Source organism: Choloepus didactylus, chromosome 27, assembly GCF_015220235.1.
Source record: "Choloepus didactylus isolate mChoDid1 chromosome 27, mChoDid1.pri, whole genome shotgun sequence".
Taxonomy (NCBI): Eukaryota; Metazoa; Chordata; class Mammalia; order Pilosa; family Megalonychidae; genus Choloepus; species Choloepus didactylus.
Window position 1 is genome coordinate 20,473,706 of NC_051333.1, and position 60,948 is coordinate 20,534,653.

The 60,948-nt window shown below is 45.0% G+C and overlaps 1 protein-coding gene across 4 annotated transcripts; it reads right to left on the minus strand.

The window, feature by feature from the left end:
- Nucleotides 1-7,707: 7,707 nt before the first annotated feature.
- LOC119521551 (WT1 interacting protein) lies at nt 7,708-58,868 on the minus strand. 4 transcript variants are annotated; one of them, XM_037819934.1, is made up of 8 exons: nt 58,152-58,868; nt 52,826-52,927; nt 39,164-39,231; nt 38,947-39,009; nt 38,659-38,789; nt 37,785-37,836; nt 36,990-37,058; nt 7,708-8,121 (listed from the first exon to the last, which is right to left on the minus strand). In XM_037819934.1, exons 1-8 carry the CDS (start codon nt 58,816-58,818, stop codon nt 8,044-8,046), a joined length of 1,230 nt encoding a protein of 409 aa, XP_037675862.1. In that variant the 5' UTR covers nt 58,819-58,868; the 3' UTR covers nt 7,708-8,043. The 4 variants fall into 4 exon arrangements, with proteins under 4 accessions (XP_037675862.1, XP_037675864.1, XP_037675860.1 ...); XM_037819932.1 differs by lacking the exon at nt 7,708-8,121 and adding an exon at nt 33,969-34,803; XM_037819936.1 differs by lacking the exon at nt 37,785-37,836 and having other exon boundaries at nt 8,079-8,121.
- Nucleotides 58,869-60,948: the final 2,080 nt, after the last annotated feature.

Genomic DNA, 60,948 nt, shown 5'->3' on the forward strand with positions numbered 1-60,948 from the left:
AGAACACATGGTGAAAAAAATGGAAAAATATGAGCAGGGTCTTAGGGAGCTGAGTGATAACATGAAACGCACAAATATACGTGTTATGGGTATCCCAGAAGGAGAAGAGAGGGGAAAGGGGGCAGAAAGAGTAATAGAAGACATATTCACTGAAAATTTCCCAACTCTTATAAAAGACAGAAAATTAGAGATTCAAGAAGTACAACGTACCCCAAATAGAATAGATCCCAATAGACCTACTCCAAGACACTTACTGGTCAGATTGTCCAATGTCAAGGACAAAGAGAGGATTCTGAAAGCAGCAAGAGAAAAGCATTCCATCACATACAAGGGAAAGTCAATAAGACTATGTACAGATTTCTCTGCAGAAACCATGGAGGCAAGAAGACAGTGGCATGATATATTTAAGATACTGAAAGAGAAAAACTGCCAACCAAGAATTCTATATCCAGTAAAACTTTCCTTCAAAAATGAGGGAGAGATTAAAACATTTTCAGACAAACAGACACTGAGAGAGTTTGTGAATAAGAGACCGGCACTACAAGAAATACTAAAGGGAGTGCTACAGGCTGATAGGAAAAGACAGGAGAGAGTTGGAGAAGAGTGCAGAAATGAAGATTATCAGGAAAGGTAAAAGGAGAGGAAAAAATAAGATATGACATATAAATTCCAAAAAACAAAATGGTAGTAGAAAGTACTGCCCTTACAGTAATAACACTAAATGTAAATGGATTAAACTCCCCAATAAAAAGACACAGACTGGCAGAATGGATTAAAAAACAGGACCCATCTATATGCTGTCTACAAGAAACTCACTTTAGACACAAGGACAAACATAGACTGAAAGTGAAAGGTTGGAAAAAGATATTTCATGCAAACAACAACCAGAAAAAAGCGGGAGTAGCTGTATTAATATCAGACAAGTTAGACTTCAAAAGCAAAACAATTAAAAGAGACAAAGAAGGACACTATATATTAATAAAAGGGTCAATTCATCAAGAAAACATAACAGTCATAAATATTTATGCACCAAACCAGAATGCCCCAAAATTCATGAGGCAAACACTGCGATCACTGAAAGGAGAAATAGATACCTCTACAATAATAGTTGGAGACTTCAATACACCACTCTCATCAATGGACAGAACATCTAGACAGAGGATCACTAAAGAAACAGAGATGTTGAATTGTATGATAAATGAACTAGACTTGACATTTATAGAACACTACATCCAACAACAGCAGGATACACTTTTTTCTCAAGTGCTCATGGAACATTCTCTAGGATAGACCACATGTTGGGTCACAAAGCAAGTCTCAACAGATTTAAAAATATTGATATTATACAAAACACTTTCTCAGACCACAATGGAATGAAGTTGGAAATAAATAAAAGGCAGAAGGTCATAAAATTCACAAACATATGGAGGCTAAACAACACCCTCTTAGAAAACCAGTGGGTAAAGGAAGAAATTACAAGAGAAATTAGTAAATACCTCGAGGCAAATGACAATGAAAACACAACTTATCAAAACTTATGGGATGCAGCAAAGGCGGTGCTGAGAGGGAAATTTATTGCCCTAAATGCCTATATTAAAAGAGAAGAGAGAGTAAAAATTGAAGAGTTAACTGCTCACCTGGAGGAATTAGAGAAAGAACAGCAAACTAACCCCAAAGCAAGCAGAAGGGAAGAAATAACAAAGATTAGAGCAGAAATAAATGCAATTGAGAACAGGAAAACAATAGAGAGAATCAACAAAACCAGAAGTTGGTTCTTTGAGAAAATCAATAAAATCGATGGACCACTGGCTAGGCTAACAAAAAAAAAAAGAGAGAGCAGATGCAAATAAATGCAATCAGAAATGGGAAAGGAAATATAACTACCGACCCTGCAGAAATTAAGGAGATAATGAGGAGATACTATGAGCAACTATATGCTAATAAACTAGACAACGTAGATGAAATGGACAACTTCCTAGAAAAGCATAAACAACCAACATTAACTCAAGAAGAAATAGATGACCTCAACAAACCAATCACAAGTAAAGAGATTGAGTCAGTCATCAAAAAGCTCCCCAAAAGGAAAAGCCCAGGACCAGATGGTTTCACATGTGAATTCTACCAAGCATTCAAGAATGAATTAGTACCAATCCTGCTCAATCGCTTCAAAAAAATTGAAGAAGAGGGAAAGCTACCTAACTCTTTCTATGAAGCCATCATCACCCTAATACCAAAACCAGGCAAAGATACTACAAAAAAAGAAAATTATAGACCAATTTCTTTAATGAATATAGACACAAAAATCCTCAACAAAATACTCGCAAATCGAATCCAGCAGCACATTAAAAGAATTATACACCACAACCAGGTGGGATTTATTCCAGGTATGCAAGGCTGGTTCAACACAAGAAAATCAATTAATGTAATACACCACATCAATAAATCAAAGCAGAAGAACCACATGATCATCTCGATTGATGCAGAAAAGGCATCTGACAAAATTCAACATCCTTTCCTGATGAAAACACTTCAAAGGATAGGAATAGAAGGGAACTTTTTCAATATGATAAAGGCAATACATGAAAAACCCACAGCTAACATCACACTCAATGGGGAGAGACTGAAAGCTTTTCCTCTAAGATCAGGAACAAGACAGGGATGACCACTATCACCATTGCTATTCAACATTGTGCTGGAAGTTCTAGCTAGAGCAATTAGGCAAGAAAAAGAAATAAAAGACATCCAGATTGGAGAGGAAGAAGTAAAACTTTCACTATTTGCAGATGACATGATTCTATATGTAGGAAATCCAGAAAAATCTACAGCAGAGCTACTATAACTAGTCAAAGAATACAGCAAAGTAGCAGGCTACAAGATCAACACGCAAAAATCTGTAGTGTTCCTATACACAAGTAATGTGCAACAAGAGGAGGAAATCAAGAAAAAAATCCCATTTACAATAGCAATCAAAAGAATCAAGTATTTAGGAATAAACTTAACCAAGGACACAAAAGACCTTTACATAGAAAACTATAAGAAACTGCTAAAAGAAATTGAACAAGACCTGAAAAAATGGAAGAACATACCATGTTCATGGATTGGAAGACTAAATATAGTTAAGGAGGCAATTTTACCTAAACTGATTTACAGATTCAATGCAATACCAATTCAAATCCCAACAACTTACTTTACAGAAACAGAAAAACCAATTTATTTGGAAGGGTAAGGTGCCCCGAATAGCCAAAAATGTCTTGAAAAAGAGGAGTGAAGTGGGAGGTCTCACACTACCTGACTTTGAAGCATATTACAAAGCTACAGTGCTCAAAACAGCATGGTACTGGCATAAGGACAGATATACTGATCAATGGAATCGAATTGAGTGTTCAGAAGTAGACCCTCGCATCTATGGACAACTGATCTTTGATAAGGCAGTGAAGCCGAAGCAACTGGGAAAGAGCAGCCTGTTCAATAAATGGTGTTTGGAGAACTGGATATCCATTTCCAAAAGGATGAAAGAGGATGTCCATCTCACACCTTATACCAAAATTAACTCAAAGTGAATCAAAGACCTAAACATTAGCACCAAGACCATAAAACTCTTAGAAGAAAATGTAAGGCAATATCTTAAAGATCTTGTGAAAGGAGGTGGTTTCTTAGACCTCACACCCAAGGCACGAGCAACCAAAGAACAAATAGACAAATGGGATCTCCTCAAAATTAAACACTTTTGTACATCAAAAGACTTTGTCAGAAAAGTCAAAAGGCAACCTACACAATGGGAGATGATATTTGGAAACCACATATCAGATAAGGGTTTAATATCCCAAATATATAAAGGAATCCTGCATCTCAATAACAGAAAGACAAACAATCCAATTAAAAAATGGGCAAAAGACATGAACAGACATTTTTCTGAAGAGGAAATACAAATGGCTCAAAAGCATATGAAAAAATGCTCAACTTCACTGGCTATTAAGGAAATGCAAATCAAAACCACATGAGATATCATCTCACACCTACTAGAATGGCCATTATGCAAAAAACAGAAAATGACAAGTGCTGGAGAGGATGTGGAGAAAGAGGCACACTTATTCATTGTTGGTGGGAATGTATAATGGTGCAACCACTCTGGAAGACAGTATGGAGGTTCCTCAGGAAGCTAAATATAGATTTGCCATATGACCCAGCTATTCCATTGCTGGGTATATACTCAGAGGAACTGAAACTTAAGACACAAACAGACATTTGTAAACCAATGTTTATTGCAGCATTATTCACAATTGCCAAGAGATGGAAACAGCCCAAATGTCCATCAAAGGACGAGTGAATAAACAAACTGTGGTATATACACATGATGGAATATTATGTAGCTGTAAGACAGAACAAAGACATGGATCATGTAATAATGTGGATGAACCTTGAGGACATTATGTTGAGTGAAGTTAGCCAGACACAAAAGGACAGATTCCATACGGTCTCACTAATATGAACAGACATTAATGAACAAACTTTGGGAGTTAAAAGCTGACAACACAGGCGACCAGGAGATAGAAAGAGGGCAGAGATCAGCCATTTGATGCTGAAGGACTACAGAATGTTTAGGATTGATTGCATAGATCCAGAAATAGATAGCATAATACTGTGTGATGGTAGCACGGTATTGTAAGTACACTGAACAAAGATGTCTGTGAGTAAAGCTGAAAGAGGTGGGATAGGAGAATGTATGACACCAGAGGTAAAGATAGATGATAAAGACTGGGACTGTATAACGTGGCAAAAACTGGAGTGGCCAATGACTATTACTAAATACACAAATATAAAAATGTTTTTGCATGTGGGAAAGCAAATGAATGTCAACCATGTAGAAATTTGAAAAAGGGATGGTATTCAGGAAAAAACATAATCAAAGCAAACTGGAGTCTATGGTCAACAGTAACATTGTAATATACCTCCATTAAATGTAACAAAGGCAATACGCCAATGCTAAATGTATACGAGAAGGGGATATAGGGGAGTAATACGGGATTCTTGGTAGTGGTGTTATTTGCTGTCCTTAGTAGTATATTGTATTGTATGACATGTTATTTTTCTTTTTATCATTTTTTCTTATTGCTAAAAAAAAAAATTTTTTTTTGTAGTAATCAGTATGTTCAAGTGCTGATTGTGGTGATAAATGTACAACTTTATGATGATACCATGAACAACTGATTGTACACTGTGGATAAATGTATGGTATGTGAATATAACTCTATAAAATTGTAGGAAAATATATATATAGGAGTAAAAGTGTTGGAGAAAACATGGTGAGAGGGATGATGCCTCACCAATATGGACTAACTACAATGTGTAAACTCAGAACTGAATCTTAGAACATAGCCTAACGTGGACACAATAATTGTAACAGTCCCTAGATTGTAAGCTCTTACAGCAGTTAACTCTATCCCTGAATTGTAATGCCTATCTCTAAACTTTGAGATGCTGATCCCCTAGCGTATAACCTGATTGGTCTCTGGAACAATGCATATCTCTGAGACACCTGAAACTCAGAGCTAGAGCTCGGCAGATATGAATGTCAGTATTAGTGCATACAGCCACTGTCAAAAAAAAAAAAAAGCTGAAAAAGAGCCCAGACTTCAATTAGTGATATGAATGAAGCAGGTCTGGTTAAGACCAGGGCAAGCCAGGCCAAAGAATAAAGGTTGAAACTGACTGTGTTTTAAAACTTCAACTTCCATGTGAGACCAAGGGAAGAGATGTTTATTTGGTACAGGATCTATATTTTCTAAACAATTTAACTTGTACAGTGTGTTCAAATACCATAATTACATAGAACTTTGACTAGGAAGTGAGACCTGGTAGGTTTGTATAGGTTAATGTGAAATAGTGACACATCCCAGAGTAATTTGGGCAGATAATAAAAAATATATTTACAGCCTCCCCCTCCCCAGCCCCGAGGATCTGGGGGAAGGTGCGGATGTGTTGGACATCCTCACGTGGACTGGTGTTGATGTTGTCACAAACATTGGGACTGGGAGTTTGATGTGCTGAGCCCTCGAGCATGGGACTTGCCCTTATGAAGCTCATTACCACAAAGGAGAGTCTAAAGTTGTATGTAATGGTGCCTAAGAGTCTCCCCCTGAGTACCTCTTTGTTGCTCAGATGTGGCCCTCTCTCACTCTAACTGAGCCATCTTGACAGGTGAACTCGCTGCCCTCCCCCCTACATGGGACCCGACTCCCAGGGGTGTAAATCTCCCTGGCAACGCAGAGTATGACTCCCGGGGATGAATGTGGACCTGGCATCGTGGGACTGAGAGTATCTTCTTGACCAAAAGGGGGACGCAAAATGAGATGAAATAGTTTCAGTGGCTGAGAGATTCCAAATGGAGTCGAGAGGTGACTCTGGTGGACATTCTTATGCACTATATAGATAACACCTCTTAGGTTTTAATGTATTGGAATAGCTAGAAGTAAACACCTGAAACTACCAAACTCCAACCCAGCAGTCTGGACTCCTGAAGACAATTATATAATAATGTAGATTACAAGGGGTGACAGTGTGATTGTGAAGACCTTGTGGATCACACCCCCTTTATCTAGGGTATGGATGAGTGGAGGAATGGGGATAAAAACTAAAGGACAAATGGGGTGGGATGGGGGGATGATTTGGGTGTCCTTTTTTCACTTTTATTTTTTATTCTTGTTCTGGTTCTTTCTGATGTAAGGAAAATGTTCAGAGATAGATTGTGGTGATGAACGCATAACTATGTTATCATACTGTGGACAGTGGATTGTATATCATGGATGATTGCATGGTGTGTGAATGTATTTCAATAAAACTGAATTTAATTAAAAAAAAAAAAACAAAAAAACCTAAGAGTTCATGAGGTGACCAGGTATATAATTAACATAAACTTAAAAACAATAAGCTCCTTATATACCAGCAGTAATTAATTATGGGAAAAATGCAAGAAAAATGATCCTAGTCCACAAAGCTTTACTGTGAGATAAAAATAATATTTTAATAAATGGAAGAACCAGACTGCATTCTCAAAGAGAAGACTCAATATTTAAAAGGTGTCAGTTATCCTCAAATTAACCTAGAACTTAAAAGCATCCCAAACAGAAATTCTAGGAAGAATTTTTTTCTTTTATAACTTGATGAACTGATTCTAAAAGTTACTCAAAAAATAAGTATTTAAGAATATACAAACCCCAAAGTAGAAAACCAGGGAAAGTGTATTAATAAGCAAATCACCAACACACAAACACACACACACACAAAGCACTATGGTCATCACCTCTAAAAGATGTTCACCCTCACAAGTAATCAAAAACACAAATTAAAACTTTTTCACCAAAATGGAACAGACTTTGTTTTCCACTGGCAATACCCCTGGTTGGTGAGGGTGTGGGGCACACCCTTACTGTGGATTGTTCTAGTGGGCGCGGTGGCAATACGCATCAAAGTCTTTACAATATTAAAAATTCCTTGACCGATCATTTCGCCACTTAGGTCTTTACCCCCAGTACATGATTAAGGCCATGCACAAAGGCTTATAGCTACCATGTTATTTATCCCTACATGATTCACAAAAGCAATGTCTTAAATATCCAGTAGGAAAACAGGTGACGTTTTACAAGAAATGAAGTATTTGAATTTTTCCTAATGGACTACGGAGAGCACGTGTTGCTTTTAAGAAGAAAATTTTAAATTGGGAGTCATATTTAATTTTTTCCAAAGGATGGTGAGTTCCTCACACAGAGAATGTTTGGGAACTACTGCCAGTCTTGATTTTGGTAGGGGCGTCTCTCCAGATGACACCCCACTCCAGGCTGAGGGTGACGGGCTCTGTCCTGGGGCAGTAAATAGCCCCCTTCCGGCTGAGTCCTTCAGGACCCCCTGGAACTTCAGTCCTGGAATGCTGGGCGGGCAGGCACACTGTTTACCTGCTTCTCAGGCGGGAACTACCTGTCTCTCCACACACTGCCAGGCAACAGCTGGGAGCGACGCCATCCTGGCTTCATTTCCAGCGTCCCGGCCTCACGAAGCCGACAGGAACACGCGCAAAATGGAAACGCTTCCATGCAGGGGAGCACTTGGCGCAAACCAAGACACTATCTAAAAAAAAAACAAAAAACCCTAGCTCTTCCAGTTCCAGAAGGTGGACTGAACACCCTCATTCACACCCTCTCCCTTGGTGACCACACCAAACCGAGGAGAAGAGGAATTTAAATATTGATCGCCCTCGGCGCAAGCAACCGGAGTCACCCACATCCGGGTATCTGCAGGCAGCGCGAAGGGTTCCCGGATGCAGAGGGTGTGGCTCGGCGGAAGCCCGCGCTGCCGTGAGCCGGGTCCGGATCTGAGGAAATCGGAACTGAAGGAGAATGCACAGTGAGGGCCAGAGAGATGGAAGGATCTTGGGTTTGATTGATGATGCTGGCGAGAAGACAAGCTGCCCTGTGAGGGTGTTGCAATATTATTAATGAACTTCCGGAACTTCCGGAACCTGATGGCACCACAGAATCTGCTAAAGAACAAGAAATAAAGATAGATTTAGCCTTATGGGACGTCAGTGACAACGTTCTTCCCACTGGAAACTGACACCTGGCTCCTTTTTCATGAACAGATTTTTATTAAACACAGATACATACTGTTTTCTTTCAGTTTCCTAACTCAGATAGTTTAGTGATAAATCAACACACAAAAATGTACACCCACTTAGTTTATGGTACCAAAGTACAATGTGAAAATAGTCACTGGATGCGAAATCAATTGAGAGTTCTCAGAAATGCAGAATATTTGACTCTTTGAATTGAAAACTCTCATTCGCTAGTTTGTGTTTGAACATGATTGGTTAAACATTTGCCTTTAACTCCGATTTTGTCTTACCGTCAGAATTTAACAATTCCCAACTACTTTGTCACGTGATACATGTGATTGCAGGCACCAGAGGGAAAGGCAAAGAAAGGGGAAGTCAGACTTGCAAATTAATAACTTCTCATGTACTCCCACTTGAAGAATTCTGCATGGATGTGCAATTAGCCTGTGAATGTTAAGGAAATATAATTATTCCATTCACTGATTACCGGGATCCCTAAGATTCCCCGTGGTAGTTTCAAGCTTTGCATAAGTTTACAGATTTAAAAATTATCTGACCATAACCTCTGCTCTCCCTATAACTTCCTTTGGTGCTGCTGGAAAGGATCTTGAGTTGAGATGGACCACTAGTTTTGTCTAGTAACAGTATTTCTTATTTCTCAGAGCCCTTTCAAATATATCAAAACACCATGGAAACAGTACTTAGTTCTATATTTGTATAAGTTTTGCACTTTGCAAAACATGCATGAACATTATCTCCTGGAATCATTTGTCTATGTTAAATGGTGTCTTTCTTGCTCCCTACCGACTGTAAATTCTTTGTGGGAAGAGGCCCTGGTTTATATACTTCTATACCCCTCACTGGAAAACTGAGAACACTGCGTAATTGAAATCTCTCTTGCTTCTCATCCCCCTCCTCCCTTTTTTTAAAATGGATTCCTATATACCTCGCTTTTAGGAGGAAGAGGCACATCACAAAACAAGTGATTTGATGTCAGTGTTCAATCAGAGACATAATTGTAGCAGCTGTCCTGTAACTCATAGCCATCCAGGCTAATCCCTCTGCATCGACAATCCTGCCTAGAAATCACTCGGAATAAGAACCCAAAGCACTGGTCCCTGGAGTGACTGAAGAAAGACAACCTAGCAGAAAGAATTATATTTAGAAAAAACATTTATACCAAAAGGGAAACCAAAAATGCTTTTCAAAAATTAAGAAGTTATCACTTCACAATAACAAAGAGAATGGGAAAAGGTTCAGTAACAGATCTAAGATCTCACCAAAACGGTGAAGAAGGAAAATAGTTGGAGAAGAGGATCGAAGGGGGAATTTAGCAGGAGTACAAGATAATGTGTTCCAAGAAAGGGTTAGAAGGGGGATACCACTGATTTGCCCCCCAGAGCCCCACAGAGACTAGAAATGAGACTCTCCTCCTAGGGCGTGGCTGAGCCAGAACTTGAACCTGAAACCCAGCCTGAAACAGAGGACTTAAGCCTTAAATGGGAAATCTATGTTACAGTCATCATCCTGGGCAGGAAGCACATGTTTCTTCTATGAAATAACCCAACACCAGAAAAAAAGACCCCTACATTCTAGCCCAAGACTCCTTAACATAATGTTCCTGCCCCCATCACTCTAAAGCCAATCCCATCATCTGACAAACTGCCCACAGGGGTCCCACCAGGTTTATGGCTCCCGGAGTCCAGCAGCTGGAGGAGATCTGCACTCCTGATGTTGCCTGACAACATGCAGGAAAGACAAGGAGAGTTGGGCTCCTACCTAAGAGTGGCTGAGAAGAATCATAAGAGAAAAGAGAGGCAGGCTGTGACAGGGAAGACCTTCTTAGTGATCCTCAAAGATGCAACTGGGGTTGAAAGGGGGCAGCCATAAAAATCTTTCTGTGAAGGAAATACCTGAAACTGTGGAACTGTAACCCATGCTACGCTTTGAACGTTGCTCTATAGGTACTTATTAAACTGTATTTTGAAATTTATCGCTTTTCTGTATATATGTTATATTTCACAATTAAAAAGGTTAAAAAAAATATTTCTGTGTGAATGTACACAGCCTTCCCAGGCTCCCCTCCTCCCCGGGCCAGCTTCAGACACCTGCAAGACTTAGAGGCTCACACTGCAAAATGCACCAGCCCACACCAACAGAATTGAGCTGCCCAAAGGAGGAAAAATGGAGACACAAAGGCCAGAAGTCATGTGCTGCCCTCCCTGCCCCCCCCCATTGGGCACCTAGTCCAGGGCACATCTTAAGGGCCAGACCAACCGCTCACCCACCATAGAGCCCCCAGCCCAGCCTCAACCACCACAGCAGGGTACACGAACCATGTGTACTTGCTGCTTGCTCTTGTCTTGAATGTCCAGCTCAGTGAGGGGCAGCACAGAGTTGGGGGATGTGGTTGTCTTGTCCCTTCTTTTTTAATGTTGACGCCCTCACCATCTTCCTCCTCACTGCCCTAGAGGGAGGTTTAACTTCCTGCTTCTTGTCTTTAGCTTCATCTTGCTTGGACCTTCCATGTCCTTATCTTTATCTTGCTGCCAGTCCTTCTATACCCTTATAAGACAGAGTTGTTGCTGTATTAGGAACTACCCAGTTGATCACGCCCAGCAGTTCTTCCTCAGGCTCCAACCTAAAGGAAGAAAAGCTCACGGGTGATCCATGGTTACTATATCCCTGGAGCCTCATGGACTACAGGTCCCTGCATCTTGGCCCTGTGGACCCAGCAGACACACAGGTCCCTCTGCCTGAAATATACTTCCCTTTTCCCCTGTCCTGAGCTTCCAAAACTAGGCAAGTGGCCCCCACAAGCCCCTATAGGACCCTGCCCTGTGCACCCCCTCTCCCAGCCCTTAACCCAAAGTCTGAGATCAATCAAGGGCAGGAATTGGGTCCCCAGCATCCAGCACACAAATGGGATCTTCTCAGGCAATAGATTAATTAATTCCATCACAAAGTGACTGACAGTTCCACCAACAGCGACCTACCCAGGCGCCAGAGCATACAGTGTGATACACTCAGAGACATAAAGATATGTTACACTAAACACAGTCACTCTCAGCCGTATACCCGGACACAACAACCCCCACTCTCAGTATTTATCCCAGACCCTTTGACCTCAAAACTTAGACTAACCAGAACCTGTGGGAACAGGCTCTGTGTGTGATGGCATCTTGGCCAGGATCTGATGTGTGTGGTGTGTAACAGTGAGTGACTCTGAATGACAAGTGCCTGAGATCACAGTCTATGTGTGACATTTGGAAATTTGAACATACTGTGGCATCAAAGACATTTGGAACAACCTAGTCATCCATTCTCTTCTCACCCCAGCCCTCCAGTGGCTCCATCCTCACTGGAAGTTTCAATGCCTTCCACATGCTGGTGAGGCTCAAACTTCTCCCTTGGCCAAAGATCTTTCCCCAAATCTCAGGCTCTTGCGTGCAGGCACCTCTAGTCCTCTCAGCTGGTGGTCCCACAGCACATCCATCAGCTCATGCTGCCCATAATTCTTACCTCTCCCTCCTTCCAACTGCAACCATCCCCACATCCTGCCAATTATTCACTGCAGACTTGCCCCTTTCTTCTGTTTCAGACCACCGTTATCTCACCCAGCCTGGGTCTCCCCTCCTATAGCCGAGTACCCCTCTCAAGTCATTGCTCTAAAACCTACCCTGGCCAGGTCACACTCTCCTGGGCAAAAATAAATAGCTACAGCTCTCTACACAAAAACAAGTACAATACTATCATAGTCTCTGGCTGTTTGTGGGGCATAATTTGCTGTTTCACAACTCCATATCATGATGCATACTGTTTCCTCTGCCTAGAACTCCTTCCCCTTGCCTTCCTTATAAGCCCTGACCCACACTGGCAGCTCCTGCTCCACCTCCACCTCCCTCTACTCATTGGGGGTGATTTGTGTCTGCAACTATGTCCCCCTTGTACCTCTCACCCAGACCCAGGGGCTCCCAGGTGCTCTGGGCTAAACCTGTGTACGGGGGGGGGGGGGGGACAAAAACAAAATGAGCAGAAGGAAATAAACAACAAAGATTGGAGCAGAAATAAATGATAGAGAGAATTAACATAAACAAAGACTGATTCTTTGAATAAAGCAACAAACCTTTAACCAGACTGATAAAAAAAAGAGAGAGAGAGAGGACACGAATCATTAAAATTAGAAATGAATGGGGGGACATTACTACAGACCTAACAGAAATTAAAAGGCTCATAAGGATACTATCAGCAACTGTGTGCCAACATTAGACAACCTAGATGAAATGGACAAATTCCTAGAAACACACAACCTACACTTGCTCTTGAAGAAATAGAAGATCTCAACAGACCAATAAAAAGTAAAGAGGTTCACTCAGTCATCAATATCCTCCCCAAAAAGGAAAGGCCAAAACAAAATTGCTTCACTGATAAATTTTACCAAGCAATCAGAGAACAATTAACACTAATACTGCTCAAACTCTTCAAAAAAAATGCATAGAAGGGAACCCTTCCCAACTCATTCTATGAGGCCAGGATCACCGTTATACAAAAGCCAGGTAAAGATACCACAAGAAAAGAAACTTACAGGCCAATATCTTTCATGAATACAGATATAAAAATTCTCAACAAAATACTAACAAACCAAATCCAACAGTACCTTAAAAGAATTATACACCATGATCAAGTGGGGTTTATCCCAGGTATGGAAGGATGGTTCAACACAAGAAAATCAATTAATGTAATACACCACATAAGTAGAAGGAAGGAATAAAAACATCATTTCAATTAATGCATAAAAGGCATTTGGCAAAATTCAGCACCCCTTCCTGATAAAAATTCTCAGAAAACTGGTAATAGAAGGAAAAGTCCCTAAAATGATAAAGGTCATATATGATAAACCCACAGTTAACATCATACTCAATGGTGAAAGGCTGAAATCTTTACCCCTAAGATCAGGAACAAGACAAGGATGCTCACTGTCACCAGTGTTATTCAACATCATACTGGAAGTTCTAGCCAGAGCAATTAAACAAGAAAAAGAAATAAAATGCACCCAGATTAGAATGGAAGAAATGAAACTCTCCCTATTTGCAGATGACATGACTCTAGACATAGAGAATCTTGAAAATTCTACAACAAATCTACTAGACATAATAAATTCAGCAAAGTGGTGGGGTATGAGAGCAATACTCAAAAATCAGTGGTGTTTATATACACTAGTGATGAACAATCCCAAAAGGAAATTTTAAAATTCCATTTACAATAGTACCAAAAGAATCAAATAACTAGGAATAAATTTAACCAAGGATATAAAGGACTTGTACATGGAAATCTACAAAACATTGGCGAAAGAAGTCAAAGAAGACCTAAATAAATGGAAGGACATTTGTGTTCATGGTTTGGAAGACTAAATAGTGTTAAGATGTCAGTTCTGTCCAAAGTGATTCAGAGAGTCAATGCAATTCAACCAAAGTTGGAAAAATCAATCACCAAATTCATATGGAAGGGCAAGCAGTCCAGACTGAAAAACCGTCTTGAAAAAGAAAAACAAAGCTGAAGGAATAACACTTCCTGACTTTAAAACTTATTACAAAGCTATAGTAATCAAAACAGGTACAAGTACAGACATATAAACTGATGTAACCAAATTGAGAGTTCAGAAATAAACACTAGCGTCATTGGCCAACTAATCTTTGATGAAGCTGCCATGTCCACTAAGTGGAGAAAAATGGTCTCTTCAACAAGTGGTGCTGAGGGAACTGGATAGCATTCTGTAAAAGATTGAAGGTGTACCCCTACCTCATACCATATACAAAAAAGTTAGAACGGTTCTAAGATGTAAATATAAGAACTAAAACTTTAAAAATACTAGATGAAAACATAGGGAAACAGATTCAGGGCATTGTGTTAGGTGGTGATTTCTTAGACTTTACACAAAAAGTATGAGCAACAAAAGAAAAAATAGATAAATGGGACTACATCAAAATTTAAAACTCTGTGCATGAAAGGACTCTATCAAAAAAGCAAAAAGGCAACCTAAACAATGGGAGTAAATATTGGGAAACCATATATCTGATGAGGGTTCAATACCCAGAATTTATAAAGAACTTCAACCACCCAACAACAGAAAGACCCATGATCAACTTTAAAACAGACAAAAAGACATGAATAGATATTCTTCAAAGAAGATATGCATACAGCCAAAAAGCACATGAATAGCTGCTGAAAGTCATTAGCAATCAGAAAAGCAAATCAAAACTACAATGAGATGCATCTCACACCCACTAAAATGGCTGTTAAAGAAATGAAAAGCAACAAATATTGATAAGATGTGGAGAGATAAGAACACTCATTCATTGTTGGTGGGAAGGTAAAATGGTTCAGCTACTGTGGAAAACAGTATGGAGATCCTCAGAAAGTTAAGTATAGAATGACCTTATGATCCAGCAATCCCACTTCTACATATATACTCAAAAGAATTGAAAGCAGGGCCTCAGATATTTGTACACTGAATTTCACAGTGGCATTACTCACAATTGCCAAAAGGTTGAAGCAACCAAAATGCCCATCAACAGATGAATGGATAAACAAAGTGTGGTCTACACATAAAATGGAATATTATTAGGCTGTAAAAAGGGAATGAAGTTCTGATGTATGATACAACATGGGTAAACCTTGGAGACATCATGTTGAGTGAACTAAGCCAGAAACAAAGGGATATATATTGTATGATCTCACTTCTATGAAATAAGTAGAATAAGCCTATTCATAAATCAGAAACTAGAATTCAGGTTAACAGGGGCCAAGTGGGGGAGGCTAATGTGGAGCTAATGTTTAATTGGTATAAGGTTTCTTTTGGGGTGATGGAAAATTTTTGGCAATGGTTGATGAAGATGGAAGAATAACTTTGTGTGTAATTAAGACCACTGAATTGTGTGCCAAAAAGGGGGAAAGGGGGAAATTTTGATTGTACACAGGTTACCACACACATGCATGCAAAAAGAAACCCATAGAGCTGTAAAAAACAATGTAAACAGTGTGCTAAAGTTAATAGCATAATTGTAATAATATTACTTCATGAACTGTAGTGAAGATACCACACTAATGCAAAATGTTAATAATAGGGAAAGCTGTGTGTGTGAGAAGGTGGTATATGAGAACTTTGTACTTCCTGCATGATGTTTCTATAAACCTACAACTGCTCTAATAACTAATTTTAAGAAACTAATATAAGTGATAAAAAGGACATTATATAATGATAAAGGGTCAATCACAAGAAGATGTAACAATTATAAACATATATGCACTTAACAATAGAGCCCTCCAAAATACAAAGCAAATATTGGAAGAATTCAAGTGAGAAATAGATGGCTCTACATTAACAGTAGGAGACTTGAATATACAACTTTCATTAATGGATCCGTCACCCAGACAGATCAATAAGGAAATAGAAGACTGGATCAATACTATAAACCAACTAGACTTAACCTAACAACAACTAGCAGACCCAGTAACAGTAGAATATGCATTCTTTCAAGAACACGTGGGTCATTCTCCAAGATAGACTATAGGTTAGGACATAAAACAAGCCTCAATAAATTTCAAAAGACTGAAATCATATGAAGTATCTTCTTGGACAATAATAGGATAAAGTTAGAAATCAATAAAAGTACAAAAAGAGGAAAATTCACAAACGTGGAAATTAAACAATGCACTTTTAAACAACCAGTGGGTCACAGAAAAAAATCACAAGACAAAATAGAAAATACTTGAGAAGAATGAAAATGAAAACATAACACACTAAAACTTAAGGGAAGCAGCAAATGCAGTACTCAGAGGGAAATTTTAGCTGTAAGTGCTTACATTAAAAAGGAAAAAAGACCTAAAATCAATAACCTAACCTCCCACTTTCAGGAGCTAGGAAAATAAGACCAAACTAAATACAAAGTGAGAAGGAAGAAAATAAAGATTAGATCAGAGAGAAATAAAATAGAGAAAAGAAAAACAAAAGAGAGTATCAAAAATACAAAAAGGTGGTTCTTTGAAAATATCAATAAAGTTGACAAACCTTTAGCTAGACTAACAGAGTAAAAAAGAGAGAAGACTCAAATTACTAAAATCAGAAATGAAAGTGGGGACATTACTAACAACCTTATATAAATAAAAATTATTATATGAGGATATAATGAACAATTGTATGCCAACAAATTAGATAATCTAGATGAAATAGACAACTTCCTGCAAACACACAAATTACACAACTGATGAAAAGAAATAGAAAACCTCAACAGACCAATAACAAGTAAAGAAATTGAATCAATAATCAAAAACTCCTAAATAAAAAAGCACAGGACCAGATGGCTTCACAAGTGAATTTTACCAAACATTTAAAGAAGGATTAACAGCAATCCTGGTCAAACTCTTCAAAGAGGAGGAAACACTTCTTAACTCATTTTATAAAGCCAGCCTTACCCTAATAACCAAAGTCAGTTAAAGAAATCCCAAGAACAGAAAATTACAGACAAATATCCCTTATAAATATAGATGCAAAAATCCTCAACAAAATACCAGCCAACTGAATCAAATGACACATTAAAAGGATTAGATAACATGACAAAGGGCATTTATTCCAAGAATGCAAGGATTCAATGTAAGAGAAACAATCAATGTAATATACCATATTCATAAAATGAAGGATAAAAACCACATGACTATTTCAATTGATGCAGAAAAGACATTTGACAAAATCCCACAGCCTGTGTTCATAGAAAACCAGGAATAGAAGGAAACTTCCTAAACATGATAAAGGATATATATGAAAAAATCCACAACTAACATCATCCAATGGTGAAGGGCTGAAAGCTTTCCCACTAGATCAAGAACAAGATAAGAATGCCCACTTTCATCACTGCTACTCAACATTGTACTGGAACTTCTATCCAGAGCAGTTAAGCAAGAAAAACAAAAATTAAAGCCATCCAAATTGGAAAAGAAGAATGAAACTCCCCCATTCTGCAGACAACATATGATCGTATATTTAGGAAATCACAAACATTGCACAAGAAAACTACAAGAGTGAAAAAATTAATTCAGCAAGGTTTTGAGTTACAAGACCAACAGGCAATAATGAGCTGTGTTTCCATACACCAGTAATGAACAATACAAAAGGAATTCAAGAAAACAATTCCATTTAAAATAGCATCTAAAAGAATAAAATGTCTAGGAATAACTTTAACCAAGGATATAAAAGACTTGTGCACTGAAAACTACAAACCATTGCTGAAAGAAATTAAAGAAGACATACCATGTTCATGGATTGGAAGACTTGATATTGTTAAGATGTCAATACTCCCCAAAGTGATTTAGATTTACAGATTCAACACAATCTTGATCAAAATTCCAGCAGATTTTCTTTTCTTTTCTTTTTTGCAGAAATGGAACAGTCAATAATTAGATTCATATGGAAAGGAAAGGAGCTCTGAATAGGCAAAACTTCATTAAGAAAGAAGAAAAAAGTTATAAAACTCACAGTTCCCAATTTCAAAACATACTACAAAACTACAGTAATCAAAACAATGTTCTTAATGGCTACAGTTATCAAAACAATGTGCTTAATGGTTTGGGCTGATCTAAGAGTTTTAGTAATGGATGGTAATGATGGTAGCACAATATTGTGAATGTAATTGATATCACTGAATTGTACACTTATTGGATAAAATGGAATAAATATATGAAATAATTGGATAAAATGGAAAATTCTCTGTCATATACATTACCACAAAATTAAAAAAAAAAAAAACAGAAAGAAAGGGGAAGGACAGGGAAAGGAAGAGTGGGTGGGAAAGAAACAGTGAATGTAAAATAAATGAACTGCAGCATCAGAGAACAACATAAGTTAAGCCAATAACATAGTGTTGAACAAAATAAGTTAGATACAGGAGAATATATAGATATGATCATATGTCTATGAATTTTTAAGAGAGCAAAATTAAAAGTTATTGTATGGTCATGACATTAAGGTAATAAACCATAATCTAAAGCAACAAAAGTCAGGATGGTGGTTATATCTGGGTGGGAAGGAGGGTGCATCTGAGGCACTAATCATGTTCTTTACATGAACTAGGTGGTGGTTATCTAAGTGTTTGCATTATAATAATCACTGAAGATATCTACTTTATGCACTTTTCTGAGCATGTGTTATATGTCAGAACAGAAAGGAAAAGGGTAGAGAGGGGAGTAGGGAAAAGAAAAAAGGTAAAAGAAGAAATGGAAACAGAAAGGAGAGATGGAGGAGGAAAGGTAGAAGGAAGCAGAAAGAGAGGAAGATGGGGGAGAGCTAGAAAAATGGATAAAGAAGAGAAAAGGGGAAGACAGTGTAGGAAAGAGTGGGTGGGAAGAAGAATCTAAATTATATCAGCGTAATTCCACCAGAGCAGGGTGATCGTCCCCACCCACACCCACCCCCTCAGCGTGAGTCCCTCGGCTGGCTGGGATCACTCCTGGTCAGCAGGCTCTCTTGCTCCACTCTCAGAGCCAGGTGTCTGCCTCTGCCAAGAGGCAGAAAAGGCAGAAAGGGTCATCTTCCAAACCCCTACCCCACAATCCTTAGGTCTGCCTCCAGTTGGGGGGCTCCTCTTCCCCAGTGTCAGTATGACTCCACACCTCCTAGGGCCAGAGAAGGGCAAAGGAGGTGAACTGTGTGAGGAATGGATTGTTTGGGGACAGGGACATTTTCCATGCCCCAGCCTGGCCTCAGGGCCAACGGTCCCTGGCTGAAAACCACAGTCATCATGTGGAGGCCACTAAGTCCCAATGACCAGATTCTGAGGAGTTGCCAACCTGGCTTGGGAGGAGGGGCCTGGCTGAGGGGGCCCAGAAATCCTCATTGGCACTGTGGCGTAGCTGGAAGACTGTCAAGCTTCATAAATAGCCAGAATTAAAGGCAGAGAAGTAAATGTCAGATGTCACCCTGGACTCCAGCCACAGCCTCAGGCTGATGAGGGTTCTGGGGCTGTCCCAAGGAAGTGTGTCATCCAAGACCAGGCACCTGGGCTTGGCCAAGGGACCTGGCTCTAGTCCATGTGCCTGGTGACTTACTCTGGCCCCTGCAGCCCTTCATCCCTCCTCTGCTACTGTCTGATGGCACCATGTGCTGCTGCCTTGTGTTGTGTGTCATCGTCCCTGCCAACTCCCTGTCCAGGAGCTCAAGACACCCACAGCCCCTTGCCAGCCCTCAGCCAAGGTCTGATTTCACCATTTACTTCCATTCCTCAGCCTGCTTTGTCTGGTTCTCACACTGACACCTCTGCTTCTGACCTACCGTTGATCACCCCACTTTGAAATAAGTCCACAGGGGAACCGTTTTCCCAACTGCACCTCCCCTCTGTCCTCCAGCATATGCTTTTCTAACTGCAACCAAGTATCAGCCTAACTCTCCATTCAGTCCACCCACAGTCCCAGGTCCACTTTCTGCTCAGATTCTTGACACATGCTTGCTCCAGAGAATGTACACTTGGTGGCCTGTTTCCTGCAGCACAGGCTGCCCCTCTGGCTCTGTATCTGCCCTGGACCCTTCTTTCTTTGCTGCTGGACACTGGCAAAAACCCACAAAATTGTCATCCTCCTCCTAAAAAGCAATGCCAGCTATGGGGGTGTCTGGTCCCAACACTCCCCACCACACAATCTTGCAGGAGAGTTTACCTAAGAAAGCGCTGGAGACAGCTGAGGGAAATTAGAACACTTTTTTAAAACCCAGAGCTAATTTTATCTGTATCCTCCCTACTTTCCAGCCCATTCTGCAGTCCCCAGGCCCTCTCATCTCTCTTCCAGAATGAGAGTCCCCTTCTTTCAACCTCTTCATTGAGCATCTCCATCCTATCCCTGGGGAGAACTGTCTTGCCTGTAAATCCATTACTTTCCTCTCATAGGGGCACTTGGGACATAACTGCCCTCTAGCCTCATGAATTCTTCCCAAACCTATGAGCACTTCATCTCCATAGATTTTTCTCTTTCGCCTCCTTCATGGGGCTCCCTTTCTATCATAACATTTCCTTCAATAACCCCCTCTAGTATACCCCACCTTTAAAAAATTCCTCCTAAGCCCTCCTTCATTCACAGCTCTACAATCCCTCACATTCAAACTTCTTCAAAGACTTCTCCACTTTCTCATCTCCTATTCACTTTCAGCCCATCACATTCTGCCTTTTGTCCCCAACATCCCAATGCTCACCACCATGATCACTGCCTGTCTTTATGTTTCCAAATTCATCTTACTTGACCTCTCTTGGCAAATTTCAGTTTACTACTCCCTCCCAGCTGAAATATTCTATTCTTTTGTTTCTGCAACTCCATGCACTTCTTGATTTCCTCCCACCTGATTAGACTATCTTCTAAATTTCTTTGCTTCCTCCCCTCTGCAAGTTATTATTTGGTGCCTTGGAGCTCATCATAGACCCTGTCTTAGCTTGGTGTAGTAGCCAGCCTCCAAAATGCTCCCCTCCCCCAGTGATGCTTGCCTTCTGGTATTCACATCTAGTATTCCCACCTACCACAATGACCAGAGCTGACATGTATAATCAGTAGTATATTATGAAAATGATAGTCTGTGACTTCCAAGGCTAGATCATACAAAATATTGTAACTTCTGTCTTGCTCTCTTCTTGGATTACTCACTCTTGGGAAAGCCAGCCATTGCATTGTGAGGACACTCAACCAGTCCTAAAGAGAAGTCCATATGGCAAGAAACAGGCCTCCTTCCAATATTCACACTTACCTGCTAATCATATGAGTGAGCTATTTTGGAAGGGGATCCTCTAGCCCCAGTCAAGCCATCTGATAACTGCACTCCTGGCTGACATCTTCACTGCATCCTCAAGAGAGAATGCAAGCCAGAAACACACAGCTAGGCTACAGCCAAAATTAATGACTCACAGACACCATGTAAAATAAATGTTTATTGTCTTATGCCACTAAGTTTTGAGGCCATTAGGGGTAGTTTATTACACAACAATATATGACTACTATACTTGGGTTCATGAAAAAAACAGACCCTTGACAATGGCTTTTGTGCAAGTATTATGTTTGGAAGTGTAATCCCAAGGAGGAGTTTGAGACAAGGGGAGTGAAACAGGGAAGGGAAGGTGCCAGCAAAATGATGCATTGCCAAGTTGGCCATCACTAATAGTTCCTAGCCACTTGATCCCAGAGACATTCTGAGAAGACTTATCAAATGTGTCCCAGTTGCCATCTTCCCAAGGGAATAAAGAGGAGAGTATTTTTCCATTGGCTCCCATTCCCTATGAATCATGGGTTATCGTATTGATCCTGCCCTTGGGGCCACTCTTTGCCCTAGTCCTGGTCATGTGACCCCTGTCCTTGGGATGACAGTGATTTGACCAGACTGTGTCACTATGATACTCTCTAGCCTGGGTCAGTGTAACCCCTTCCCTTAGGATCACTGTGGCTTCCCTCGGCACATCTGTCTCACACACTTTTGGTGGAAATATAAATTGAAATAAATGTTCAGGAGGGAAATTTATGCTCATCCAATGTCTTCTTAATATCCTTCATCTCCTTAGCCATATTTTCCTTCATCTTTGTGTGACCATCTTTGACTGGTTGTTCCAAACTCTGTATCTTCTCTGACTCTTTAATTTGTTCCTTTGGACTATATCTTCCTGTTTCCTAGTATGGCTTGTAATTTTTTTGTGATATCTGGGCATTTGACTATCTTGATGGGTTTACTCTGAAAGTCGGTTTCTCTGGTCTAGGATTTTGTTGTTGAATGGGTTTGTATTAAGGCTTTTCTTTGACAGTTGTTTCACCAATACTTCCCATCCAAAACAAGGCCTGCACAGGAGCCACCGACCAGATCCAAAGGGCCCTGGGGAGAGGGTCAGGAAAGACTCCAAATACCTTTTCTTTTCCTTCTTCAGATTCCCAAGGCTGCACTTTCCTGAACTGCCCAACAGATGGTGCTATTCAGCAACCTGTTCCCCTCAGCACGAAGAAGGCAGACTATTTTTAGTCCTTTGCCAGCTCTGCCTCTGACACTGCGGAAACAATGCTGCAGCAGCACCTTATCGGGTTGGGCTAGAACAGTGGGATCCAGCGGTCTAAACTCACTGGCCAATAGCTGGATCAGTACTGCGCTGTGTCCCCATCTGTACTTGGGGTGGAAGACTCCCAGCAGACATGGATCAGACCTCCCAAAGCTGTTTTCCTCAAGGGTTGGGGTGGGTACCCAGGAACCCCAGGTAGAATTAGATTCTCACCACTGTTGCTCAGTCTTTTCATCCTACTTCCCTGGATGCTGCACAGAATTCCCCCGGTCTCCAAAGCCCCAGAACAGTTGACTCGGACAGTTTCTGCCTATCCACTCACTGCTTTGGGAGAAGAGTGAGCCCTGCTATTCTCTCTCTATTCCACCATTTTTCCAGGAGGGAAATAAGACAATATGCATCAAATGCTTTGAAATAGTGACATCAATGTTGTCAGTTCCAGGAAAATTACTGACAGTATTTGTAGCCAATGATAAAGTATAAAATCTCATGGTTTTGGAAAACTTGTATCTGCCACTGTGAGCTTGACAGCTTCCCAATATTAGACTTTTCTGATGATCAGTGTAGATACTGAAAAATATGATTTCTCAATATTGTATAATGAAATGTATTGACATTTGGAAGATCTGCAGAACTTAGGGAACCAATGTTCTTTGAATTACCAATGGATGATTAAAAAAAAAAAAACAACTGGGTAGAAGATCCACTCAGAGTCAAGACAGACCAATGAATATTAACAGACAAGATAGATCAGACAACAAGATAGTCACTAATATAATTTCAGATTCCACTTGGCAACCAATTTTTAACAACTTACTTTGTGTTGAGTTTTGGTATAGCAATCAAAGAACAATATCCGCAATTATCTGAAAAAGCTACAATATCTGGATAAGTTCAGGTTTTTTCATGTACTTTAACCGAAACAACATATCACAACAGATTAAATATAGATGCAAATATGAGAATTTAGCTATCTTTTATTAAGCCAGACATTTAAAAGAATTGTAAAAATGTAAAACAATACCACTCCTCACCAAATGTTTGAAAAATGTAGAAATTTTCACAAGAATATGTTCTTTTGTAACAATGTAATGAATTTATTATTGTTATTTTTAAAATATGTAACATAAATATGAGTGCATAGTATTAATTTCTAATACAGTAAATATTGAAATATAAAATATATAGACAAAAGCTTTATCCCCCCTATGTGGGATCTGACACCCAGGGGAGTGAATCTCCCTGGCAACATGGAATATGACTCCCAAGGAGGAATCTAGACCCGGCATCGTGGGATGGAGAACATCTTCTTGACCAAAAGGGGGATGTGAAAGGAAATGAAATAAACTTTGGTGGCAGAGAGATTCCAAAAGGAGCCAAGAGGTCTCTCTGGTGGGCACTCTTATGCACAATATAGACAACCCTTTTTAGGTTCTAATGAATTGGAATAGCTAGCAGTAGATACCTGAAACTATCAAACTACAACCCAGAACCCATGAATCTTGAAGACAATTATATAAAAACGTAGCTTATGAGGGGTGACAATGTGACTGGGAAAGCCATATGGACCACACTCCCCTTTGTCCAGTGTATGGATGAATGAGTGGAAAAATGGGGGCAAAACAAACAAAACAAAACAAAAAGGCACCCAGTGTTCTTTTTTACTTTAATTGGTCTTTTTCACTTTAATTTTTATTCTTATTATTTTTTTGTGTGTGGTAATGGAAATGTTCAAAAATTAATTTTGGTGATGCACAACTATATAATGGTACTGTGAACAACTGAATGTATGCTTTGTATGACTGCATGGTATGTGAATATATCTCAATAAAAATGAATTAAAAAAAAAAGCTTTAGGGATACTCACCAAATTTTAAGACTATAAAAGGTAACTAAGATAAAAACTGTTTGAATGTCACTCTTGTAGAACAATATTTATTGACATGGAAAATATTTTCACACTGTAACAAGGCATTTTTTTCCCAACAATTAGAAGGCAAAAGTCTATTTAGAATATTTCTGCAAATAGTGAATTATTTTAAATTTTCAAATATTCCACAATGAACATGTGTTAATTTGCAATTAGAAAATTTTAATGCAGAAGTCTATTCTTAATATGTTTCAAAAGGGCACAGGAAGCCTTATATATAACAAATTTGGGAACACCTTACTGAATATTGATTTTTTTTCCTCGGAGGTATCTCTTCAGATAATCAATATAGTCAGTTTCTCAGGGAAAGAGAAACAACAGCAGATATATACATACATATATATAATGTAAATATTATGAGAATTATTATAGGAATTTGTTCCTTGATCAGAAGCAATGCTGTGTGGAATACCATGATGGTGGATATGGCATTCTGTAAGTCCATGGATGGTAGTTTTGGAAACAGCATTGTGTACATGGTAGGCACGTCTATATCTGGAGGATGTGTCTATTTCAATAAGAACAAAATGCTGCCCCGTTCATGATGAAAGTGGGCCAATGTAATCAACCACATGATCAAGTAACAGGCTGATCATCTTGCAGAATGGTGCCATATTGAGGAATGAGTATTTGTCTCTGCTGCTGGTAGATTGGGCACTCAGCTGTGGCTGTAGCCAGGTCGGCCTCAGTGAGTAGAAGTCCATTTTGCTGAGCCCATGCATGACCTCCACTACCTACCACCATGGCCACTTTGTTCATGAACCCATTGGGCAATGACAGGAGTGGCTGGGGAAAGAGACCAATTGGTATCCACACAGATCATCCTAATCACTTGATTATTAAAAATTCTCTTCTGCTGAAGTAACCCTCTGGTGAGCATTCATATGGGACACAAATATCTTCATGTTTTTCACCAGAAAAACATTTTCATTCAGAAAAGTCTATCCACATACCTCTCCCCCAGACCTCTTTGTCACCAATTTTCCAATCATATTCCTTCCAAGTCCCTGACCATCCAGCCAAACCACTGGTCACAGCCCATGAACTGGTATACAATTGCACATCCAGCCATTTCTCCTTCGAGGCAAAATGAACAACCAGGTGCACTGCTTCAAACCCTTGGTAGGATTTCTCTTGACCACTGTCCTTCAGAGACATCCTGGAAAAGATCTGTAGTGCTGTAGCTGCCCACTTTTGGGTGTTGCCTGCATATCATGAGAAACCATCTGTGAACCAATCCTGAGTTTTGTCTCCCTCAGTCAACTGATCATAGCGAACTCTCCAAGATGCTATAGGTGCAGGCTGGGAGAGAGAAGGTAATGTGGTAGAAGAGTGGGTCGTGGGCATTTGGACCACTTCTTTGTGTAACTTACTTGCATCTTCAGGCCTACTCAAGGTTGATCTCTTAAATATTGCTCCCATTTAATGGAGTGCAGCTGTGCACACCCAACCTTACCAACTGGGAGGATCAGACACTGATGGGCAGCTCAGGTTGTATGCTAACTTGGTAGGTCACGGTAAGCATTCAGTTTCTACTAAGGCCTAATAGCAAGCAAAAAGCTGTTTCTCAAAAGAATAATTATCCACAGAGGAAGCAGGGCTTTGCTCCAAAATCCCAAGAGTTTGAGCTGTGATTCACATATACAGTTCTGCCAAAGTCTCCAAACAGTTTCTTTACCTGCCATTGGCACTTCAAGCACCACTGGATCTGCTGGATGACATGACCCAAGTGGCAAAGAAGCTTGTACAGCAGCATGGTCTTTTTGCTTAGCCTTCTCTTTTTCTGGTATCCATTCAAAACTAGCAGCTTTCCAGGTCAGATGACAAATGGGCCAATACAGCACATCCAAATGAGGAATGTCCTGCCTCTGAATCCAAAGAAGCTAACTAGATGTTGTGCCTGTTTTTTGGTTGTAGAAAGGGCCAGATGCAAAAGCTTATCCTTCACCTTAGAAAGGAAACTTGACACGCCCAACATCACTGGATGCCTAGAAATTTCATTGAAGCTAAAGGCTCCTGAACTTTTGTTGAATTTGTTTCCCTCCCTTGAAACACAAATGTCTTACCAATAAATCTATGGTAGTTGCTACCTCTTGCTCACTAGGTCCATTCAGCATAATTTCATCAATATCATGGATTAGTGTGATGTGTTTTGGAGGGAGATGATCAAGGTTCCTGTAAACCAGATAACATAGGGCTAGAGAATTGATATACCTGAGATAGAAGAGTGAATGTGTGTTACTGGCCATGCCAAGTGAAAGCAAACTGTTTCTGGTGGTATTAAGAAAAAAAGCATTTGCCAGACCAAGCTGCTTACCAGGTAACAGGTTGTGTGTTAATATGCTCAAGTAATGATACCACATCTAGAAGAGTGGTTGCAATTGGAGTCACCACCAGGTTAAGTTTATGGTAATTCACTGTCATCCTCCAAGATCCTTTCTTTTCTGCCCAGGCCAAAAAGGAGTGTTGAATGGGGATGTGGGGGAATCACTGTACCTGCATACTTCAAGTGGGGTATGAACCTCTGCAATTCCTCCAGAAACATGGTGCTACTTTTAGTTTACTATTTTCCTAAGTAGAAGCAGTTCTAGTGGCTTCTACTTGGTTTTTCCTCCCATAATAGCTCTCACCCATATCATGGACCCAATGTGGGAATTCTGCCAGTTGCTGAGTACGTCTATTCCAACTACGCTTTCTGGAACTGAGAAAGTAACTACAGAATGGGCCCGGGGACCCACTGGACCCACCGTGAGATGGACCTGAGCTAAAACTCCATCCATCACCTAATCTCCATAAGCCCCACCTCTGACTGGTGGACCAGAGTGATGTTTTAGGTCTCCTGGAATAACTGTCCGTTTAGAGCCATTGTCTAGTAATCCCCCAAAAGCCTGCATATTTCTTTCTCCCAGTACACAATCACCCTGATAAAAGGCCATAGGTCTTTTGGGGGAAGGCTGGGAAGAAGCTGAACAGTATAAATTTTTGTCAGTGTAACAGGGTCCTTCCTTAAGGGGACCTGGCCTCCTCTTCATCCAAGGGGTTCTGCGTCTGTAAACTGTCTCAAGCCTGGGAATTGTTAGAGGGGCCATGTCTCTGTTTTTGTCATTAAAGACTTATGTTCACTTGACCTACAACTTTTTCATTTATACAGACCAAGTAAGAATTTAGTAGACTGCCCTGGTATTTTGCTTCTAAGTATCCCATGACCAATTTAGCCAATGCCTCAGGTCTCTGTGAGTCAGACTATTCTTGTTACTGCTTTGAGTCTGCTGTCCCTTAAGGTAAACTTGCTCACCTTGTCTTTGGTGACTAAATGCCACCACTTGGCCCCTGCCACCCCAGGATCCAATTATCCCCATTGCATTTAAGGATCACAGTTCAGTGGCAGCAGTTCCCACAGTAATTTCTGACCTACAGAGAACAGTGACCACAGAGCTCTTCAAGGACACTGAGGCTTTCTTCACAAATTTACTCCTCACAGCCCTGCTGAAAGGTGTAGTCTCTGGGCACCCACCAGGGTTCGGTGAGCAGGTCTTACATGATAAATCTGTAATATTCCAATCTCTCTAAGCTTTGGATACCTTTTTATTACATTATACCAAGATACTTCAGGCATTTCAAGTTCATTTAGTGTAGGCCGTATTTTGGTCCATATTTCAACCAAACAACCAAAGAAACTGTTAGTCCCCTTTCTAACCAACCCCTTAGGCTACAACATTGAATCCAGAGTCTCCACTTAATGGGTGTGTATTAGTCGGGGTTCTCTAGGGAAGAACCAACAGGAGGTATCTGTAAATACTATGAGATTTTCATAAGAATTGTCTTACGTGACTGTGGGGATGGAGAAGTCCAAATTCTGTAGGGCAGGCTGCAAGCTGGGAACTCCAATGAATGTTTTTGATAAATTCCCCAGGAGAAGCTGGCTGACTGAAGTAGAGATGGGAATTCTCTCTTCTGACTGCTGAAATCATCAGTTCTCCTTTTTAAGCCTTCAACTGGTTGGATGAGACTTCTCTCATTGTTGAAGGCAATCTCCTCAGTTGATTGTAGATGTAATCAACCATAGATACAAGCAATTTACACATAATCTAAGTCCATGAAATATCCTCACAGTAACAACTGGGGCAGTGCTTGCTTGACCAAACAACTGGGCACCAAAACCTGGTCAAGTTGATACATGAGCCTAACCATCACAAGACCCATATCAATAAATTCAGTCCGATCCAACTTTACGTCCCTTCCACCATTACCCCACACCCTTAAAATCCATTCCCATACATACTCCTTAGATTACTGTCTATATAAATTGGAAAACCCATGGAGTACTTTTGGAATGTAGTGCACCTCTTCATGGCGTCATACTTTATATCTCATCTTTCGAGGCCTGCTGGGACATCAGTCTAGTTATAGGTCTGTAAGCAAAGAGGTGTTGGGAGTGGGCCCTGAAGAGAATTAGCAGTGCCTTGCTAGTCATCTACAGCCGATTACCTTACAGGTTCATCTGATAAAACAAGTTAACCTTGGATGGAGATGGAAGGGCTGCTTCTACTGGCAAAGAAGACTCAGCAGAATTTAGAGGTTTAATGTCCCCAGCTTCATCTCAGGCTTCTCTTCTGTCTCCATTCCTTCCCAATCAATACTCACTCTAATAGCAGGCCCCCAGCAAGGTTAGGAATTCAATTTGCATGGTTATTCAGTTAAACAATGAGACTCTGGATTTGGTTTTCAGAAACAAGAGATAAGGGCTTCTTTCAAGGCACACAAAGAAACTTTCATGTCATTTATGGGGTGCTTGAGCTGGGAGTCCGAAGCCCGGAGTTCATTCTTTTCTTCCTCCACTTTCTCCAGTGCAATTAGGTGCAACCAATCTCACTATACTCATTAGTCTGACATAAATATTCTAAGGCATCAAATACACAGTCACGAGTATCTGATTAGGAATATCCTATGACGATATTTTACATAGCTCTATTGCCACATCACACCATGGACTACCAGAGTCCTCTTTACCACAAGAAAGAGTCATTAGTGCCTTTAAATCTAACCAGATCAAAAAACGAATTCACAAAACTCATCCTTAAGATTCTGTTCCTCTAGAACCACTTCTGGTATAAAAACCTGTATTTAGTTAGGTTTACCCAGAGAAACAAAACAGGATATACATCTATATGTATGTGTGTGTGTGTGTGTATGTGTGTATTATTTATATAAAGAGATTTATTATAAGAAATACGCACACGCAATTGTGGGGGCTCACAAGTCTGAATTCCATAGGGCAAGCTTGAGGCTGGAAATTCTGGTAAGATGATGTGGAAGTCTCGAGTCCAAATTCCTTAGGCTGAAAACTCAGGAAGCAGTTGAGGGTGTAGTCTTGAGGGAGAATTCCTTCTTCTGTCCATTTTACTTTGCATTTAAGGTCTCCAACTGATTGCAAGAGGCCCACCCACATTATCAAGGGTAATCTTTATTTAAAGCCAACTGACTGTAGATGCTAATTCCATCTACAAAATATCTCCACAGCAACATCTAGGCCAGTGTTTTACCAAACAACTGGACATCATCTAGACAAGCTGACATAAAACTAACCATCACATAAATAAAATGTGGTATATACATATGATAGACTATTATTCAGCTGTAAAAAGGAATGAAGTCCTGATACATGTGACAACATGGATGAACCTTGAAAGCATGTGTTGAGTGAAAAAAGCCAGACACAAAAGGACAAATATTGTATGATCTTACTGATAAGAAATAATTCGAATATGCAAATTTCATAGTTGGAAACTACAATACAGTTCAGGGGCAGAGGTGAAGATGAGGAATGGGGAGTTAATGTTCAATTGGTACAGAGTTTCTGATGGAGAAGTCTGGTCAGAGAGCCCCAGCCCCAAACTTCCACCATCAATATTGACATGGCCCTGGGGGCAACAGGCAGAGGGTCTGTAGCTGTCTTGGTGACCCCTTCCAGGGAGGGGGCTGATCTGACCTCCTGTGAACCAGATAGCCAGATAGATGTTTGACCACCCATCCAGGGATTCGAAGGCAGGAGCCTGGCTAGCTTCACATACTGGGCCCCAACTCTAGGATGTGACCCACCCTGTGGCCCCAGGTGTACAGTGACATAGCTCACAGACTCAGGAGGTGCCACGCCTACAGGTCACACCCACCCTCACTGAACTTGCACAGACACTGTCCCACACAGGCACCCCATGCACAAAATGCACAAATGATTTCTCTCACATTCATTCACCCAGATAATAACTCACTTTTCCACAGTATTAATTGTGCATCATCAGTGTTCTAGGTGCTTTGCAGGTATTTCACCAGCTCCTGAGGAGGAGCCAGATGCCGGGCAAGGGGCTGGGCACAGCAGTGATCTCTGCAGCCATAGTCCCCAGCCCCATGGAGCATGAGGTCTGGTAGAGAAGGGTGACTTTGCGATTACGCATGTGGTGGGTGGGTGTCGTGACACACAGGGCAGGGGCAGGGATAATGAGCCTCAGACATGCCTCAGCTTCATCCACCCTAAAGAACACTCTCTTGATCCAAAAGCCCCCTTTAGCCGCTGCAGCCCCTACCAATAAACTCCAAAGACTTGGCTACTCTTGCTGTCTCCTCCTCCTTCACTCCCTTCATCTCAATGGGCTCTGATACCGCTCCCCACCAACACACACTTTTCTTTTCTGTCTGAAGCTCTTCGCATGCAGTCTTGTTCTGTACCATGACTTTGACTACTGCTACAAACTGATGGCTCCAAAATGTACTCTCTTCAGCCCTGACTTCTCCCCTAAGCTCCAAACTCATATATCCAATTGCCTAGTTGACTTGACAGTTGACATCTCCATTTGGCTAAACAGAATTTTAGATTTAAACGTCCACACAAACCTGTTCTGTCTTTCCAATGTAGGAGAATGGGGACACCATCCACCAGCTGTTCCACCCAAAAGTCAATGAGTCACTGTCTTTTCCAATCAGAACAAGTATAATAATCTCTTTAAATATGTTTAAAAAACAAAAGAGAGAAAAGGAAGAAAGGAAAGGAAGAAGGCAGGAAGGGAGGGAGGGAAGGAAGGAGGAAGGAAAAGCAGAAGGGAGGAGGGAAGGAGGAAGGGAGGAAGAAAGAGGAGAGGGAAAAGGTGAGCGGTTTGGGCAGACAGGTGAGTGTGTCACAGGTACACAAACACCCCTGTTGACCACCTCCCTCCAAGGTGCCAGATGTATCAGAGCCACAGTCCACCCAGCCCCAGGAGGCCCAGAAGGGGCTGATGTCCTTGAGGAGGCCCCCAGGGCCTCTCTGCCCTCCAGGGTAACCTTTCTTGCAGGAAAGGCCCCAACTGTGACACACAGTCCAGGCTTGGGCAGGACAGCCCAGTGGTACCCTAAGGACCAGAGAGGGAAGATGGAAAACGAGGGACTGCCTCCTGCACCGACTGTGTTCTCCCTTGAAATCTCCAGATTCTCCAGCATCCCAGACACTTCCTGGTGCCTCTGTCTCCAGAAACCAGGAATTTGATGAATACCTGTTGCCTGAAGTGGGTCCTGTTACCCCAGGAGACAGTGTCCCACAGATCTCCTCCTAGGAGGTCAGGAAGAGCCTCCCCACCCCAGGCCATATGGTCCCTCCCCACTTTGAGCTATGTCGAGACCTTAAAAGCCAGGGCAGAGTCCGATTCTGGCCATAGCTACCAACTATGCAGAGACAACCACACAATTGAGCCAAACAGGCCCTGACCTGCGGAGCTCACCATCTACTAGGGAGATGGGTGCCAAGAGAGTAACTACTCAGACACAAAAAAGCACACCAGTGACCAAAGCAAGCAATAAAGAGCACTTGGAGATGTCTCCAGGTGTGACACCCAGGGGAACATCCCAGCAGCGGTGGGTGTGGCACCCAGGGTTGGAGAGCCATGGGCAGTCTGCCAGGCTCAGAGTCTGGCTCTCACACTGTTCCTCATTCTCATCAACCACCAGGTCAACGTAACCCCTGAGACAGACTGAAAGATGCCACTTTTGGAAAATGAGCTTGGAGAGCAGGAACCAAAAATTCTGGGTGGTCAATGAAATGTAACAACTGGGAACCTGAATGATTCATGTAGCTGAGATCTGGAGGATTTGGCCAGGAACCAAAGCATTGAGCGGTAGTGGCTCCAGGCAGCGGGAACTGCATGTGCAAAGGTCCTGTGGTAGCAGCGAGGGTGGTGGAAAACCAATCCTGACAGAAGGCAATGTGGGGCCCGGGGGCCCAGAGAGAAAGGACGGAGTGGGGTCTGAAATGAGGCCATTCTCCCACAGGGCACTCCTTTGGCCCTCACCTTTAACAACGTATGTGTGCACGGGGTCCTGAGAGGGTCCTTGCTGTGACAGCCCAATCCAGCTGGGTTGGGGGAGCATGGTAATCTCCAGGTTAGGGCAGATGTGGAGAGTGATAGTGGAAGATTAGGGGCCACCTCCACAGCACACACAGAAGAGAAAAGAGAAGGACCGAGTTTGCAACAAGGAGAAACCCAGGTCAAGGCAGACTTGACACAGAGCAAAAAAAAAAGGGGAGGTGAGGGGCTGAGAGAAAGTCTTGCAATCATTGGTTGGAAGTCCAGTCGCCCAGCTCAAGAGAAGGGAAAGGCAGGTACTGAACTTCCATTCCTGAAATGTGCTATCTCTGGCCCCATATGGATTGCTCCCACCCAGAAGCCACCCTGATCCTGCTGAAGCCCCCTGCCCCACACTTAGCCCGTCCCGGCACTCACCACTGTGTTCCATGAGCCTGGTCAACGTCACCACCCAACTTCCTTTGTGTAGTTGCTGCCTCTGCCCACCAGGGGGCCTCCCAGCTCCAGACCCCAACCAGCTGGGGCTCCTGGCTGTCACCTCCCCTCCTGGAAAACTATTCCAGCCACTCCTCCCTTCTCCTGGGGCTGTATGAACTTATAAGAGAGCAAACCCCACATCTAATACATGGGAGAGAGGGAGGGCAAGAGCAGGGGCCAAGAGGAGGGGAGTCACGCTCTCCCAGGAACAAACGGCCCTAAGTCAAACCCCGGGAACACCACTGCGGTTTATCGTGACTGGGAGCCTCCTGCAAGCCCCCCATCCACCAATGCAAACCCATATAACCCCCCGGGGAGAAGGCCAAGCTTCCCAATGCTGACATGTTTTTCAAAGTAGTTTCCCGTTTCTCCCACATGGCACCTCATGAGGTCACCCTTCTTCAGACACTGACACAAACAAAACCCCACACTATTCTCAAGTCTGAAAGGCAGAGACATGTTTTTAGATTTTAGAGAAATTTATAGAAAAATAGTTAAACTACAATGTTTTACCACCTGAAAACCAGCTAAAAGATATACAAATTGGACACTTGTGTTTCCTGTAATTTTTTTTTTTTTTTAAGAAATAACAACCTTGGCCCAAAATCTTAGAAGAAAACTATATTCTTTTAAAGAAAATGAAAATATTCTCAAAAGAAAAACTTAATTTAAGTCAAATCATATCCTTTTGTTGTGGAGCAGATACACAGGGTGCACAGGGGCTTTCCTTGCCTGTGGCTGGAATTTTGCTGGGAAGGTTCTTTCCGCCTGGCTGAGGGATGGCGCTGGGGCAGGCAACAGTCCCTGAGCTGGGAGAACCAGCCCCGAATTGTGGCTGAAAACATCCATCCATCCGAGTCCCCGTCGCCAAACCCCACAGTGGCCACAATGGACAAAGGCAGGGCCACAGCTCCTGCAGCCCCTACCAGCCAAGGACATCATTCCTCACGCCCCCCTGTGACCCCGAGCCCTTCCAGCCACACTCCAGCCCCGGAGGGCCCTGGGAGAGGGTCGCAGGCCCCTTGGGAACCAGGAAGGGCCAGGCTGGGACTGGGGCGGGCAGAGCCAGAGGAGGCCCAGCCAGTGAATAAATAGGAGTAGAGGACGCCGCGGGGCCGGCCCCTGCGGCCAGCAGCTCGGTGGGAAGGGAGGGTGGGCTGGGGCCCTGGCACCCAGCTCCGACGCCGCCCGGGGCCACCCACCCGGCACCCCCGCCACGGGCACACGCACCCCCGGCCCTGGGTCGAGCCCGGCCCCTGCTCAGAGCTCGGTGACGTGCACGGCGGGCGAGGGCAGCGGGCCGGGCCGCAGGCGCCGCAGATGGCAGCGGCGGCACAGCAGGTGGCCCTCCAGCGGGTAGCAGCGGCGACCGTCCTCCCCGCTCAGCTGCAGCCCGCAGTCCTGGGGAAGAACACGGCACTGAGCCCCGCAGGAAGCCGGGGGGAAGCGGGGCTCGTCCGGAGTAAAGGGCAGGGGCCGCGCCCGGAGGCCGATCTGGAGGGCTTGACGCATCACTGTAAGGACTTTGACATTTTTTTTTTGGGGGGGGGGGGAGGCCAGGGTAGAGCACCCCAGTTCCAGATGCCCTGGACATCCCGGTGGACATACCAAGGACAGGGGAGTTATTAGCTGGAGAATAACTGTGGGCGTCAGCACACCGACGGTTTCTAATAACACAAGAACTGATTACACAGCCCAGGGAGGGCAGATATCTAGAAGTGAGGAGAGCTGGAGAGCAGAGCCCTGGGGTCTCCAGGCTCAAGAGGTGGAGAAGAGGAGGAAACAAGCAAAGGGGACTGAGGGGAAATGGGTGATCCCGAGGGCAGAGTAAGAAAGGCCATCCAGGAAGGAGTGGCAGCAGGTCAAAGGCTGCTAAGAGGTCAGCTAGATGACCACCGAGGTCACGAGGCGACCTTGGCAAGAGGTGGGGCAGTTGCATTAAGTGGACTTAAGAGATAATGCGAAGAGAGGGATTGGAGACAGCAAGTCTACAGGGAGTTTTGTTTTATGCCCCTTATCTCACCACTTTATCATTGCAGTATATTTTATTAGCTATTTTTCTCTGTTTAACAAGCTATTTTATCCTGATTTGACCTTTGAAAATAACTGACAGGAAGTGTGAAGGGGAGCAGGAAGGGCTTCCATAAAGAGACACTCCTGCACTGTCCAGTTGGACATTTCCTCCCTTTTGCCCTACGCCCCACAGTGACCCTGGGTCCGCTGCCTCCGGGTCTGAACCGTGCCTCACAGCTTCAACACCTGTTACCCCAAGCCCGAGACCCACGCCCGCCTGTCATGCAGTGGAGCTGAACGGCTGCAACTGAGGCATGGCCCCCTGGTCCAAACACTCACGTCCCAGGTCTCCTCCAGGCCCAGCCACAGGCACTGACCGAGCCCTGTCACCAAGCACCGCTCACCAGGGAGGGGAGGAAGGTGGGGGGACAAGGGCACTGCCCAGGTGCTGACTCACAAGGGTTCAGAAGCCGGCCCCAGATGGGCTCCCTGCAAGGAGGCCCTCTGTGGACGGCCAGTGGGCTGGGGCCTTGCTCATCCACCTTGTGTGCAGTGATCCCAAGGGGAGCCCGTGGTCCCCAGGACAGCAGGATGCCCCCCAGAGCAGGCCAAGTGACCCCGATGCCCTGCTACTCTTTCCCCTCCTGCTCCTTCTCCCCTAGCCCCCTGGCAGGATTTCTGTCCCCAGTGGGCCACCTGCACACACCTAGGCAACCTTGTTGCCCAAAGGACCCTGATTCCTATTGAAGATTCCTCCTGGATAGTCCCTGATGCTCTTCCCTGGTGCTCTGAAACCCAACCGCTCTTCCTGGTTTTCGCCTACCTCTCTGTTCATTCCTTCTCAGCTGCCCTTTGTCTTAATTCATCCCTCCAAAGCTGGTGCCTCGTTGGTGCTTCTCAAGCTCTCCTCAGCCACCCTCCACTCCTTCCGCTACAACTTTCCCAGGAAGCCCTCCCCTGGCTTCGGCTGCCAACCACACACTCACGATGAGACTCCTGCTCAGATTTACCCTCCCACCTTAAACAAGTGAAAAACTGAAACAATGACTGCAAACACCGGACAACAGGCAAGGCAGGTAAATGAATCCCGAGAGAAGGGAAACAAACGAGATGAGGGCCCCCCTTACGGCCTGGAGTTATTTTCTGGGCTGCAGAGCAAGGAGGAAGGACCCAAACGGAGCCCTCTCCTCTAGCGACACAGAACCACATGCTCACCTTGGCACCTAAGCACGTTCTGCTTCCACTGCCTGGAATTGCCCTTCTCTCTCCCTTGCCGGCAAACTCTTATTCATCCTTCAAATCTTAGCTTGGGCATCACCTCCTCCAGAAAGTCCTCCCTGGTATTCCAAGGCCTCCTACTGCTCTGAGAGCAACTCTTGATAGCCCTGACCACAGTGAAAGTGATGCCTTCCCATGAGAGCAGAGAAAGAACGTATCTTGGAGAGAAGGAAGAGGGAGGACAGAATGGGGTAAAAGCTACACAAGAGACGGGCCAGAAAACACAGAGAGAGCAGGAGACCTGTGTGGGCAGGGGGCTGCTCCAGCCACCAGCCTTCCAGGGGGCCCAGGCTCACCTCACAGTGATAACACTCCACGTGGTAGTCTCTGTCCATGGACACCACACGGATGGTTGTCTCACAGCCCTGGGGAAAAAAAAGGGGTTCGCACACAATGTGCATGCTGGGGCTGGGGGTGAACTGCACATGGGAGCGTACACCTACACACGTGCTTGTGTCTTAGCAGAAGTGTTTCATCCTGTGTGAGAACTGACATTGGTGGTTCCCTGGGGCCAGCATGGGCCTCAGTGGGTACGCGGGGATGGATGTGCATGAGCCCCAGGCATCTGCACACAGCCACAGCTGAGAGCACACCCATATGCCAAATGTACGTGTCATTTTCACTTCTGTGGAGTCAGGAAAGACCATAGCTGGCCCTGGTTCCCCGGGGCACGCCAGCCTGGGATGAAAGCAGGGTGTGTGGGAAGCCCTACTATCTGAGAGAGCTGGGCCACCCAGGGTCTCCCCTGCACAAGCTGCATCCTTCTCTCCCCTGCTCCCCCAACCACCCCAACCTCAGCCTGCAGAGCTGAAGAGACCCAGGGAGCAGCCTTTACATCAGTGCAGAACAGAGCTGACGGGGCAGTGGGGCAGCCAAGCAACAGGGGCCACCGTTTCCCTCCAACTTGTGCCAAGAGACACCCACATCAGGGGCACCTGAGTACAACCCATCCCTCGGCCCTGAAGGATACGGAGCAGGAGCACCTGCTCATCCCTCCCACCGTGGCCCAAGACCTCGGGCAGACTGGGCAGGACCAAGCGGATGCCAGGCTGGGCCAGGCACCTGAGCTTCTCCAGGTGAGAGGTTCCTACCTGTGCAGGGAGGATAGGACGGGCACAGGAGGCACATTTTGGTGCAAAAACCCTGGAGGAGTAAAGGAAACCAGAAGTGACCAGCTGAGTGACCAGAGGCCAAGGGTACAAGGACATCCACCCACGGGAGCCCCATGACGCAGCCCGAGCACCAGGCCCTCTTCCCTTATGTGGGCACCTGGAGGTGGCCACAGCTTCTGCTATGGCTCCTCGGCACCGGCCTTTGAGCTGTCTCCCCAATTTACCTCCATCCCATCACCTCCTCTAGGATGGCGTTGGTTCTGCCCTGCATTCTCCTTCATGCTTCCTATGAGTTTCCTGCCCCGAAACATACAGGTTTGGACGACCCCCGACCTGGGACCCCCGCAAAGCCTGGCTCCACACAGAGCACCAGGTACCTAGGCCCAGCACCAACCCCATGCAAGGCAGCAGCACAGGACAGAGCCCCAGCACTGAGCCTGAAGCCACAGCAAAGCGGGGCAGATTGGCTGCCCACTTGGGGACCAGACAGGCAGTAGAAAGGCTCTGCAGAGACCCCCAAGCCCCCACCCCGGGCAGGAGAGACCTGGCCTTGAGAACAGAAGGATGCATGTGGGAGAGGGCAGCCAAGAGGGTCCCCAGCAGCAGGAGGAGAGCATGCAGGCAGAGGCACGGAGAGGAGTGGAAAGAGAGCTGGTGGCTCAGCCACCTGCCCCTCCTCAGTGCCCTGCCCCAACCGTGGAGGGCAACAGGGGAGGCCTGAAGTGCCTCGCTTTGTGCTGTCTGAGAAAAGGCCAGGAGCAGAGAGCACAGGCAGGCAGGCCTGGAAAACGCGTCACTGGGAGGCAGTGGAGACAGCACCCGACCCACCTGCCCCACAGCGCCCGCTACTCACGTGTGATAGTCCCTGACGCAGTAGATGTTGTTCTTTGCGTCCACAGTGAAGGGCACCCCATCCAGGCACTCGTTGCAAACAGAGCACCGGAAACAGCCTGGGTGGTAGGACTTGCCGAGGGCCTGGAGGATCTGGGGGTCAGTGCAGGGGAGGGCTCAGCACAGCCCCCCGGAAGAGGCTCTGGCCCCGAGCCCCTGGCAGGTCTGGAACAGGTGAAAGGGTGGGGGGTCCTCAGACTCCGCCCAGGTCTCAGGGGTAGGGCTCCAGGGGGCTGGGGAGGGTTCTCACCATCTCCATGATGAGGTGTCCACACACGCTACACTTGTCAGCCGTTTGCTGGAACCCGGAGTACTGGTGGGGTGGGAGCAGGGGGGACAGTGACAAAGGGGCACTGGTTGCCCAGCCAGCACCTGTCTCCCGGCCTCAGGCCTCCACGTGAGTCAGAAGGAGGGTCCCCCACCCCACTCCCACCCATGGCACAAACCAGGGCACAGCTGTGACTCACCAGGAAGTCCTCCTGGCAGTACACTTTCTCGCCCACGTTGTAGAAGGCCTTGCCTCGAAGCCGTCTCCCTGCAAGGACGGGGAAGGAGATGGAGGTCCCTGGGCAGCTGGAACCCAGAGCCGGGCCCTGCTTCCAGCTCTCAGCACCCTCATCCAGCAGATGACCAGCTGGATTACTGGTGAATTGTTAAATTTCCCTCTAATGTTGTGTTATCAGGACTATACTTATGAATATTTCAGAAAAAAAAATTAAACATGCTCCTGCAGAACTACTGTAAGAGGTTGTCAAAGCACATGTGTGAAAGCCTGTTTTTCAAATGTAAATTGATGTTTTCATTTTGAAAACACACTTGCTTTAGTTCATATGGATTCAGAGTAGATTTTTCAAAATGAACTAAGTCCATGAATATTAGAAGTACAACTCTTGTCATTTGAAGGAGCCCAATATTAAAGACACATCCCTGTCAAAACAACAGACCCAGCAGGAACGTTCCCATTAGAGTCAGGAGAAAGATAACTCCCAACTTGGAGTAAGAGGGCATTTCCTCAATGTACAATTGGAAAATGAATTTCACAATTCTTACAATTGCATTTATACTAGCATAAAAAAAATAAAAGACATGAAATACTTAGGGATAAATGTAATGAAAGATGTGCAAGAACTACCAGACTTCGCCGAGAGAAATGAAAGAACTATATAAATAGTTTCCCATTGTTGGGAAAAAATTCTCCCTGGGTCCCCCAAAATTCCCTACTGCTGGAAAACAATTCTCCATGGGTCTGTTGCATTTCTGCACGTTTCGCTAACGTGAGGACGTACAGCTTGTGTTCTGGACTGTCTTTGCAAGGATGTTTATAGAGCAAACTGCCTCAAAGACAGAGCTGGCATCCTCCAGTGGAGCAGAGGGGCAGGCTCGCCTGCTATCTGGTGTAATGATGCCTCCAGGAAAGGGCACGATGGGTTTGCTGGCAGTCCACGAGAAAAGAAGGCGTTCTCTAAGCTCAGAGCTCTTGGGCTGTGCTGCACACCCACGGCCCATGCAGAGCCCACCCGAGCCGCTGTGCCTTGCCCCTGTGAGACTTGGGGGGACGCAGAACTGACGTGATCAGGAAGCTCAACCTGCTTGCAGTGCTGTGAGTCTGAGCTAGGAATCTTCGTCTTCTGCCAGCATCCAGGAAACTGTGATAGGTTAACTCGTCAGCTTGCAAACAGGGTCCAATCTCAGACCCTTCACAATTTTTTAAGTCACTGAAAGCAGTAACCATAAAACAAACCAAAAATTGACAAATTTAAGTTCATCAAATTTTAAATTTCTCACCCATAGACATCATTAAGAAAATTAAAAATCACACCAGGAGAAAATATTTACAAAACATACATCTGACAATGCACCCAGGGGGAGGGGGAATACACACACACACACACACACACACACACACACACACACACACACACACACACACACATATATATACTTCTACAACTCAATAATAAAAACACAAATTTAACCTCCAAAAACAAAATGGGCAAAAGACTAGAACAGACTTCACAAAAGAAGACACATTAATGGCCAGGAAGCAAACAAAAAAATGTTCAACATCTTTAGCTATTAGAGGAATGCAAATTAAAGCCATGAGACACCACTTTACATCCATCAGAATGGCTAAAATTAAAAAGACTAAAATACCAATTGTTGGCAAACATGTGGAGTAAACAAACGCTCTTGCATTACTATTGGGAATATAAAATGGTACAACCCCTTTGGAAAACAGTCTGGCACTTTCTTTTAAAGTTAAAAGTGCACTTACCCTATGAGCCAGGAATTCTACCCCTTGAAATTTACCCAAGAGAAATGAAAATATACATCCATAAAATGACAAGTAAAAGAATGTTCATAGCATAACCTGAGAAAAGGCCAATACTTGTACACCAGTGTTCATAGCAGCATTATTCACAATAGCCAAAGGTGGAAGCAATCCAAATGTCCATCAAAAGATGAACAGATAAGCAAAATGTGGTGTATACATACAATGGAATATCTTTCAGTCATAAAAAGGAACGGAGTACTGATCCATGGTCCTCTCCTTTGCCTGGCCACTGCATCCTGTTTCTTTGTATGTTTCGTGACCTTTTGTTGAAACCTGGACATTTTGATATTTTAACATATTATCACTGGAACTTGGATGCTGAGATGTCTGTTCTTTAAACTCATATCCAGCTAGAATTATGAAAGAAATGTCTTTGATTGTGGTAGCATATATGTAACAAAACTTGCTATTTTAACCATTTTTAAGTATATAGTTCAGTGGCATTAATTACATTCAGTGTTCTGCTACTATCAACACCATCCTTTACCACAACTTTTCATCACCCCAAACAGAAACTTTGTACTCACTCAGCAGTAATTATTCTTTCCTCCATACCCCTACCCCCTGGTAACCACTAACCTTTCTGTCTCTGAATTTGCTTATTCTAGATATTTCTTATAAGTTGGTGTGATGGTTAGGTTCATGTGTCAACTTGGCCAGGTGATGGCACCAGCTGTCTGGTCAAGCAAACACTGGCCTAACCATTGCTGTGAGGATGTTTGAGGCTGGTTAATAAACCAACAGGCTGGTTTATTAAATCATCAGTCAATTGACTGCAGCTGTGACTGATGACTCACCAAAGGGCGTGTCTTCCACAATGAGAGAATGCAATTGGCTGGATTTAATCCAATTAATCAGTTGAAGACTTACAAGCGAGACAGAGGACCTTCACTTCTTCTTTGGCTGCCCAGTGAAGCGTTTCCTGAGGAGTTCGTCGAAGTTGCCGGTTCGTCTCCTGAGGAGTTCATTGGACATCTTCCTTGGAGTCGACAGTTCGCTGCCTGCTCTACAGAATTTGGACTCGTGCATACCCACAGTTGCGTGAGTCACTTTTACAAATCTGATAGTCAGAGACACCTCTCACTGATTCTGTTTCCCTAGAGAACCCTAACTAATACAGTTGGATCATATAATATTTGTCCTTTTGTATCCAGCTCATTTCATTCAACATAATGATTTCAGGGTTCACCCATGTTGTAGCATGTATCAGTACTCCATTCCTTTTTCAGACTGAAAGATATTCCATTGTATGTATACACATTTTGCTTATCTATTTGTCTTTTGATGGACATTTGGGTTGCCTCCACCTTTTGGCTATTGTGAATAATGCTGCTATGGACACTGGTGTACAAGTATCTGTTAGAGTCCCTGTTTCCAATTCTTTTGCCTATATACCTAGAAGTGGAATTGCCAGGTCATATGGTAATTCTGTGTTTAACTTTTTGAGGAAACTCCAAACTGTTTTCCACAGTGGCTGCACCATTTTACATTCCGATCAACAATGTGTAAAGGTTCCAAATTCTCCACATTTCTTGCCAACACTTGTTATTTTCTGTTTTTTAAATATCAGCCATACTAAAGGATATGCAGTGGCATCTCATTGTGGTTTTGATTTGCATTTCCCTAATGACTAGTGATGTTGAACATATTTCATATGCTTATTGGCTACTTCTAAATCTTCTTTGGAGATATGTATATTCAAATTTGGGGTTGTCTTTTTGTTGTTGAGATGTAGGAGTTCCTTACATATTCTATACATTAAACCCTTATCAGATAAATGATTTGCAATTATTTTCTCCCATTCTGTAGGCTGTGTTTATACTTTCTTGATAATGTCCTTTGATGCACAAAAGTTTTTTATTTTGATGAAGTCCAACTTAACTATTTTTTCTTTTGTTGCTTGTGCTTTTAGATTTATGCCTAAGAATCCATGGCCAAATCCAAGACCATGAAGATTTTTCCCTATGTTTTCCTCTAAGAGTGTTATAAATTTAGCTCTTCTATTTAGGTCCTGGATTCACTTTGAGTTAATTTTTGCATATGATGTGAGGTGGGGCCTCATCTTCATCGTTTTACATGTGGATTATCAGTTTTCCCAGCACCACCTGGTAAAAAGACTATTCTTTCCTCCACTGAATGGTCCTGGCACCCTTCTCAAAAACCAGTTGGCCATATGTGCATGAGTTTATTTCTGCACTCTCAATTCTATTCCATTGATCTATATGTCTATCTTTACATCAGGGCCACACTGTATTGTTTACTGTAGCTTTGTAGTAAGTTTTGAAATCAGGATGCATGAGTCCTCCATCTTTGTTCTTCCTTTTCAAGATTGTTTAGGCTATTCAAAGCCCTCATGAGTCCAAATGAATTTGAGGATTGGCTTTTCTATTTCTGCAAAAATGGCTGCCTAGAGTATTGATAGGAATTGCACTGAATTTGTAGATCACCTTGGATATTAACACCTTAACAATATTAAGTCCTTCAATCCATAAGCATGAAATGTCTTGCCATTCATCAAAGTCTTCTTTAATTTCTCTCAGGAATGTTCTGTAGTTTCACCTTCATTGGATTTATTCCTAGATATTTTATTGTTTCAGAGACTATTATAAATGGAACTGTTTTCTTGATTTCATTTTCAGATTGTTCACTGTAGGTATATAGAAACACAACTGATTTTTCTATGTTAACCTTGAACCCTGCAACTTTGCCAAATTCATTTATTAGCTCTAATAGTTTTCTTGTGGATTCTTTGGGCTCTTCTACATAAAGGATCATGTCATCTGCAAATGGAGATAGTTTTACTTCTTCTTTTCCAATCTGGATTTTTTTCTCTTACCTAACTGCTCTGGCTAGAACTTCCAATACAGCATTGAATAGCAGTGGTGATAGAGGGCATCTTGTCTTGTATCTGATCTTAGGGAGAAAGCTTTCAGTCAGTAACCATTGAGTAGCTGTGGATCTTTCATAATGCCCATTATCATGTTGTGCTGGTTTGAATGTATTATGTGCTCCAGAAAAAGCCATATTCTTTGATGCAGTCTTGTGGGGCAGATGTTTTGGTGCTGATCAGATTTGCATGGAAATGCACCCCACCCAACTTAGGTGATAACTCTGATGAGATATTCCTGTGGAGGCGTGGCCCCACCCATGCAGGGTGGGCCTTGATCAGTGGAGCCATATAAATGAGCTGAAAAAGAGAACGAACACAGTGCAGCTGTGAGTGACATTTTGAAGAGGAGCTACAGCGAAGAGAGACACTTTGAAAAAAGCACAGGAGCTGCAGATGAGAGACAGTTTGAAGACGGCCGTTGAAAGCAGACTCTTGCTCTGGAGAAGCTGAGAGAGGACAAATATCCCAAGTGCAACTAAGAGTGACATTTTTGAGGAACTGCAGCCTAGAGAGGAACATCCTGGGAGAAAGCCATTTTGAAACCAGAACTTTGGAGCAGACGCCAGCCACATGCGTTCCCAGCTAACAGAGGTTTTCCGGATGCCATTGGCCATCCTCCAGTGAAGGTACCCGATTGCTGATGTGTTACCTTGGACACTTTATGGCCTTAAGACTGTAACTGTATAGCCAAATAAACCCCCTTTTATAAAAGCCAATAAGTCTCTGGTGTTTTGCATTCCAGCAGCATTAGCAAACTAGAACACATGTTGAGGCATGTTATTTTTTAACAAATAGAGTTTCTAACATTTTAACATAGCCAAATCTGTCCATCTTTCATGCTTTTATGTTTGGGGTTTTTGTGACTATTTTTAAAAAAACCTTTTTTAACTGAAGGTCAGTAAAGGTACACTTCTATATTTACTTCTAAAATGTTTAACTTTTGCCTTACATGTTTAAGTCTTTAATCCACGTGGTATCGATTGCATTTTTTATATGGATATCAAAACCATCTGCAATGCCATCTCTATCATCTGTCAAGTTTCCACATACACATGGGTCTGTTTCTGGACTGTCTATTCTGTTCCACTAGACTATTGCACCAATACCACATGAAATTAATCAATGTTAACTCTACACTAGGTATTGATATCTGGTAGCGACAGTTCCCCCAACTTCTTCAAAAGCACCTTGATTATTCTTGGCCCTTTGTTCTTCCATTTAATTTTTTAATTAGCTTGTCAAATTCATGAAAAATATTCATAATAGAATTCCAATGAATTAACAGATCAATGCGAGACGAAATGACTCATCAATCTACCTGTCCACGAATATGGTATGTTTATTTTTCTTGTTTTTACTGCACTGACTAGGACCTCCTAAAGAATGCTGAATTGAAAGCATAACTGCAAGCATCATTCTTTTTGCAATTTTAAAGTAAAATTTCCAGGTTGCACTACTGAGTATGATAGCTGCATAGATTTTTCTGGTAACAAAACTTCATTAGGTTTAGGAAGTTCCCTTCTATTACTAGTTTACTGGAAGTTTTCTTTATGAATGAATGTTGAAATTTATTGACTATTCTCTCTGTATCTATTGAGGTGATTCTATGGTTTTTCTCTTTTAGTCTGTATACTGAGACGAATTACATTAATGAATTTTCTAATGTTAATCCACCGCAGTCTTCTTCAGATATATTCAACTTGGTCATAATATATTATCTTGATGTAGTGGTCCCTTGAGGAGCCTGTGGAGAATGCAGGGGTATTGGCCTACCCCACCTCCATGGTTGCTAACATGACCACAGACATAGGGGACTGGTGGTTTGATGGGTTGAGCCCTCTACCACAGGTTTTACCCTTGGGAAGACGGTTGCTGCAAAGGAGAGGCTAGGCCTCCCTGTATTTGTGCCTAAGAGCCTCCTCCCAAATGCCTCTTTGTTGCTCAGATGTGGCCCTGTCTCTCTAGCTAAGCCAACTTGAAAGGTGAAATCACTGCCCTCCCCCCTATGTGGGATCAGACACCCAGGGGAGTGAATCTCCCTGGCAACATGGAATATGACTCCCGGGGAGGAATGTAGACCTGGCATCGTGGGACGGAGAACATCTTCTTGACCAAAAGGGGAATGTGAAAGGAAATGAAATAAGCTTGAGTGGCAGAGAGATTCCAAAAGGAGCCGAGAGGTCACTCTGGTGGGCACTCTTACGCACACTTTAGACAACCCTTTTTAGGTTCTAAAGAATTGGGGTAGCTGGTGGTGGATACCTGAAACTATCAAACTACAACCCAGAACCCATGAATCTCGAAGACAGTTGTATAAAAATGTAGCTTATGAGGGGTGACAATGGGATTGGGAAAGCCATAAGGACCACACTCCACTTTGTCTAGTTTATGGATGGATGAGTAGAAAAATAGGGGAAGGAAACAAACAGACAAAGGTACCCAGTGTTCTTTTTTACTTCAATTGCTCTTTTTCACTCTAATTATTATTCTTGTTATTTTTGTGTGTGTGCTAATGAAGGTGTCAGGGATTGATTTGGGTGATGAATGTACCACTATGTAATGGTACTGTAAACAATCGAAAGTACGATTTGTTTTGTATGACTGTGTGGTATGTGAATATATCTCAATAAAATGAAGATTAAAAAATATATATATATTATCTTGATTATATATGCTGAATTCAGTTTCAGAGGGGAAAAAAAAAGAACAGAAGAAATAAGAAAAAGTCACGGGACTGAGAAGTAGGCCTAGAGCTTCAAAGGGCTCTGAGTATGCAGCACAAGCAATGACAAAAAGTCGACACCAAATATAAACAGAATATCCTAAGTCAGTCTGCTGTGTTACACAACTTCAAGGGCACTGTAGTGTTTTCAAACTCTATGTATCCCAGAAAAGCAGGTTCTTAAAGTTAATCCATTCCTGTGGGTGTGGACCCATTCATTGTAAGTAGGACCTTTTGATAAGGTTACTTCAGTTAAGTGTGGCTCACCTCAATCTGAATGGGTCTTAATCTTTTTACTAAAGTCATTTATAAGACAGTGAAATTCAGACAAAGGGCGAGAAGGCCATGGAAGCAAGAAGCTGAAAGCAAGGAAACCTGGCAGAGATGGGAGAGCCAGCAGGTGCCACCATCTTGCTTTGCCATGTGACAAAAGAGGCAATGGTTATCAGCAGCCAGTGGTTGCGAAGAAAGCATCACCTTGATGATATCTGGATTTGGACATTTTCTTGGCCTGAAACTGTAAGATAATAAATTCCCATTGTTTAAGCCAAGCCATCTCATGGTATCTGCTTTAAGCAGCCTCAGAAACTAAAATACACACCATTCTCATTGTATCTACATAAATGATGCCTCCAAGAATGTACTGGTTTGTATATATTATGTCCTGCAGAAAAAGCCATGTTCTTTAATGCATTCTTGTAGGGGCAGAGGTATTAGTGTTGATTAAGTTGGAATGTTTGGATTAGGTTGTTTCCATGGAGAGGCGCCCCACCCAACTGTAGGTGATAATGCTGATTAGATAATTTCCGTGGAGGCGTGGCCCTGCCCATTCAGTGTGGGCCTTGATTAGTTTACTAGAGCACTATCTAAGCTCAGACAGAAGGAGTGAATTTGCTACAGCCAAGAGGGACACTTTGAAGAATGCACAGGAGCTGAGAGAGGAACGTCCTGGGAGAAAGCCATTTTGAAACCAGAAATCTGGAACAGACACCAGCCACGTGCCTTCCCAGCTAACAGGTTTTCTGGACGCCACTGACCATCCTCCAGTGAAGGTACCTGATTGTTGATGACTTACCTTGGATACTTTATGGCCTTAAGACTGTAACTTTGTAACCAAATAAACCCCCTTTATAAAAGCCGATCCATTTCTGGTATTTTGCTTAACAGCAGCATTAGCAAACTGGAACAAAGAATTACACCATACACAACCATTCACAGAAGCTACAACATAAGCGGTGACCAGGATTTGTGTAACATGACAGCCCTCTTCCTGAGGGCACCCAAAAAGAAAAAAGCGGATCATACACAAACAAACGAGAATGAGAATGGCATTGGAATTTAATAGCAACATTGGCTGACAGAAGATAATAAAATTATGCCTTCAAAATTCCAAGTGAAAATTATTCCCAACTTGGAATTCTATTTACAGCCAAACTATCAATGAAGTGTGAGGATAGAATACAGACATTTCAGACATACCAGGATTCAGAGAAAAACAACAACAACCAAAAAACACTCACATACCCTTTCTTAGTTAGCTTCAGCAAAATTAGAAGTCAGTGTTAGAGACATTTTAGGCTGCTTCGCAGCACTGACTCCCCTCTTCTCATCCAAGTTTTATTTAGCATCCAACCTTCTCTCACATAGCAAAACCCGAATTCACTCCCATATCCAGGGTGGGTTTGATTGATATAGATATAATTCCTTTTTTCTTTCCATAATATTGTTCAGGGACTAGGCAAGTCAGTCAATCAAATCATGGCACATCCTCCAGCCATAGAAATTGATTCAGAAACGGACACAGGACACGATCTGGGCCAATGAAAATCAAAGTGAGGTCTGCTAGGTGATTTCTGGGAAAGGAGTTTCCTTTCTCCAAAAGAATGACTGCAACGGACTCCCCTTCTTCCTTCAGACCAGTGTACCTATGGAACCATGAGACAAGCTGTTCTAAAGATAAAGCCAAACCCAAGAAAATCCAACCAAGGGAATCACAGGACCCAAATCACTAGATCAAGCCCAGCCTGAAGCTGATGCTATCTCTGGACTTCCAGTTGACTGAGCCAAGAACATTCTTTATAAGCCTTCCCAGTGCCTTCTCTATTATCTACAGCTGAAAGCTTCCAGGAAATAGTGGCTCTAACTCAGACACTATACGGCGACAGCTTGGAATGAAGCTCCACAGCAATCTGGAGGGCAAATGGTCCAGACTAGGGAGGGCCTAGGGGCTCTCAGTGGGGACTCAGTAAAATGCCTGATATAACGGAGCATTTGGGGGAAAAATAACAACTGGAAATGGTAAAATAAGACTGCACAGGAAAAAGTTTTTTTTTATAAACCTCCAGGAAAAGTAAATGACTACAGAAAAAAGGGAATGTGACCACAAGATTCTTGACTCCGCAGTGAATAATATTTATCCAGTCATAGTAATGTAAACCCAGTTTATTGACTTAACCAAAATTAGTGTTGTGACTATATTGGGAAGACGGAATGAGAGAAGGGGGAATGGGCAGTATAAAAACTTATTCCTTGGCCCCACCCCAAACAAGATGGCAGAGTGGGAGCTTTGAATAACCCAGCAAGCACTGGCAAAAACATCTTTCTCAAAGCCCCAGAAAACAGTTAAAGGACTGCAGTAACAGGGTGAGCACTGAATCAAGAAAAAGGCTGCTTAAGAGTGGTAGTGTCTCATGGCACCCGGTGGACACCCCCATCCCTCACTGATCGGCACGGTGCTGGCCCTGCTTTCACTGCAAATCCCTGGTCCCTGTTCCAGAGGTGGCAGACAACCCTCGTGCACATACTGGGAGCAAGTATACCTGGCTCAGTTTGTCAGGTGGCAGCCTGAGGGACTCAGGTACCAGCACTTGCCCTGCGGGTAGCAGGTGACTCGCACAGCTGTCCTACAGAGCAAGGGACTGCTCGCTGTAGAGCGTACAGCACAGTGCCCGGGCCGGCGAGGAAAGAGGAAACCTTTTCCTAGAGAAGAGGGGACATCTGTACCGGCGTGAACTGAGGAATTCCAAGGGCTAAAGGTTCATGCCCAAGACAAAGAGGAATAAACAGAAAAGACCAGGGAGGCCCCCTGGCTTTGCCTGGAGCTATTCTCCAAACTCACTATATGGATAATCCTTGCAAGAGAGCACTCACACAGGTCAATGTGCAAGCACTGGGAAAGGTGATTTAGATATATTTTTTTTATTACTTATTTATTTGTTTGTTTGCTTGCTTGCTTGCTTGCTACCTCCTGGCATTCAAAGGAAAGCTTTGTCATAACACTAACTGGTTACAAGCTTAAGGAACAGATGCCTCAGAATCTAAATTCCAGCGATAACTAAAATATCAAAATGTCCAGGTTTCAACAAAAGATTATAAAACATACAAAAGAAAAAAAACAGGAATCCATGGCCCAGGCAAGAGAAAATATTAAAGCATTAGAAACCATATCAATGAGGAGGATCAAACCCGGGACATTCCAGACAAAAACTTTAAAAAAATTATCCTATATATGTCCAAAGAGCTAAAGGAAAACATGGACCAAAAAACTAAAGGAAATCAGGAAAATAATACATGAACACACAGAGAATACCAACAGAGATGGAAATTATGAAAAAGAAACCAAACCAAGTTGAAGACCACAGCAAATGAAATTAAAAATTCCCTACAGAGGCTCAACAGCAGATTGGAGCTGGCAGAACAATGAACCAGTGAGCTTGAGATAAGACAAATGAAATCATCCAGTCTAAAGAGCAGAAAAAAGAATGAAGTCAAGTGAATAAAGATTGAGGAACCTATGGGACACCATCAAGTATATAAATAAATGCATTGTGAGAGTCTCAGAAGGAAAAGAATGAGCAAAATGGGCACAGAGATTATTCAAAGAGATAATGGCTGAAAACTTCCCTAATTTAATACAAGACATGAATATACACATCCAGGACCCTCAATGAACTCCAAACAGGATACAACCAGAGACCCACATTGCAACATGTTATAATCACACTGTCAAATGCCAAAGATAAAGAAGAACCCTGAAGGCTGCACGAGAGCAGGACTTGTCATGCACAAGGGAACTTCAACAAGATTAAGTGCTGATTTCTCTGCAGAAACCATGGAAGCAAGAAGGCTGTGGGATGACGTATTTAAAGTGCTGAAAGCAAAAAATGGCCAACCAAGAATTCCATATCCAGCAAAACTGTCTTTAAAAAATGAGGGAGGGATTAAGACATTCCCAGATAAACAAAGCTGAGGGACTTCATCACCACTTGATCAGCAAAAGAAGTTCTGCAGGTTGAAGGGAAGGGACACTAGACAACTGACTGAAGTCACATGAAGAAACAAAAATGTCCATGGGTAAATATAAATATCTGTACTACTGTATTTTTTATTTGTAATTCCACTTTTTATTTCCTCCAGTATCTAAAAGGCAAATAAATAAAATGTAATGATAAATCAATGGTTTTGGACTCATGATGTATAAAATACGTAATTTGTGAAAAGAACTACATAAAGATGGGGGCACAGAGGCATATAGGAACGTAGTTTACATACGCTATAGAAGTTAAGTTGGTATCAAAGCAAATGAGATTTTTAAAGATGTAGGATGTTAAATTTAAGCTCATAGTGGCCACAGGGAAAGTTTCAGAGAATATACAGGCTCATAGAGACAGAAAGTAGATTACAGGTTCCCAGGAGTTGGGGGCAGGGGCGGAAGTGGGGAGCTGATGTGAATGAGTGTGGGCTCACTCTTTGGGGTGAAGGGAAAGTTCTGGTGATGGGTGGTGGGGAGGGCTCTGCAACAATGTGATGGGGATTAGTCCCACCAGATGGCATGCTTGGGAGGGGTTGGGATGGGAAGATTTATGTTGTATATGTGTTTCCCCCATTTTAAAAAAAGGGGGCGGAAAGAGGGAGAAACTAGAGAGATAATGACAAGGGAATGTATTGCATGATACTGGGTGGGATCTAGGAGCGGGGGAGAAGAGGCAATATTGGAACAAGGGAAAAAACTGGAATACAGAATGTAAGCTTTATCTCAACGTTGTATCTTGAACTTGGTATCTGCACTTAAGGTGACTCCCTGGGTGAATTTCCTTATTTGTAGGAGATGTACATGGCTGTATTATGTGTTCAAGGAGTGTGATGTCTGCAGCACCCTCTTAAATGTTCAGAAAATGGATGGATGGAAAGATGGACAGATAGACAGTGGATGGATGGAATGATACGGTAAGAATGACAAGATGTTGAAACTGTGGATCTGGGTATCTGGGGATGGGGATTTGCTGGAGCTCTTTGTGTGAGGTCTGTATTATTTTTGTAACTGTCTTATAAATTTGAATTTATTTAGAATTAAAATGTTTTTTTTAAAAAATATCCTTCTATCACAGGAAAAATTAGTAGATCATGTCTCAAGCTGATACATCAAGAAAGAGTAGTATATGCTTATTAGAGGTTTAAAACTATCTACTAGATACAACTACTAAGAAAAATGGTAAGTGGCTACCTCCAGGAAATGGGACTGGAAGTGGAAATATAAGTGTTTGTTGCAATAAAGCATCTCAATACTATTACACTTTGACATTGTGTATGCATTATACTTTTAGGAAATAAAATATTAAAACATTAAATGTAAATAAATACAAGATATCAACTGAAGGGCAAGGTCTAGAAAAACACTGGGAAAACCAAGAGTGCAGATTTAGTAGGGTGGTCAGATTATGGTCACTTTTTTCTTTTTATAATTTTGTCAAGGTTAAATTATAAATTGCTTACACTGTACATACAATTAGGAGAGAAAATAAATTGAGAAAGAAATGCAGGAAAAAGGAAAGATGAGTCTCAAATCCAGGAGGGCAGAAGGCCCCTCACCTGCCCCACGTCCTGCCCGAGCCACCCCGACAGAAGGAAGGCTCTGAGGCTGAGGGCCAGGGGGCCCAGCCTTCCCCAACGGCCACCAAAAGGCTCCTCACTGGCTACCCCCCGCCACTTCCCACGGCCCAGCAGGTCTCCCCAGGGGCCCGGTCCTTGAAATCAGGCCCGGCCCAGAAGGAAAGCAGCCACAACCCGTCTGCACGGGAAGACTCTGCCAGCACCCCAGCCTGGGCCCGAGCCAGGTGGTCCCTCTGCCTAAGGCTTAGGTCTCTGTCCCAGGTGCGAGCGGCTCAGGGGGAGACGTTACCTACCACAGGAGTCACAGGTGAAGCAGTCGGTGTGGTACAGGCTCCCCATGGCCTGGCACGCCTGCCTCGCTCCAAAGATGCCGAGCCCACACTTGATGCAAATGCCTGCGAGAGGAGAGGGGGGCCCGCCATGGTTAGCCCGTTGACTCCGGGTCCCGATGCTGACCACCCAACTGTCTTGGGGCAGGTTAACTTCCTCTGGCCTCCATCACTCCGTCACAAACAACTAACCTGGGGGCAGGAAGGGCACCCACCACCCAGGGTCTGCTGCTTTGTGGTTCTGTGGATTCAGAGCTCAGCAGAGCAGCTGGCCCGGAGTCAGGGTGGACCAAAGCTGTCCTCCCGTCCTCCCCACGATGCTCTCGCTGTGTCCACAAGGGTCTCCTAAGCCCCTCCACCCACCGGCTGCTCTTGGACTGAGAGATGATCCTTTCTGCTGTCTAGGAACCAAATCCTATTCTTCCAAATAAAAATGCAATTTCCTGATACGGATGCAAAGAACGAAGACCACACGGGCACAACCTGGGCAGGGTCACCGACCCTTCCCAGCTGCACTTTCCTCACTGTACGAAAAGGTCCGTTTTGTCCCCTGCTCGTTCAGCACACAGACACACTGGGGGCCTGCCATGTGCCGGCACAGTTTAGGTACTAGAAATCCCCCAATGTGCCAAAGTCCCCACCCTCAAGGAATCTATTCTGGGGGTAGAGACATGACAGCTGATAAATAATGTCAGTGCTGTGGAGAAAAAGAACAGTGATTAAGAGCACGTCTGGGTGTGTGAGTTTTAAATAGAGTGGCCAGGGAAGGCCCACTGACAAAGTGATATTTGAGCAAAGGCCTAAATGAAAGAAAGGACGTATCTGGGATTGTTGGATGGAACCGGGCATCATCCCCGGCAGCCCAGGCAGGAGGCTCAGCAGGTGGGGTGGGGTGGAAAGGGGAGTGAACCCAACAGTGCCAGGACAAACCCCAGCTCTAGCCCTAAGGCACCCTGGCCAGCTCCCCCGGGACCCAGACAGTGGGCAGCCAGCCCAGACATAACGACTCCCCTTCTGAGTTAGCCAGAGTCTCCCACGCCCCACATGAAGGGCGAGAAGACAGGCTCCATCTTCCCCCTGGATCCCCAATCTTCTAGCACCTCAGGACAAGGTGCCCTTACTCTCCTGCTTTCTATCAGAACATCCTCCCTAACATATAACTACGCTCAAGCCTCTCTTGCCACGAGGAACCCCCTCCTCCGTTAGCTACCCCATTTCCCACCTTCCCTCAGTCAAGAAAGAAAGATTAGTCCACACTTAGTTATGTCCTAACTGACCTCATCTATGGACCTTCAGCTCTGATCTTGCTGGAGGGTGGGCCGTCTCCTCCTCTGGTTTCCCGGAAACTACCTGTACCAGGCTTTCTGGTTCTCCTTCCTTCGCAGATCTGCTGGGGATTCCCCAGCCCTGTCCGGGACCTCCCCTGCCTCGCTCTCCCCACGGGAGCCGACTCAGATGTTCTCAGAACCAGGCCGGCATGTGAAGGCGGAGAACGGAGAGCACGTCCGCTGCCCGAGGGAGCGGCCACACCGCAGCTCTGGCTGACCGCCGCTAGGTGCCACCGCAGGCCCGCACGGCCAGAGCCTAACTTTCCAAAAAAAAAAGCTACAATTCTAGATTTGAAGGTGGTCTATTTTCATACTGAAATTCATTACTAACTTAAATGTTTTGAAAAAGTGAGGGTCAAACAAACCCAGTCTGCTGGTCTCCACGGGCAGCCGTGTGGTGTTCCCGGGTCTCCTCCTCTTGCCCATCCGCTCTCCCGCTTGGCACATCCACCCCCCAACTGCCCCGGACTGTGGCACCTGCAGATCCAGAACAGAGCTGCGGATTCCTCACAAACTGCTCTTGCTCTGGTTCTCCCCGAAGGAAGTGGCTCTTTCCTGCAGCCGGGTGTCGGGGAGCCGCCAGGTCTGCGTGCTCTCCCTCACGCCCAACTCTGAGTCTCGGCTCCTCTGTTCCCTGATCAGTGGGCGTCCCCTTCCCCTCACCCCCACTGGCCTGATCTCCTAGCTGTGTCCCAGCCTGGCTCCCAATAAGCCACCCCCCAGCCGCACCCAGCCTTATCCTTCTAAGGTGAAAAGGGTTCTTGCCCATCAGCTCTGCAAACCTGACCTCGTCACCTCTCTGGTTAAGTTACGAGAATAAATGGTGAAAAGAATCAAACTCAGACACCTCTGGAAACAAGATGGGAAGGTGGGCAAGGGTGCAGGCTATTACCTTTTACTGTGAGGTTTCTTGGCTCTGTTTGATTTTCCTATAAATGTGCTGATATCATTTTAATACATGAAGAAGGAGAACCAGGACCATGAGGCACCCCAGAAATTAAAGGAGCAGAACAATTAAGCTGAGCAGACTCAACACTGCTGGTTGCAGCAATGAGGTCAAGGCAGCGAGACCTGGAAAACGGCCCCTGGAGCTGGGGCTGGGAGGTCTCTGGTGTCCTGGCAGAGGACTGAGGAGAGGATGGAAGGTGAGTCAGCAAAGACACCTCAGCAAGAAACAGGAGAGGGTAGAGGAGATTCAGTGGTCACCCAGGCCGGGGGGCAGGGTAGATTTTGTGTAGATTGGTCATTTGTTTGTTTAGAGCTTACAGATTTATCTTAAATTGAACGCCCTTCGAGCCATCAGCCATGAAAGGAGCTGGAACTGGCCAGGCACCCCAGAAGTCCTCCAAGTGCCTCTTCCAAACACAGCTCCCTCTGCAACCTCCCCCGATAGCCCCTTCACCTTTCTCGTGGCTTTGAACAGTAATTGCTTCCCTGCTTTTCTTTTCTTTTTGGAAGGGATGAACTGAGGTCTAATCACGGAGGGCCTACTTTTCTTTATATTCTTATTACCCAAGTGTGCATCCCTAACACTGCAGTTGGGTTTTTGCTGAACTCTTTGGCCTACCCAATTGCTTAAATAATTACTTGACCGATTTGATATACAGATATATAAATATATGGTCTTACAGGTCTCTTTTAATCTACAGGCTTGGGAGAGGAGAGAGTGTGTCTCTTATTTTTTTAAATGGAAGAGACTTCTACATATTTCTAACCAAAGGAAAAGGGCCAACGAAAGAGGAAAGCTGCAGCTGGAGGAGAGGTGGGGAGGGAAGGGCCCTTGGTCTCTCAGCTCCTGGAGAGGGAGCGCGCGGGTGAGGGCAGGAAGCCCCAGGAGACAGGCTGCAGGAAAGGGCAGGGGTGGGAGGACAGAGGAAGGTTGCTGGAAAAAGAGAGAGCTGGCTAAGGGGAAGGAAACCAAGAAGATGGATGGAGACTATAAACCTGTTAGGCCCAGGGGCTTCCTCTGCAGCCCCTCACCAGCTGGTACAGCTGCAGCAAAGGGGGGCTGCCGCCCTGACTGGGAATGGTCGTTGTGCTGCACAGCAGCAGCGAGAGGAATCAGAGGAACGGGCCATGGGCAGGCTGGAGCGAAGCAGACTGGGGTGTGGCTCTGGAAGTGGGTGGCTGAAGAGAAGGCCCGAGGTCACCAAATTTAAAGAGGTTCCGGAAGCCTGAGGCCGTGGGCTGACTGATGGCAGAGGAACATGGAACTTGGAGAGGAGAGATGGAAAGTTCCAAAGATGTCAATGAATGGCAGACAGGGACACGCCAAGGAGGAGAGGAAGGGATGGTTCAGAGACAAGAAACACACTCTGATGATGAGGTTTACCAGAAATCACTTGGACTCATGTGACCTGTAGACTTGATTTTTTTTTAACTTGTATTATTTTGGTTTAACTGTATGAAACTACCACTTTTGTAACTCAAAAAAAGGTCAAATATCAGCAGTAGCATTTAATGCAGGCAAATGGTGGCCCATATTTTTAAAAATCAGGGATATTACCTAAGTCTGGATTTCCGGCATCTCTTGAAAAAGCAAAGATGCTCATCACTCACCTCCCACTTCCACGTGGGTATGGGTGGGAGCTGAGCAGCTGCTCCCCTTTGGAAAAGATGGGCCCCCACTCTCTATGCTCTCTTACCATCAGACCCTTCCTTCTCACGTTACCTGCTTGGGTCTGTGGCCACATCTGTTCCACGAAAACGTTCATCAGCAGCTCTGGAAGCCCAAAGAACACAACCCCACCCTCTGCCCCAGCCCTGCAGTGCATGGGGTACAGGAGAAAGGGCAGCCTCCCCTGAAGACAGCATTGGAAAGTGTGCTGTCCAGACGAGAGCCCTGGCTTGTGCTTCTTGGCACCCACCTGGCACTGAGACAACAGCATCCTGCTCCCAGGCCAACCCACGGCAGCTACAAGACCTGCCAAACCACAAATTCTCACCCTGACCTCCCAGACGGGCCTGAAGCCCTTCAATGTTCCTTATCCCAAAAGCAGACCAACACTTTTGCGCCGCCCCCCCCCCCCCCCAACACATCCTTAAACACCTGATCCCTCCTGGGCTGCAACCCCTGGGAGCCTGGTGGAACAATTTCACATCCTTACTTCCCCCCTTTCACCCACGTTCTTCCCTCTGCCTGGAATGCCCGCATATGGTCTGGCAGTCACAGCCTCATCTGTCAAGATCGAGTTCAGGCCAGCTCTGAGCTGCTTAGCTCCAATGAATGCACGGAAGAGACAAAATCCCAGGACAGCCTCGGGACCAGGCATAACCACCCACCCCTCCAAAGCCAGGTGCAGCATCTCCTGCTTATCAGGAAGGGAGGGAGGGAAGCCCCCTCCCCAGGCCCCAGAGTACATCTGCCCTTCCTCCTAAAACCTCTGCCTTCCCAGAGAGTTGGAGAAAGGACTAGGGGGCAGGGGACCAGGGCCAGACTGGGAAAGGGAGGCTGTCAGAGGGATACCGCCCAAATACACAGCCCCACGCAAAGGCAGCTCGACCTGATCCCTCCTGACCCCAGGGTGGGCTTCCCCTCCCTCACGCACACTATCGCCATGAGGAGAGGAGGGCGCCGGGATGGCCGGGGTCCCTGCACAGCTTCGGCTGACCACAGAGGGTTAAGAAAAGACTATCAGAAAAGGGCTTACGCTGCCTATCAATTAACCTTTTTCTCCAAGTTAGAAACAGTGCATCAACTCCCTTTGCCAGAACCCCATCCACGGCCCGGAGTCCCAGAGAAGGGGCTGTTTAAACGACGCCCGGACCCGGCGGTTCCGCTTCACACGCGCCCTGCGACAGAACCGCCGCTGGCTCCCCAGTGCCCCCGAGACGCGCCTTGCTCATCCCGGGTCCGCTTCCGACGAGCCCCCAGCCCACCCCGCGCTCTCCGCCGCTGAGCCGGCCGCGGGGCCGGAGACCGCCCCCGACCGTCGGCGAGGAAACGGCGGGAGCTCGCTCACCGAAGTAGTCCCGCGCCGTGCGCGCCTCCAGCGCCCGCTCCAGGTCCCGGGTAAGCGCTTCCAGGCGCCGCTCGGCCGCGCTCGGGCCTCCCTCCCGGCCCGGGGGCAGCTGGAGCGCGGGCAGAGTGAAGGGGGCCGGGCCGACGGGCTCCGGGGAGCGGGCCGGCGCGGGGCAGACGGGCAGCAGCAGGTCGGCGTAGGCGCCCGCCGAGCCCCGGGAGCCGAGACTGGACATGCTGGAACGGGCGCTGCCCCCCGACGGCGGCCCGGGGCCGGGGCGCGGGTCCGAGCGGCCAGAGCGCGGGCTGCCGTGGCGCTGGTCGTAGCCCAGGCTGATACCGCTGGAGCGGGCGCTGCCGCCGCCGCCGCCGCCGTCGGAGCCCGCCAGGCTGGCCCGTGGGCTGCCCGCCGGCTGCACGCTGGGCTCCGGGGCCGCCGCGCGCCGCGGGCCCCTCTCCCCGCGGCTCAGTCCATCCGCCCCGGCCTCGGCACCGCCGCCGCCGCCCTTCCCTCTGCGGCCCAGCGCCTGCGCCGTCTCATCGCCCGGCCCCGGCCGCGGCCCCCGCCGGCCCCGGCCCAAGGAGTCGCCGGTCGGCTCCGGCTCCCGCAGGGCCAGCCCGGCCAGGAGCAGGGCCGCCTCGTCCGCGGCCGCCCGGGAGCGCTGCATGGCCCGGCCCGCCGGCCCTAGCGCGTCACCTCCGCCTCCGCTTCCCGCCGCCGCTCCGGCCGCGCCGCCGCATCGTCCGCCCGAGGCCCGGAGCCCGCCCCGGGACCCCTGGGCGCGGGGCGGGGCCGGGCCGGGGTCGCCGCGCCGGGCCGCGCGGTCAGGGGGACGCGGCGCTGCGCTCAGTGGCGCGCGCGCGGCGGAGGAATGTGCGCTCCGAGGCGCCGGCCGCGCCCCCTCCCCGCTGCCGCGCGGGGGGCGGAGGGACTCCTTTGCGGGGGCAGGAATGCGAGGAAGGAGACGGCGCTGCGGCTCTGGAATGTGGGGGAGTGGCGGCGGCGGCGGAGCCCGAGGGGCGCGGAGGCCCGGAGCGAGGAGGAGCGCGCCCAGGCCGGCCGGGCCGTTGGGGTGTGCAGCGTGGGGCTGGAGCGGGACTTCAGGGTGAAGAGAGACCACGGGCGCGCCCACCGCCGGGCCCCTGGAAAGATGCCAGATTCCCGCGGGCTGAGCTGGAGGCGGTCCCCCCAACCCCAGGCGAATCCCAGCCGGAGGAAGACAGACATTTGACAGATGTTCCCATATCCTGCCCCATTTTACTTCCCAGCGCCTCCCAGTCTCGGGCGCCGACGGGGCAGACTTGATTTGGAACAGACAGAATTGCGCCCGCTCTGGGGGCCTGGAGAAGACAGTGCTTCTCGGGCAGCGGCGCCCCCGGGACCTCGCTTGACCACACGACCCCCAGCCCGGGGCAGGGCCCCGGAGCCTCCGCGTGGCTGGTGGGGAAGGCGCCTGGTGCTGGGAGCCAGGGTGTGGTGTGCGCAGGCCCCCAAAGCCAGGCCAGGCCGGAAGCAGGCCTTCGGTTCAGAGTGGGCGGACAAGCCTCGGCCGTGCCCACCATGACCTTGAGATGTGAAGACCTCTCGCTTTTCCAGCATCCGCCCTCAGGGTCCTGGGTAGGCGGCGAGGGAATGTCCCTGAGAACACTTCGCCGCCACAGGTCCTGGGACAGCTGTGGGAACTACATGGTGGCTAGAGTTTTGTCCCCAGGAATACAAGCTACAAAGTCATATATTTCAAACAGCTTTAGGGAACAAAACCAAACCATTACCCGTCAGGACCTAGAGGGTCCAGGAAAACAACCTTCTCCAGGCAAACCCCCCCTCAGAGAATTTGAGGAAGGTCCTACAGTGTTTCAGGGGTCAGGGAGGCTGGACAGGTACTTGCCCCACCTCAAACTGACCAGGTCGGTTTGGTCTCAACACTGCGGAGGAGCCAGTAGCGACCCATGCACCTCCGCTGGCAGCGAAACTTACGGTCTGAGTCGGATCTCCTCCCCCACACCCCCTGGATCCTGCAGAATTCCAAACCCCTCCCCACCTGCACAAGGCCTGGGGGCAAGCATTTTGGAGAGCAAATATCCAGGGAAGTTACTTCAAACCATAAGATAACCCATTTCATTGGTCAAATTATCCATCATTTAAAAATGAAAATCTTGGCACATTATTTCAGGAAGAACAATTCGGTGGGATCAGCATCCTAACTGAAACCAACAAAAACACTCATAAACAGTAGTGCTCCTCTTCAAAGAAGCTCTTCTAGGGAAGAAATCCAAAAGGCAGACAACAGTCTAAGCACAAAAGTGTTTAACACAACATTTTTAATGTAATCCATACATAAAATCCTGGGACCTCCAGCTTTCCAAAAAGAAACTCATAGAAAGCTTTTGCCCTAAAAGACCGTTCTTATATATCTGTTCTGCCCCACCTGCCAATTTAGATTTAAACATTTGGGGGTCCAGGATCAGCTAAAATCCGTTACTTATTTTAATAGTAAAAGAAGAGAAAGACAAAAGGAAATAAGGAAAGGAGAGAGGGAGGAAGAGAGGAGGCAAGAAGGAAAGAAAAAAGGAAAAAACAAAGACCTAAGTGTTCAATGTTCAACACTAGAATAAAGTGAAGGTGGAAAGTGTGGCACGGGATTAGGATTGCAAATGAGCCAATCCGAGACACTGTTGATGGACCAATCAAGATAGCCTGGAATGCAAGCACCAATCAAAGTGGTCTTTAATTGAACCAATCACAAGTTGCTCTTAACTGGTTACCCCATTCGGCCCAATGCAGTCCCTTATTTGCA

Bases quoted from the DNA above. Each gene is read 5' to 3' on its own strand.
- LOC119521551 (XM_037819932.1), bottom strand. From the start codon at position 58,818: ATGCAGCGCTCCCGGGCGGCCGCGGACGAGGCGGCCCTGCTCCTGGCC. The intron at 39,232-52,825 runs GTAGGTAACGTC...CCGTCCTTGCAG, and splicing joins CTTCACCTGTGACTCCTGTG to GGAGACGGCTTCGAGGCAAG. The intron at 38,790-38,946 runs GTGAGAACCCTC...ACTGACCCCCAG, and splicing joins GACACCTCATCATGGAGATG to ATCCTCCAGGCCCTCGGCAA.